We start from the raw sequence: 72,089 nt of genomic DNA on the forward strand, positions 1-72,089 counted from the left end.
ACCACTAGATGTAGTGTAGTGTGTATTCGTGTTTCCTTAATTTCGTTGTGTTCTCCCTTAATGTAATTGCGTTCCACCTTAAAGAATTTGTGTTGTCTCTTAATATATTCGTGTTTTTCCTTATTGTTGTTGTGTTGTCAGCTTTTGTTTGTTTTGTAAATGTTATTGTGTTTTAACTCAGCGGGCCACCGTAATATAGATGGCATAATATGAATACAGTTAGAAAGTAAAACGATGTCGCATGCTGACCTGTGTGGAATACAACTAATGTATGTAGTACTAAGAAGTGTTTCTTAAGGGTTTTTTTTGGTGTTCTTGCTGGAACTGTTCTACAGGACAACGTATGTTAAAGTTTGTAATTCAAGTCACGTCCTTGTGAGGGTTAAAGCAACTTGCAGAGCCCGGGTAGCTCAGTCGGTAGAGCGTCAGACTTTTAATCTGAGGGTCCAGGGTTCAAGTCCCTGTTTGGGCAAGTTGTTTATTACTGCATTAGGTAAGCGGTAATGTCCCGTACAACATGGTTTAATTAGAAAGTTGAAGAATTTGTACTTTGTGAGATGTTATTAAGTGAAATACCATGTACTTGATAAGCTTGAAATAATAGCGCTCTGTGTGTGTAACATGTTCTCCACACCAACTAGTTGTTTCAAACAGACTGTAGTAAATAGAGGACAGGTTAAATCTATATTTATGTGTAGCCTAATAATAGGCTTAGATAGTTTTAGATATTAATACCCACATATTTTTTGTTGCCTTAAAGACTCACTTAAATCCTGATCATAATTTTTGATGCTGCGTTTCATTAAGCGATGCCGCAACGAGTTTCATATTACATGATACCCTTAAATAATCATAATGTATCTGCACTGGAGAATGCGGGCATCGATCCCGCTACCTCTCACATGCTAAGCGAGCGCTCTACCATTTGAGCTAATTCCCCTTACGATGCTCCCTTGTTCCCATTTTGAAGGTTGTGATATTACTTTAAACTTACCTTTTCTTTTTCATGTAATTACTGATATTTTTTTGGATCTCTGCTGATATCTTGTGGGCCATATTGACTAATCAGTGAAAATTAATGTTTCCTTGTATAATAAAACCATTATGCTTATTTAGCTTTAATTAGCTTTAATTATTAAAGAGATAACAAGATAGTGATGGTGAAACTAAAAACCTGTTATTACCATCACTAAGTGTCTTTACCATCACAAGAAGTTATGTGTTGGTAATGACATGTTGAGGTAATGACAGTTTTTACTTAGGGAAAAAAGTAAACAGCTAGTATACAATGTACTTTACATACATTTAAATAATGTGAACATTTCAATTGTAAAATACTTCTGTAACAATGTAAATAGACGCTGAATAAACATACTTTATGATCAGGATGAATACATGTTTAAATTTCTCACATTTTTAGAGATCAAAAACCAAAGTCCTGGCATCCATGTGGATGTTACTTTGACACGTACCACCTACCTCAGCATTGTTGCAGACCATGTACACCCTTTCATGCAAACTGTATTCTCTGATGGCTGTTGACTCTGAAGAAGTAACTTTGTATAAAGCTTGAGATGTCAGAAGTGGGATACGAACTCTCGCCGCCAGGGGAGACTGCGACCTGAACGCAGCGCCTTAGACCGCTCGGCCATCCTGACATGCTTACGAGGTCCTAATGCCAATTACCAACAACACTCCCACATGGCCAAAGGTTTGTACAAAGTGCTGAATCTTTTCACATTGTTATGTATGTTAGAGGGTTCAAGACATAAATTTGTATAAAGCACTAGCAGTCAGAAGTGGGATTCAAACCCACGCCTCATGGGACACTGTGACCTGAACTTAGCGTTTTAGACCTCATCCTGACTAGCTTGGGTACCATCGACACCACCATTTGTACGAACTGCTTAATCTTTTCACATTATTATGTATGGTAAATTTCCTGATTGTAACCCATTTGCTGCACTGTACACTTTGTCACTAGGTTGTAAATCATATATCAATAGAAAGGGAACCCCATATGAGCACTCCAACTGACCAAATAATGTTTTTGGGTGGACCATTGTTAGCACTGTAACGGCACTAGCATGTTAGGGTTTGTTTTCTCTGGTATGAGTGTATTAGGTACAGCCTTCTTGTTGGGTTTTTAACTGACTGGATTATTTATTAAGAACTCAAACCCTGTTTGTGCTTGTTGTAGGCTATTCAATCGTCCATTAGATGGAATAATATGAATACAGTTAATATTGCGTTAGAATCAAGCAATAGAACACGAGAGGGAGTGTGTTATCGCGAATAACATCACGGCTGTGATTCGGTCGCCTCTAGAATACAACTGATGTATGTAGCACTAAGAAGTGTTTCTTAAGGATTCTTTTTGTGTTCTTGGTAGAACTGTTGCTACTTGAAGAACCCTTTAGTAGAATTCAAGGTTCTTTGCTAACTCAATTTGATTTTTATGGATTTTTTTTTCTCTTGCCACATATAAATGCACATTACATTTTAATGACTGGAAAACAATCGTGCAAAATTCTCCTCCAGAGATGTTTTTCTTTGTGTGTAAACAGCAACAGCCTTCACCTTTAAAGCACCTTTAAAACCCCCTTTAGCCTTTTGTCAATTGTAATGTACTATCAGAGCGTTGATGCTGCATTATAAAGTGAGGGTGCAACGTGTTTAAGCTCACATACTCTTTTCTGTATTATACCTTGCTTTTAAACCATCACAGACTCTATTTATCACAGCCTTTAGGACGATCTAAACCCAATCAAAACTGTCTTTGTACCACTGATAGACTGACTTAAGGGTTGATGCTGCATTTTAAAGGGAATGTCGTGAGTTTCAGCTGTTCATCTTCTATGAAGCAGTTTCACCAGAAGAAAAACCATTAAAAAGTCACGTACCTCTACTTTAATAAAAAGTCATTTCAGATAAAACTCCGAGACATTTCAAAATTGGAGAATTATAAGTTATTGTGTGTTTGTGTAGCCCAATTAAAATTTGGGCATAACTAATATTTTGTTTATGTTAATTTATATCTAGTAAATAAGTTGTTCTTATTTGTTCTGTAAATAATGTTCTGGTTGTTTTATGCTGTTTAAAGTAAAGTGTATGTATAGCCCTCCCTTGATTTATTTTTAAGCCAATCAGCATGAACTGTCACAGGTCGGGAAAAGAGCGGGAGAAAGTGGGTGGAAAAGAAGAAAAAAGTGGAGAAAATAGCGTGATGTGAAACAAGTGTCATGTAAGCGGGTAAAACACCTGTTTAGGATTTATCTCTCTTGATGCATTAAGACAAACGGACAGTGAGTCTTATATTAACATCTTGCAGTCGATTAGTGACATTGTTTATGCTGTATCAGCCGTGAACTTCGTCTCTTGAGTTTTCGTGCATGGACATTGAAGGCAGTACGCTTCCTCAGCAGCTGTGATGATTACAGTGGATTAAAAGCATCGGATAAACTCTGATTGTTTCATCCAAGATCAAAAGGAAAAAGACTGGGGGATTTTTTCTGTTTCATCCATGTAAACAAAGAACATGGACAGCTCCACCACAACCAACCAAATATACTTCGTGATCTGTGCTGATTGGGACTATTAGGTTGGATCAGGCCTGCAACGGTAATTTTGGGTACCCTTTTTTTAGTTAGTTATTTACCTAACTTAGGAGAGATTGATAATGTTTTGAATATTACTGATGGTAATTTGAGTGAATCTGTATTATAACATTTTTGTAAAATATATTGGGGTTTGAAATGCATATTAATGATTGTGTAAATGAGTAAATAGTTAATTTGTTTAAGTATTATTAACGTATACAAGTTTGGTATGTGAGTCAGGGATAATGTTAGTACAGCTACTGTAAATGGTGTTAGTAAATGGTGTTTTTTTTGTGCAAGGTTAGTACCACATATATATAGGGTAATTGAAGTAGTTTTTTCGGTTTAAATAAGAGTATAGCTTAAATATAAAATAATCGTAAGTACTGATAAGTAGTGGCCCTTTTAAATCCTTACATTACCACAAAGAAAGAGATTTCTTAAACAAATAAAAGAAGTCAGGGAGCGCTTTCCAAATACAGCCAGGGGTGCTAGGGGGCGCTATATTTGTCAATTTAAACAAGTCAAAAAAGGTCTTTAAACCAAACGATTTGAGTAAAAATAGAGCATAACTGTCGCTGTAGAACTTACAGACTGACCTAATGTTTGAAGCAGCATTTCAGTGAGCAACGACTTTCATATTATGTGTTGCCCTTAAGTGATCATAATGTTTTGGCATTGGAGAATGTGGGCATCGATCCCACTACCTCTCGCATGCTAAGCGAGCGCTCTACCATTTGAGCTAATTCCCCTTACACAGAACCTTCTTTTAGGATTTGTAAATTGTAATGTACTAACAGAGTGTTGATGCTGCATTATAAAGTGAGGGTGCAACGTGTTTAAGCTCACGTACTCTTTTCTATATTATGCGTTGTTTTTAAACCATCACAGACTCAGTTTATTTAAAACCTTGATCTTAGCCTTTAGGACGAACAATGTGAGGTCTTTTATGAAGTGCATTTTTTCTTTGATTTTGTTGGACCTGTAGGAGATTGTCCTGTTCTTGTTGCAGCTCTGCTGGAGGGTTATTTTCTTGGTGTTTGTGGTGGTGGTGGTGGTGGTGGGGTCTTTGTTCCCATTTTGGTTTATTTAGTATATGATGTACTTTACATCCATTTCAATAATGTGAACATTTCCATTTTTGTCGTAAAATACTGCTGTAACAATGTAAATGGACGCTGAATAAACATACTTAAATGGATATTTAAGTATTTAAGTACATATTTAAATGGATGTAATGTACATCATATACTAAATAAACCAAAATGGGAACAAAGACCCCACCACCACAAACACCAAAAAAATAACCCTCCAGCAGAGCTGCAACAATAAACAGAGCAAGATCAGGATGAATACATGATTCAGTTTCTCAGAGATCAAAAGCCTGGGTCCTGGCATCCATGTGGAATTTACTTTGACACGTACCACCTACCTCAGCATTGTTGCAGACCATGTTCACCCTTTGATGAAAACTGTATTCCCTGATGGCTGTGTCCTCTAAAGAAGTAGATTTGTTTAAATCATGAGCTGTCAGAAGTGGGATTCGAACCCGTAAACTGCTTAATATTTTCACATTATCATGTATTGTAAATGTACTGACTGTAACCCATCTGCTGCACTGTACACTTTGTCACTAGGCTGTAAACCAAAATTCAATAGAAAGGGAGCCCCATATGAGATCTCCAACTGACCAAATAATGATTTTGGGTGGATCATTCTTAGCACTGTAACAGCACTAGCATGTTAGGGTGTGTTTTCTCTAGTCTGAGTGTATTAGGTACAGCCTTCTTGTTGGGTTTTTAACTGACTGGATTATTTTTTAAGATTAATTATTATTCATTAAGAACTCAAACCCTGTTTGTGCTCGTTGTAGGCTATTCAATTGTCCACTAGATGACATAATATGAATACAGTTAGAAAGTAAAACGATGTCTGTTTCGAGCAAAGTTTCATCGCATGCTGACCTGTGTGGAATACAACTGATGTATGTAGCACTAAGAAGTGTTTCTTAAGGGTTCTTTTAGGTGTTCTTGGTAGAACTGTTTCTACTGAAGAACTCTTTAGTATAATTTAAGGTTCTTTGCTAACTCAATTTGATTTTTATGGATTTTTTTATTTTGCCACATATAAATGCACATAACATTTTAATGAAAAACAATGCATAATATAGAAAAGAGTACGTGAGCTTTAACATGTTGCACTCTCACTTTATAATGCAGCATTAACACTCTGTTAGTACATTACAATTTACAAAGGGCAAAGGAAAGTTTTGTGTAAGGGGAATTAGCTCAAATGGTAGAGCGCTCGCTTAGCATGCGAGAGGTAGTGGGATCGATGCCCACATTCTCCAGTGCACAAACATTATGATCATTTTGCAATCTGAAAAGATGAAATTACGGTAAAATTCTTTGCAGCATTAACCATAAGGCTAGTCTGTCCGTGTTACAATGTCAGTAACGCCCTATTTACGCTCAAACAGTTTTGTTTACATACCTTTTTTGTTTTGTTTTGACAGAAACGCATAAACTTATAATTTTTTATAATGTTTTATTATTTGATACTGTTACAATTGATACATTATAAAGTATTGTACATATTTAAGTTCGGTGGCATAATTGGCTTGCTTTTAAAAACGACTACAGTGCGCCATCTACAGGCCATTCTTGGTACGTCTTTTTAAACCGTAGCCAATGTAAAACTGGTGCCCACACTTCTGTGGCTTGGGATCTACTATTTCAGTCAACAGGTCATCGGGATCTACTTTTTAAAAAGGTTGGCCTGATCATTTTTTAAGAATGCTTTAAAGCTTTTTTAAATGCGCTTCATTTGCCTGTATTGATATTCAGCATTACAGGGCAAGCGTGGGTCCAGTGTCACGAACACTGGGCTCGAGACAAAAATACACCCTGGACAGGGCGCGTCAAACCATCGCAAAGCATCACACACTAATTTATCCACTCACTCACACATACAGGTGCAATTTAGAGCAGCAATTACACCTACTGGCACATTTTCAAACCCGGAGGAAAGCCACGCATACAGTGTATCACAAAAGTGAGTATACACCCCTCACATTTCTGCAAATATTTCATTATATCTTTTCATGGGACAACACTATAGACATGAAACTTGGATATAACTTAGAGTAGTCAGTGTACAACTTGTATAGCAGTGTAGATTTACTGTCTTCTGAAAATAACTCAACACAGCCATTAATGTCTAAATAGCTGGCAACATAAGTGAGTACACCCCACAGTGAACATGTCCAAATTGTGCCCAAATGTGTCGTTGTCCCTCCCTGGTGTCATGTGTCAAGGTCCCAGGTGTAAATGGGGAGCAGGGCTGTTAAATTTGGTGTTTTGGGTACAATTCTCTCATACTGGCCACTGGATATTCAACATGGCACCTCATGGCAAAGAACTCTCTGAGGATGTGAGAAATAGAATTGTTGCTCTCCACAAAGATGGCCTGGGCTATAAGAAGATTGCTAACACCCTGAAACTGAGCTACAGCATGGTGGCCAAGGTCATACAGCGGTTTTCCAGGACAGGTTCCACTCGGAACAGGCTTCGCCAGGGTCGACCAAAGAAGTTGAGTCCACGTGTTCGGCGTCATATCCAGAGGTTGGCTTTAAAAAATAGACACATGAGTGCTGCCAGCATTGCTGCAGAGGTTGAAGACGTGGGAGGTCAGCCTGTCAGTGCTCAGACCATACGCCGCACACTGCATCAACTCGGTCTGCATGGTCGTCATCCCAGAAGGAAGCTGACGCACAAGAAAGCCCGCAAACAGTTTGCTGAAGACAAGCAGTCCAAGAACATGGATTACTGGAATGCCCTGTGGTCTGACGAGACCAAGATAAACTTGTTTGGCTCAGATGGTGTCCAGCATGTGTGGCGGCGCCCTGGTGAGAAGTACCAAGACAACTGTATCTTGCCTACAGTCAAGCATGGTGGTGGTAGCATCATGGTCTTGGGCTGCATGAGTGTTGCTGGCACTGGGGAGCTGCAGTTCATTGAGGGAAACATGAATTCCAACATGTACTGTGACATTCTGAAACAGAGCATGATCCCCGCCATTCGAAAACTGGGCCTCATGGCAGTTTTCCAACAGGATAACGACCCCAAACACAACCTCCAAGATGACAACTGCCTTGCTGAGGAAGCTGAAGGTAAAGGTGATAGACTAAACCCAATTGAGCACCTGTGGCGCATCCTCAAGTGAAAGGTGGAGGAGTTCAAGGTGTCTAACATCCACCAGCTCCGTGATGTCATCATGGAGGAGTGGAGGAGGATTCCAGTAGCAACCTGTGCAGCTCTGGTGAATTCCATGCCCAGGAGGGTTAAGGCAGTGCTGGATAATAATGGTGGTCACACAAAATATTGACACTTTGGGCACAATTTGGACATGTTCACTGTGGGGTGTACTCACTTATGTTGCCAGCCATTTAGACATTAATGGCTGTGTGTTGAGTTATTTTCAGAAGACAGTAAATCTACACTGCTATACAAGCTGTACACTGACTACTCTAAGTTATATCCAAGTTTCATGTCTATAGTGTTGTCCCATGAAAAGATATAATGAAATATTTGCAGAAATGTGAGGGGTGTACTCACTTTTGTGATACACTGTACACCGATCAGCCATAACATTAAAACCACCTCCTTGTTTCTACACTCACTGTCCATTTTATCAGCTCCACCATATAGAAGCACTTTGTAGTTCTACAATTACTGACTGTAATCCATCTGTTTCTCAACATGCTTTTTTATCCCCCTTTTATGCTGTTCTTCAATGGTCAGGACTCTCCTGTGTTGTGCTGGTATGAGTGGATAAGACATAGCAGCGCTGCAGGTTTTTAAACACCTCACTGTCACTGCTGGACTGAGAATAGTCCACCAACCAAAAACATCCAGCCAACAGCGCCCTGTGGGAAGTGTCCTATGACCACTGATGAAGGTCTAAAAGATGACCAACTCAAACAGCAGCAATAGATGAGCGATCGTTTCTGACTGTCTCTACAAGGTGGACCAACTAGGTAAGAGTGTCTAATAGAGTGGACAGTGAGTGGACACGGTATTTAAAAACTCCAGCAGCGCTGCTGTGTCTGATCCACTCATACCAGCACAACACACACTAACACACCAACACCATGTCAGTGTCACTGCAGTGCTGAGAATGATCCACCACCTAGATAACACCTGCTCTGTGGGGGTCATGTCAATAATTGTAGAACTACAAAGTGCTTCTATATGGTAAGTGGAGCTGATAAAATAGACAGTGAGTGTAGAAACAAGGAGGTGGTTTTAATGTTATGGTTGATTAGTGTAAACTCACACACTGCTGTATGTGCTTGCATGACTGTAGGACGCGTTTTTCAGCGCATTACCGTAATATCCATAAAATGTGTCCTTGAGATTTCAGTGCAGAAAAGTTTGTGTAGAGACTGCAGCAGCGGATACTGTGTTTGTTTTGATTTTGAGGTCATACTTTATTAACAAGATAAGTTTATTTTTTAAAGAAAACTTTGTGTATATTAGCTTCTGGATATTTTCGGATGCTACGGACAAAACTGTGTTGTACTGCTATGATGATACGACTATGTTCCAAACCCTTTTAGACTCTTCCACCACCGTTAGCGCTTCTCTCAGTTAGTTTAGCTCATTAAATATATTATCCACAGTATCGCTTACTTTTACAAACCCAATTCCAAAAATGTTTAGATAGAAGGGAAAATGTCAATGTAATATACAGCAGTTTGTAAAAGATGTTATTTATATTCTAGCATACAAACATACATCGCTCCAAAATATGAATGAACGCTTCAGCCAGGGTTGCCAGATTGCGCATTTAAAAGCCCGCCAAAATGCATGGAAAACCGCCCAAACATACTCACGAAAAACAGCCGATAATCAGCGCTTAAACAATATTAAACCAGTTAAACATGACCTACTACTTCTGATATCTCACAAATCAGTGATTATAAATTATTAATGGCATATCTTTTCACATTATTATGTATGGTAGAGGGTTAAATATGTAAATTTGTTTAAAGCATGAGCTGTCAGAAGTGGGATTCGAACCCACGCCTTCAGGGAAGACTGCAACCTGAACGCAGCACCTTAGACCGCTCGGCCATCCTGACCAGCTGGGGTACCATTGATACCACCCTCGCCCCACATGGTCTAAGATTTGCACAAACTGCTTAATCTTTTCACATTATTATGTATGGTAGAGGGTTAAAGACATAAATTTGTGTAAAGCATGAGTTGTCACAGTGCCTTAGACTGCTAAAACCATTCTGTCTAGCTTGGACACTGTTGACGCCACTCCCACCCCACACAGACTAATATTTGTACAAACTGCTTAATCTTTTCACAAATTATTATGTTTGGTAAATTTACTGACTGTAACCCATTTGCTGCACTGTACACTTTGTCACTAGGCTGTAAACCATGTATCAATAGAAAGGGAGCCCCATATGAGCACTCCAACTGACCAAATAATGTTTTTGGCACTGTAACGGCACTAGCATGTTAGGGTGTGTTTTCTCTGGTATGAGTGTATTAGGTACAGCCTTCTTGTTGGGTTTTTAACTGACTCGATTATTTATTAAGATTATTTATTATTTATTAAGAACTCAAACCCTGTTTGTGCTCATTGTAGGCTATTAAATCGTTCACTAGATAGCATAATATGAACACAGTTAGAAAGTAAAACGATGTCCGTTACTAATAAATAAATAAATGTCTGTTATTAATAAAGCTACTTTGAATCTTGAATCTACTATCAAAGTTTCATCGCATGCTGACCTCTGTGGTATACAACTGATGTATGTAGTACTAAGAAGTGTTTCTTAAGGGTTTTTTGGTGACTTTTATTTTTGGCCAGGCAGTGTATGTTGAAGTTTGTAATTGAAGTCACATCCTTGTGGACATGTCCTTGTGAGGATTGAGGTTTCTTGCAGAGCCTGGATAGCTCAGTCGCTAGAGCGTCAGACTTTTAATCTGAGGTCCAGTGTTCAAGTCCCTGTTCGGGAGAGTTGTTTCTTACTGCATTAGGTAAGCGGTAATGTCCTGTACTACATGGTTTGTTTAGAATGATGAAGAATTTGTACTTTGTGAGTTTTTTGTAAGTAAACTAGCATGTACTTGATAAGCTTGAAATAATAGCACACTGTATGTGTTAACATGTTCTCCACACCAACTAGTTGTACGCCCAGCTGTTTCAAACAGACTGTAGTAAATAGAGGACAGTTTAAATCTCTAATTACATTTACATTTTACATTTTCTGCATTTAGCAGACGCTCTCATCCAGAGCGACTTACAGAAGTGCTTCCATAGTAAACATTTCATTTCTCAAGTTTTAGTAAACAACAGTCAAAGATAGGGGTGGGTTTATAAAATCGATTTTTCGATTTTAATCGATCTTTATTTGAACGATCCGATATCGATTCATATAAATGCGAGATAGATTTTTTTAAATACGCCCCTTTTTACGGTGCACACGGAAATCTATTACTATTGTTACCCCCTTTAATTTCGCGTGACCAGCCACTGTTTTTTCATGCAACGAGATCTGACCTGCACATCAGTTTAGCATGGCAGAAGCTCAAGTTATGACCACTACACAACTTTTTGCACTGATTTTCGCTCGGCTCTGGATTCGGGAGGAACTCGGTGTTCGCTCTGCGATCAAAACTCGGCTCTCAATCAATGTGAGAAACAGCGAGGGGAAACACAGGGGAGAGGTTGGAAACAGGTGGTGGAGCGCAATATAGTTTCTATCAGAATACATCAGCACACGCGAGATCGTTCTCTACAAAACAAAATATTTATTAACCTCCAACTCACTACAGAACGATCCATGCTGCTCGTGTTGCCAAATCCACTCAGATTCATTTATTTCATCAGCGCACAAACTTTGATTGCTCGCTACTTGTTGATGTGCATGTTTGGACGTGGTATCATTAAACCTTTCATCACTGTAGCGGCAGATAGTGTTAAATGACTATCCAGAGCCAAGACCAGGCAGCAGACTAACAGGCCTAACCGACTGTCTGCGAGTCGCCATCGGACGTCACCTGGAATCCTTAGGTCACAAACCATTGAGACTGTGTCTGTTTACCGTGGCAGGTGTAAGCCAAAACAAAATCAAAAAGTATGTCATAATAACTTAATTAAAATTAATCTAAATGAGCATCATGAAAACCCTAGTAAAGTTAAACTAAAGTTAGGACTTCTAAACATCAGGTCACTTGCATGCAAAACAGTAATTGTAAATGAAATAATTACAGATAATTGTCTTAGTGCCCTGTGTTTAACCGAGACCTGGGCTAGACCTGATGAGTATCTAGGTTTAAATGAAGCATCTCCTCCGGGTTACAGTTATGAACATAAGCCACGTCTTAGCGGTCGTGGTGGAGGAATAGCCGCAATTTATGATAAAGACATAGGTCTTACTGTAAAATCAACTCCCATAACAAACTCGTTTGAAGTTCTTATCTCTGACATAACCAATAAATGTTCATCTGATAAAACTAGTATGTTTAAGCTGGTTACTGTTTATCGACCCCCTGGTCCTTACTCAGAATTTCTTAACGAATTTGCCGATTTTCTTTCTAAATTAGTTTTATCAACTAAGAAAGCTTTAATTGTTGGTGACTTTAATATTCATTATGAGGATAAGTGTAATCCACTCAAAATTGCGTTTGACTCTATTTTAGAATCCTTAGGCATCACCCAAAATGTAACAGGACCCACTCACTGCTGTAAACATACCTTAGATTTAATACTTACTTATGGTATAAACATAGACAACCTGGAAATTATACCACAGAATGACTTAATCTCTGATCACTCTCTACTAATTTATGAAGTGTCCCTGTCCAATAATATACAGCAACCAAATCGTTTTAAATGTAAGCGCACTATTACATCTGCAACTGCAGCAGCGTTCATAAACTGCCTACCAGAATTACCAAATATATCAGCATCAGAACCTAAAGAACTAGATCAGGCAACTCAAAACCTAGAGACCGTACTGCGCACAACCTTAGATAACGTAGCCCCACTCAAAACTAAACTGATTAGGGAGAAAAAACTTGCTCCTTGGTACAATGACCACACATGCGCACTTAAACAAGCAGCACGGAAATTAGAACGCAAGTGGCGTCACACTACACTAGAAGTGTATAAGATTGCTTGGAAAGATGCTCTAACTGAGTATAAACATGCACTTATAAAAGCTAAATCTTTATATTATTCATCCCTAATAGAGAAAAATAAAAACAATCCCAGATTCCTTTTTGAGACAGTGTCCAAATTAACTAAAAACGTTAATGAAACTGAATCTAATATACCGCCTGACTGTACCAGCGATGATTTTTTAAAATTCTTTAATGACAAGATAGAAAAAATACGACTTCAGAGTCAGATTGTGTCACTTGCCAATGTTAAGTATGGACTCACTCCGAGCAGCATTGGTGATAACAGTGGTGATAATAGTAACGAGTTAATCCAACTAAATTCCTTTAATCCAATCTCCCAAAATGAACTAACTGTGTTGATTAAATCATCGAAGTCATCATCGTGTATACTCGATCCTGTTCCAACTCGTTTACTTAAAGATTTACTCCCAGCTATTGTAGAGCCCCTGCTTACATTAATCAATGCATCCCTTAGCCTTGGATATGTACCTAAATTGTTTAAAAGTGCTGTTATTAAACCCCTGATTAAAAAACCTAATCTTGATCCACATGTACTAGCTAATTATAGGCCAATTTCAAACCTTCCTTTTGTCTCAAAGATATTAGAAAAAGTCGTTTCCAAACAGTTATGTTCTTATTTGAATGAAAATTGTATTCATGAAAAATTTCAATCAGGATTTAGACCCAATCATAGTACCGAAACCGCATTAATTAGAGTAGTTAACGAGTTGTTAATGTCTTCTGATAATGGATGTGTCTCTTTTCTTGTTCTATTAGATCTTAGTGCAGCGTTTGATACGGTCGATCATAACATTTTACTGGAGAGGCTAGAAAATACAGTAGGTGTTAAAGGACTCGCACTCTCTTGGTTTAAATCATATCTGACTGACCGCTCTCAATTCGTTTATGTAAATAATAAATGCTCGGAAACTACAAAAGTAAAGTGTGGTGTTCCACAGGGGTCGGTACTGGGACCGCTATTATTTACACTCTATATGCTTCCACTAGGTGAAATTATTCATAAACATGGCATAAACTTTCACTGCTATGCAGATGACACACAGCTGTATATATCAGCCAAACCAAATGATACTGACACAATCAGTAAGATAGAAGATTGTGTAAACGACATAAAAAACTGGATGTCGTGTAATTTTCTTTTACTTAATTCAGATAAAACAGAGGTTTTACTTGTTGGCTCTAAAGCTGCAAGAGACAAATTGTCTAACCTGGTGCTAAACTTAAACACGTTCTCTGTTACTCCCAGCCCAGATGTAAAAAACTTAGGTGTCACAATAGATTCAGATCTCTCATTTGATACACACGTTAATAATATTACTAGAGTTGCTTTCTATCATTTGCGTAACATTTCTAAAATAAGAAATATACTATCTGTTAATGACGCCGAAAAACTGATCCATGCGTTTATAACTTCTCGGTTAGATTATTGTAATGCTCTTCTAACTGGATGCTCTGGTAGATCCTTAAACAAACTCCAGTTAGTTCAAAATGCAGCAGCTCGAGTGCTAACTAGAACTAAAAAATTTGACCATATTACTCCTGTTCTATCATCTCTACACTGGCTGCCAGTTAAATTTCGCATTGATTACAAAATACTTTTACTAACTTATAAAGCGCTACATGGTCTGGCTCCACAGTATCTGAGTGAACTTATTAATCACTACAGCCCAGCGCGTCCACTTCGTTCACAAGATGCAGGGTTACTTATAGTTCCTAAAATTAAAAAGATCACGGCTGGTGGAAGAGCGTTTTCCTACAAAGCTCCACAACTCTGGAATAATCTTCCTGCCTCTATTCGGGATTCGGACACAGTCTCAATGTTTAAGTCTAGACTGAAAACATATTTATTTTCTCAGGCTTTTGATTAGTATAGACAAAGGCGCAGAGCTTGGGGGTTCTTGGTCATAGAAACTTGTGGTGATCAGGGATGTTGGGTTGCTGTCGTTCTGCCTCTCTTGTCCGATCACTCAGGTTTGGTGACGGTGGGGAGATGGGCGCTGATGTCCTGTGAAAGCCTTCATGACCTTGTTACCTGCTCGCTCTCCCTTTTAGTTATGCTGTAATAATTAGGGCTGCCGGAGTCTAAAACTCTCTGTAAAACTGTTTGTCAACTAGCATTGTACATTATTAACTACATTCTCTGTTGTTTTACCCCGAGGGCATTCTGATGGAAACCTGTTTACCCGCCGAGGTTAAGGATTGAAGTCGAGACTGCCGGGACAACGATGCTGCTCCTGTCAGATGTGACTGGTCTGGAGTAATTGCAACGACAAGAAATCACTACAGACTTTATTGAAGACTAGAGTGGATAACAACTCTATTATTATTTAATTGTTTATTTATCTATTTATTACCAGTTATGACTTTTAGATCATTTAATTCTGTGTTTGTATGATTTGTGTAAATCGTGTATTTATTTAAAGTATCCTCCAGGCCACCCATGAAGGATGGGCCCTGCTGAGTCTGGTTCCTCTCAAGGTTTCTTCCTGTAATTTTCAGGGAGTTTTTCCTTGCCACAGTCGCCCTCGGCTTGCTCAACAGGGGTTTTTGTATCTGTTGGTCCTGGATTTTGTAAAGTTGCTTTGAGACAATGTCTATTGTAAAAAGCGCTATATAAATAAAGTTGACTTGACTTGACTTGACTTCTCACGTGTGTTTTCGTGACAAAACGTAGTTTTGGAGACCAGAGAAGCTCGCCTGTGATTCCCCCTGGTGATGGATGGTGTAGTGTAAAACTCCCCATCGCCGATCAGTCGTGTAGTGTGAACATTACAGTGACCACGTGTTAATCAGAGTGTCGTGTAGTGTAAACTTGGCATAAGCTGTACAACAGCCAGGTGTATGTTTACATTACATTTACAATGTTGTAGCATGTCAGACAAATGGAAGAAAACAGTAACATTCATTTTTTATTATTATTTCATTTGTCTGACATGCTACAACATTGTAAATGTAATGTAAACATACACCTGGCTGTTGAATGTTACTGTTTTCTGTTTTGGATTAATTATTTATGTAAACAAAATACACAAATATTTTTAATAATGAGTGTTCTTTGTACAATTATCACATTCGTTCTCTGAACATCTGTACATATGTAAACAAAACCTGTTAATGTAACTCAAATATGCCTAAATGTGTTGAATCGAAATTGGATCGAAAATCGAAGATCGAATCGAATCGGGACCTGGTGAATCGGAATCGAATCGATCCAGGAAATTGGTGGCGATACCCAGCCCTAGTCAAAGAACACAAATCTGCTGAAACCTGTTAGAACAAAAGTGGGTTTTTTTTTTTTGGAAATGGAAAAAAAATTTTAGTAAATATGTACAAGTCAGCTTAAGTGCTTAGTAAAAAGGTGGGTTTTTAATCGTTTTTTAAAGACAGCAAGAAACTCAGATGTTCGGACGGACAGAGGAAGTCCATTCCACCACTTGGGTGCTAGAACAGAGAAGAGCCTTGATGCTTGTCTTCCTTTAGTCCTGGGTGGAGGATCAAGTCGGGCGAGACTAGTGATTCGGAGGTTGCGTGGTACAGAGCGGGGGTTTGATTAGACCGCGAAGGTAGCTTGGGGCTGGTCCATTTTTGGCTTTGTAGGCGAGCATCAGTTTTTAAACTGAATGCGTTCAGCTACAGGAAGCCAGTGAAGAGAACGCAGCAGTGGGGTGATGTGGCAGTGTTTGGGCTGGTTAAAAACCAGACGGGCAGCTGCATTTTGAATGAGCTGCAAGGGTTTAATAGTGGACATGGGAGCTCCTGCCAGGAGGGAGTTGCAGTAGTCCAACCGTGAGATTACAAGTGATTGGACCAGAATCTGGGTAGCTTTCCTGGAGAGAAATGGCCGAATCTTCCTGATGTTGTACAGGAGGAACCGGCACGATCTTGTCATGTTGGCTATATAAGGAGAGAAGGTCAGCTGGTTATCCAGGACAGCACCAAGACTTCTTACCTTATCAGATGGTCTGATCTGGGAGTCATCCAGAGAAATGACTAGGTCCTGGGTTGGAGACTGATCTCCAGGAATAAGCAACACCTCTGTCTTGCTGGGATAAAGTTTTAGATGATGAGCTGACATCCATTGTGAGATATCTCGCAGACATGCTGAGATGCGAGCTGAGACTTGTGTGTCTGAAAAAGGAAATGACAGAACGAGCTGAGTGTCATCTGCATAGGAGTGGTAGGAGAAGCCATGGGAGGCTATGACCTTACCCAGAGATTTGTACTAACTCCTTAATCTGTAACCCATTTGCTGCACTGTACACTTTGTCACTAGGCTGTAAATCATATATCAATAGAAAGGGAGCCCCATATGAGCACTCCAACTGACCAATTAATGTTTTTGGATGGACCATTGTTAGCACTGTAACGGCACTAGCATGTTAGGGTGTGTTTTCTCTGGTATGAGTGTATTAGGTACAGCCTTCTTGTTGGCTTTTTAACTGACTGGATTATTTGTTACGAACTCAAACCCGGTTTGTGCTTGTTGTAGGCTATTCAATCGTCCACAAGATTGAATAATATGAATACAGTTAATATTGTATTATATAATACAGTAGAATGACTATAAAGCTGAGTCTGAGCTTAAACACTTGCACCCTGACTTTATAATGCAGCATCAATGCTCTGTTAGTACATTAGTAAAGGTGGAGTCTTCGTAAGGGGAATTAACTCAAATTGTAGAGCGCTCGCTTAGCATGCGAGAGGTCGTGGGATCGATGCCCGCATTCTCCAGTGCAGAAACATTATGATCATTTGGCAGCAACTCGGAATCTGAAATGATAAAATTAAGGCGAAATTCGTTGCAGCATCAATCTTTAGGCCAGTCTGTTACCATGTCATTAACGCCCTATTTACTCTTAAACAGTTTTATTTACATACCTTTTTTGTTTTGTTTTGACAGAAACACATGAACTTATAATGCTACAATATTAAAATGCATCAGAGTTTTATTTCTTAGTTTGATCACTGCTATTGATATAACTGAAATTATATTATTATCTTTTTTATTTAGTTTTTGAAGTTTTTTTGAAAAAAAGACTCACAGTGATCATTACCAGGATAAAACAGGCAGTGAATGAATGAATGTATTCCATAATAAGAAACAATAAGAACATCCATCATACCACCAGGTGGTGGAAGTGTGATTGTGTGGGGATGCTTTGACATTTGGGTGACTTCATGGGAGTCTTAATCGATTGAACCAGGAATAATGAACCACTGCCCTGATTCTCAGTGCTGAGAATCATCCACTATCTAAATAATACCTGCTCTGTGGTGGTCCTGTGGGGGTCCTGACCATTGAAGAACAGAGTGAGCAGTCTAGAGTCAGTAATTGTAGAACTACAAAGTGCTTCTATATGGTAAGTGGAGCTGATAAAATGGACAGTGAGTGTAGAAACAAGGAGGTGGTTTTAATGTTATGGTTGATTAGTGTAAACTCACACACTGTTGTATGTGCTTGCATGACTGTATGACGCGTTTTCCGTGCATTACCGTAATATCCATAAAATGTGTCCTTGCGATTTCAGTGCAGAAAAGTTTGTGTAGAGACTGCAGCAGCGGATACTGTGTTTGTTTAGAAAATGTGGTCATACTTTTTTCAACAAGGTAAGTGTATTAAAATAAATGTTTTTTGTATATTAGCTTCTGGATATTTTCGGATGCTACGGACAAAACTGTGTTGTACTGCTATGATGATACGACTATGTTCCAAACCCTTTTAGACTCTTCCACCACCGTTAGCGCTTCTCTCAGTTAGTTCAGCTCATTAAATATATTATCCACAATATCGCTTACTTTTACAAACCCAATTTCAAGGTTTAGACAGAAGAGAAAATGTCAATGTAAATAGACAGCAGTTTGTAAAAGATGTTATTTATATTCTACAACCCCTGGCAAAAATTATGGAATCACCACTCTTGGAAGATGTTCTTTCAATTGTTTAATTTTGTAGAAAAAAAATAAATCACAGACATGCCACAAAACTATCATTTCTCAAACTGTCAACCCTCTGGCATTAAGAAACAATAAAAAAAGAAACAAGTATAATAGTTGTGGTCAGTCACAATTGCTTTTTTTTAGATCAAGTAGAGGAAAAAAATATGGAATCACTCAAATCTGAGGAAAAAATTATGGAATCATTAGAAAACACTGCACCATTATTACTTTGTTGCACCACCTCTGGCTTTTATAATGGTTTAAACTCTCTGAGGCATGGAGTTAACTAATGACAAACAGTATTCTTCATCAATCTGCCTTCAACTGTCTCTTGCTGTTGCCAGATCAGCTTTGCAGGTTGGAACCTTGTCATTGACCATTTTCTTCAATTTCCACCAGAGATTTTCAAATGGATTGAGATCCGGACTATTTGCAGGCCATGCCATTGACATTATATGTTTTCTTGAAGGAAAGTTTTCACGTCCTTTGCCCTATGGCAAGATGCATTATCATCTTGAAAAATGAAGTCATCATCACCAAACATCCTTTTAACTGATGGAATAAGAAAAGCGTCCAAAATTTCAATGTGGACTTTGGCATTTATTGAAGACCATCTCCCCTGTGCCTTTACCCAACATGCAGGCCCATATCATCAACAACTGTGGAAATTAACATGTTTTCTTTAGGCAGTTATCTTCATAAATTTCATTGGACAGACACCAAACAAAAGTTCCAGCATCATCACCTTGCCCAATGCAGATTCGCGATTCATCACTGAAGATCACTTTTATCCAGTCACCCACAGTCCACGATTGCTTTTCTTTAGCCTACTTTAACCTTGTTCTTTTCTTTTTAGGTGTTAATGGTGGCTTTTGTTTGGCTTTTCTGTATGTAAATCCCATTTATTTTAGGTGATTTCTTACAGTTCAGTCACAGACATTGACTCCACTTTCCGGCCACTTGTTTCTCATTTGTTTTGTTGTGCATTTTCTGTTTTCAAGAAGTTTTCTATCTTGATGCTTTGATGTCTTACTTGGTCTACCAGTATGCTTCCCTTTTACAACCTTCCCATTTTGTTTGTACTTGGTCCAGATTTTAAACACAGCTTACTGGGAACAACCAACATCTTTTGCGACATTCCACAATGATTTATCTTCTTGAAGGAGTTTTATAATCCTCTCATTTGTTTCAACTGACATATCTTGTGTTGGAACCATGATTCATGACAATCTGCTTTGTGCAACAGCTCTCCGAGGTGTAAGCACTCTTTTTAAACTGAAGAATAATTAGCAAATCTAATCTGCTGCAGATGTTTTGTTTTTAAACTGCAAATTACAGAGTGATTCCATAATTTTTTCCTCAGATTTGAGTGATTCCATATTTTTTTCCTCTACTTGATCTAAAAAAAGCAATTGTGACTGACCACAACTATTATATTTGTTTCTTTTTTTTATTGTTTCTTAATGCCAGAAGGTTGACATTTTGAAAAATGATAGTTTTGTGGCATGTCTGTGATTTATTTTTTTTCTACAAAATTAAACAATTGACAGAACATCTTCCAAGAGTGGTGATTCCATAATTTTTGCCAGGGGTTGTAGCATACAAACATACATCGCTCCAAAATATGAATGAACGCTTCAACCAGGGTTGCCAGATTGCGCATTTCAAATTAAGCCAAAATGCATGGAAAACCGCCCAACATACTCACGAAAAACAGCCGATAATCAGCGCTTAAACAATATTAAACCAGTTAAACATGACCTACTACTGCTGATATCTCACAAATCAGTGATTATAAATTATTAATGGCATTTGAAATAATGAATGGCATTTGAAATAATAAAAAACTAAGACTAAGTCTTAAGAAGTGTTTCTTTAGGGTTTTTTGTGTTCTTGCTAGAACTGTTTCTACTTGAAGAACCCTTTAGTATAATTCAAGGTTCTTTGCTAACTCAATTTGATTTTTATAGATTTTTTTTATTTTGACACATATAAATGCACATAACATAAAATTTTCCTCCTGAGATGTTTTTCGTTGTGTGTGTAAGCAGCAACATACTTCACCTAAAACTTGATATAATCGCCTTCAAGAGAGCCGAAACAGAAATAAAAACATTTTATATAAATTTAAGTTTTACAGGACAACGTATGTTAAAGTTTGTAATTTAAGTCACATTCTTGTGAGGATTAAAGTAAGTTCGAGATCCTGGATAGCTCAGTCGTTAGAGCATCAGACTTTTAATCTGAGGGTCCAGGGTTCAAGTCCCTGTTTGGGCGAGTTGCTTCTTACTGCATTAGGTAAGCGGTAGTGTCCCGTACTACGTGGTTTATTTAGAATGATGAAGAATTTGTACTTTGTGAGATGTTTGTAAGTAAAATAGCATGTACTTCATCAGCTTGAAATAATAGCACACTGTATGTGTAACATGTTCTCCACACCAAATAGTTGTACGCCCAGCTGTTTCAAACAGACTGTAGTAAATAGAGGACAGTTTAAATCTATATTTATGTGTAGCCTAATAATGCACTGAGTTTTAGATATTAATACCCACATATTTTATGTTGAATTACATGCATCATAATTTTAGTTTTTGCTTCACGGAGCCGCTTTGTTATTGCACTGCACTAAACAGTTGGTATATCCTGCACTATTTTGGCCCTTTCATAATGCAGCATCAATGCTCTGTTAGTACATTACAATTTACAAAGGGTAAAGGAGGGTCCTTCATCAGGGGAATTAGCTCAAATGGTAGAGCGCTCGCTTAGCATGCGAGAGGTAGCGGGATCGATGCCCGCATTCTCCAGGTTTTAAATTCATGTAGAGAAACAGATGGACTACAGTCAGTAATTGTAGAACAACAAAGTGCTTCTATATGGTAAGTGGAGCTGATAAAATGGACAGTGAGTTTAGAAACAGAGAGGTTTTTTTATGTTATGTTCTAACCTGTAATAAATTAGGTGGAGGTGGAGGCAAACCGCAAATTAGAAAAACAGTGGCCACATTTCATGTAAATCACGCTGACCTGTTAGAATGAGGGGCGATGTACCAGTATGCACTGTGCGAACAACTGGTAGATCACGATCGACGTATTGGGCACACCTGATGTATAACAACTGTACTTTTGGTAACCCCTTTGGTGTCCTTCTAAGGAATTGCTCCTGATAACTTTTATTGTTTATTGAAACACAACATTTCCATCACAGATCTGCTTCAAAATTTGTAAGGTCAGTTATCAGATCTTGTATTTCTAAAGTAAACTGTAATGAGTGACATTATGAGCTTTAATTAACATATCCTTCTGAGACAGAGCAATTCATTTTTGTCCCCTGTGGGAACATGTGTCCGAGATCTCTAACACAAGCACCATTGATGCAATCCATTTGAGTACTACTGTACTTTATAGAGTACACCCTGGGCTTTTTATTAATGTCACATTTGTGGGTGTGTGGCAGCTCATGATCTTTCTTGTAATCTTTTCCTAATAATCAAATTGTTTTAAAAGATTTAAAAATGTACAGCAATTTCATTCAATGTCCTTTGTAGTGGACAGCAGGACTTTCTACCCCCTGTATTTAGCCTATTTCTATACAAGGAAGCAGAAGGCTAAGTAAGACAGAAGATTTTATTACAAATGTATGCAAGAGAGTCAGATTTAAGGGGTGGCTTGGTGGGTAGCACTGTCACCTCACAGCAAGAAGGTCCTGGGTTCAATCCCCAGGCGGGCTGCTCTGCGTCCTTTCTGTGTGGAGTTTGCATGTTCTTCCAGTGTCTGTGTGGGTTTCCTGGGGTTAATTGGAGACACTGAATTGCCCAATGGGTGTGTGTGTGTGTCTTCCCTGCAATAAGACACACACAGCAGCGCTTCTGGAGTTTTTAAACACTGTTACTGCTGGACTGAGAATAGTCCACCAACCAAAAACATCCAGCAAACAGCACCCTGTGGGAAGCGTCCTATGACCACTGATGAAGGTCTAGAAGATGACCAACTCAGCAATAGATGAGCGATCGTTTCTGAATTTACATCTACAAGGTGGACCAACTAGGTAGGAGTGTCTAATAGAGTGGACAGTGAGTGGACACTGTATTTAAAAACTCCAGCAGTGCTGCTGTGTCTGATCCACTTATACCAGCACAGCACACACTAACACACCACCACAGTGGTAGCCTAGTGGGTAGAGCTTTGGGCTATTACCCAGAATTGGCGGTTCAAATCCAGGCTCTGCTATGCAGCCACTGTTGGGTCCTTGAGCAAGGCCCCTGTCTGCTCCAGGGGTGCTGTACGATGGCTGACCCTGCACTCTGACCCCAGCTTCCAAACAAGCTGGGATATGCAAAGAAATAATTTCTTTGTACTATGTATATAAGACAAATAAAGTATGTCTATATCTTTATATCTACCATGTCACTGCAGTGCTGAGAATCATCCACCACCTAAATAATACCTGCTCTGTGGTGCTCATGTCAATAATTGTAGAACTACAAAGTGCTCCTATATGGTAAGTGGAGCTGATAAAATAGACAGTGAGTGTAGAAACAAGGAGGTGGTTTTAATGTTATGGTTGATTAGTGTAAACTCACACACTGCTGTATGTGCTTGCATGACTGTAGGACGCGTTTTCAGTGCATTACCGTAATATCCGTAAAATGTGTTCTTGCGATTTCAGTGCAGCAAAGTTTGTGTAGAGACTGCAGCAGCGGATACTGTGTTTGTTTAGAAATTGTGGTCATACTTTTTTCAACAAGGTAAGTTTATTAAAATAAATGTTTTTTGTATATTAGCTTCTGGATATTTTCGGATGCTACGGACAAAACTGTGTTGTACTGCTATGATGATACGACTGTATCCAAACCCTTTTAGACTCTTCCACCACCGTTAGCGTTTCTCTCAGTTAGTTCAGCTCATTAAATATATTATCTACTGTATCGCTTACTTTTACAAACTCAATTCCAAAAATGTTTAGACAGAAGAGAAAATGTAAATAGACAGCAGTTTGTAAAAGATGTTATTTATATTCTAGCATACAAATGTACATCGCTCCAAAATGTGAATAAACGCTTCAGCCAGGGTTGTCAGATTGCGCATTTCAAAGTCAGTCAAAATGGATGGAAAACCGCCCAACATACTCACGAAAAACAGCCGATAATCAGCGCTTAAACAATATTAAACCAGTTAAACATGATCTACTACTGCTGATATCTCACAAATCAGTGATTATAAATTATTAATGGCATTTGAAACAATAATAAAAAAAAAGACTAACTAGGACTAAGATTTGTACGAACTTTTGTATCTTTTCACATTATTATGTATGGTAGAGGGTTAAAGATGTAAATTTGTATAAAGCAGGAATTGTCAGAAGTGGGATTTGAACCCACGCCTCCAGGGGAGACTGCGACCTGAACGCAGCACCTTAGACCGCTCGGCCATCCTGACTAGATGGGATGTCAGTGATACCACTTTCGCCCACACCGACTAAGATTTGTGCAAACTGCTTAATCTTTTCACATTATTATGTATGGTAGAGGGTTAAAGACGTAAATTTGTATAAAGCATGAGCTATCAGAAGTGGGATTTGAACCCACCCCTCCAGTGAATACTGCATACTGAATACAGTGCCTTAGACTGCTAAACCATTCTGTCTAACTTGGACACTGTTGACACCACTCCCGCCCCACACGAACTAATATTTGTACGAGCTCCTGAATCTTTTCACATTATTATGTATGATATATTTACTGACTCTAACCCATCTGCTGCACTGTACACTTTGTCACTAGGCTGTAAATGAAATATCAATCGAAAGGGAGCCCCATATGAGATCTCCAACTGACCAAATAATGTTTTTTGGGTGGACCATTGTTAGCACTGTAACAGCACTAGCATGTTAGGGTGTGTTTTCTCTGGTATGAGTGTATTAGGTACAACCTTCTTGTTGGGTTTTAAACTGATTGCATTATTTATTAAGAACTCAAACCCTGTTTGTGCTTGCTGTAGGCTATTCAATCGTCCACTAGATGGCATAATATGAATCCAGTTAATAATGCGTTGGAAAGTTTCATTGCATGCTGATCTGTGTGGAATACAACTGATGTATGTAGCACTAAGAAATGGAACGCCTTTTTAGAAGAGTTGAAGCTGTTATAGCTGCAAAGGGTGGGCCGACATCATATTAAAGCCTTTGGATTAAGAATGGGAGTCACTCAAGTTTATATGCAAGTCAAAGTTCAAATACAAGCTGGAGAAAGGTCAGCAAAAAAGGAATATTCAGAAAAGCTGAAAAGCCAGATTGCTGCTAACGACCCAACTTCAGTCTGGAGGGGCCTCGAAGAGATCACTAACTACAAGGTGCGAAAGACCCCCCTTCTCCTGAATGACCGTCAACTCCCCAACGACCTGAACGAGTTCTACTGCAGATTCGAATACAATAAGGACAATTCTCAGCCTTTCTCAGCTAATTCTTCATCCTCCTCCTCCTCCACCCTGGCTCTCTCACCTCTGTCCCCGGCTCCTTTAACCATCAACGAGCGGGACGTTAACAGACTCTTTAAGAAACAAAAGGTGAGAAAAGCTCCTGGGCCAGACGGAATCTCTCCATCCACCATTAAGCACTGCAGCAATCAACTGGCGCTTACCTTCACTCACATTTTTAACAGATCATTAGAACTTTGCCCTGTTCCTTCATGCTTCAAAACATCGACCAGTCCCCAAAAAAATGAACATTTCTGGACTGAATGATTACAGACCTGTAGCCCTGACATCTGTAGTCATGAAGGTCTTCGAACGCTTGATCCTAGCCTACCTAAAGAGCATCACAAATTCTTTACTGGATCCCCTGCAGTTTGCATACAGAGCAAATAGATCTGTCGATGATGCAGTCAATGTAGCCCTGCACTTCATACTACAGCATCTCGACAGTCCTGGAACCTACGTTCGAGTTCTGTTTGTGGACTTCAGCTCGGCTTTTAACACCATAGTGCCAGAGCTGCTGCAGGTCAAACTGTCCCAGCTGTCAGTGCCGGATGCCATCTGCCGGTGGATCATGGACTTTCTGACTAATAGGACACAGCAGGTACGGCTAGGAAAACACACTTCAGACCAGCGGAACCTAAGTACTGGTGTACCACAAGGCTGTGTGCTTTCACCCCTTCTCTTCAGTCTTTATACCAATGACTGTGTTTCTAAGGAACCAGCTGTAAAGATCCTTAAGTTTGCTGATGACACCACTGTGGTGGGCCTCATAACCGATGGTGACAAGTCTGCCTACAGAAAGGAAGTCGAGCAGTTGGTCTCCTGGTGCAGCGACAACCACTTGCTGATCAACACACAAAAGACTGTAGAGATGGTGGTGGATTTCAGGCGCAACGCACCCTCCTTACACCCCCTCACAATTAATGGCTCTATGGCCTTAGTGGTGGAGTCACTTAAGTTCCTGGGCACCACCTTATCCAGGGACCTAAAGTGGGAAAAGAACACGCTCTCCATCGCCAAGAGGGCTCAGCAGAGAATGTTCTTCCTGAGACAGCTGAAGAAATTCAACCTGCCACAGAGTCTGCTGATCCAGTTCTACACAGCAATAATAGAGTCCATCCTCACATCATCCATCATCATCATCTGGTTTGGTTCCTCAACATCACATGAACGAGCCAAACTCCAGCGTATAATCAGGACAGCGGAGAGGATCATTGGATGTAGTCTGCCAACGCTTCAGGACATTTACAACAGCAGAGTGCTGAAGCGTGCCGGCAAAATTACAGCAGACCCCTCTCATCCTGGACATCACCTTTTTCAAACTCTACCATCTGGCAGAAGACTCAGGACAATAAAAACAAACACATCAAGACATGCTAACAGCTTTTTCCCCAGAGCTGTAACACTTTTTAACCAAAGTTGTTCTCTTGGGCAAACGTTGGTAAATACTGGTTAACAGTCCGTGTGCTGTCGGGTCTGTTAAATATGTTCTATGTTACATGTCATACATGTGTAATTGTCTGTACTATTATGTGTATTGTTTGTACTACTATGTGGACTGTTGTGTGTATCATTGAGTGTATCACCAAAGCAAATTCCTCGTATGTGTAACATACCTGGCGAAATAAAGTGATTCTGATTCTGATATGCGTGTGAAGGCAGACGAGTGAATACTTTTGGCAATAAAACCTTTTTATATTAATTGAAGTTTTACAGGACAACGTACACTACCGCTCAAAAGTTTGGGATCACTTGCAAATTTCTCTCTTTTCCAAAGAAAAACACATTTCCATGCAATTCACAAACAATTTTGTTCATTACACAATTAATTTAAATGTATCAGATGATTTTTAAAGAATGAAAATGTTTGCATAAAAGACTTTTTTTGTATAGAGGCCTATTTTGCATATAGTTCTATTATCAGCAATTCTCAGTCCTCTGCCTCAATCTCCTGGTATGGCTGCCAATCCAAGTTAAGAATGTTATTAGGCTAATTGATTGTTAGGAAACCCTTTTTCAATTTTGTTGCACAGCTTAAAAACGTTATACTAATAAGGGAGCATAAAAGGGAGCACGACATTCTAGGTTAGTTTAGTATCTGAAGCATCAGCAGTTGTTGGCTTGCTTACAGGATCAAAATGGCCAGAAAGAAACAACTTTCTTTAGAGACCCATCAGTCTATTGTTGTGTTAAGAAAGAAAGGCTACTCAGTGCGAGATATTGCAAAGAAACTGAAAATATCTTACCATGCTGTTAACTACTCCCTTCAGAGAGTAGCACAAACTGGCTCCAACAAGGACAGAAAAAGGAGTGGGAGGCCCCGGTGCACAACTGTGCAAGAAGATAAATATCTTAGACTGTGCAGTTTGAGACAAAGATGCCTCACAGGTTGTCAACTGACAGCTGCACTAAATGGAACCCGTCAAACACCAGTGTCAGCATCAACGGTGAAGAGGTGACTTCAGGATGCTGGACTTCATGGCAGAATTGCCAAGAAAAAGCCATACCTCACACAGGCCAATAAAAAGAAAAGACTGTGATGGGCCAAAGAGAAAAAACATTGGACACTGGAAGATTGGAAGAAGGTGTTGTGGACAGATGGGTCCAAGTTTGAGGTCTTTGGACCAAACAGAAGAACATTTGTGAGGCGCAGGAACAATGAAAAGATGCAAGACCAATGCTTAATGCCATCTGTCAAGCAGCATGATGGTCTGGAGATGCTTTGGAGGTGGTAAAATAGGAGATTTATATAGAGTGGGAAAGACCTTGAAGAAAGAATGCAACCACAAGATTTAGCAATGCCATGCCATACTCTGTGGACAGCGCTTGATTGGGGCCAATTCCATCCTACAACAGGATAATGACCCCAAACACAACTCCAAAATGTGTCAGCAATATTTAGGAAATAAGGAGTCAGCCAGAATTCTGACTGTAATAGAGTGGCCAGCACAGTCTCCGGATCTGAACTCTATTGAGCTGTTGTGGGAGCAGCTGGACCGTATGGTACAGAGGAAGACTGCATCAAGACAATCCATGCTCCAGGGAGATGCTCCAGGAAGCATGGGGTGAAATCACATCAGATTACCTTGAAAAATTGACAGCTAGAATGCCTAGGGTCTGCCAGGCTGTAATTGCTGCAAAAGGTGGCTTTTTTGATTAAGGCAAAATTTGAAGTACACAATCATCATTTACATTAAAATCAAAATTTCTTACTCTGACAATGTGTGCATGTCCTGTTTATTTGCTATATTTCTTCATCTCATGTGTGTTTCCATTGAAAACAAGAAACTTTCACAGTGATCCCAAACTTTTGAGCGGTAGTGTATGTTAAAGTTTGTAATTTATGTCACATCCTTGTGAGGATTAAAGCAGGTTGCAGAGTCCGGATAGCTCAGTCGGTAGAGCATCAGGGTCCAGGGTTCAAGTCCCTGTTCGGGCGAGTCATTTATTACTGCGTTGGGTAAGCGGTAATGTCCCGTACTACATGGTTTATTTAGAAAGTTGAAGAATTTGTACTTTGTGAGATATTTCTAAGTGAAATAGCATGTACTTGATCAGCTTGAAATAATAGCACACTACATGTGTAACATGTTCTCCACACCAACTAGTTGTACGCCCAGCTGTTGCAAACAGACTGTAGTAAATAGAGGACCGTTTAAATCTATATTTATGTGCAGCCTAATAATGCGCTGAGTTTTAGATATTAATAGCCACATATCTAATGTTGAATTACATGCTTTATAATTTCAGTTCTTGCTTCACAGAGCCGCTTTGTTATTGCACTGCACTAAACAGTTGGTATATCCTGCACTATTTTGTCTACATAATGCAGCATCAACGCTCTGCTCTGTTAGTACATTACAAGGGGTAAAGGTGGTTTCTTCGTCAGGGGAATTAGCTCAAATGGTAGAGCGCTCCCTTAGCATGCGAGAGGTAGCGGGAGCGATGCCCGCATTCTCCAGTACAGAAACATTATGATTATTTAAGGGCATCACGTAATATGAAACTCGTTGCGTCATTGTTCACTGAAACACAGCATCAAAAATCAGATCAGTCTGTAAGTGTTACAAAGACATTCAGGCTCTGTAATTAATCGTTTTGTTTGATTTTTTACATTGACAAACATGCAATAACTTTTAATTTTCCAAATTTGTAATGTCTTGGATTTTTAAAACCACTTTTTTGTATCGTTATGTGACTTTTTGATGGTTTATTAAGTGAACTGCTTGGTAAAAGATGAACCGCTGATATTCACAACATTCCCTTTTAAAATGCAGCATCAACACTTAAGTCTGTCAGTGTTACAAAGACAGTTTTTTTCAGTTCGTCCTAAAGGCTGAGATGAACATCTTAAATAAACTGTGAGTCTGTGATGGTTTAAAAGCAACACATAATACAGAAAAGAGTACATGAGCTAAAACACTTGAAGGCAAAACAAAATATGAACTCGTTGCATCATTGCCCACTGAAATGCAGCATTAAAAATCAGGTCAGTCTAAGTTCGACTACTGGCTGACTTGGTTACCTTATGGCTTTTTGGTCTCTTTATGGGTATGGGAAGTGGTCTTTATTGTAGCGTAAAAGAGAGATTTGCATTTAATTATTGTTTTATAATTAATAGCTTCACGAGGCACCACCAACATTTAGTTGTTTGGTTAGGCTAATTTGTTTCAACAAACCTAATTCATAACATATCAGTCCCTTTCTGTTGGGGTAAATAAATAAAGCAGATTATTCTTCTCACCGAGGTAATTAAAACCACAGCGCTAAGTTTTGAATCGTTGTAATGTTTCTTAAACTAACAAAACATAACACATATAATGACAGTTAATAAGTAAGTGGCATAACTAAGTGGTAATGATAGAAGTATAAATCTGTAGGCGAACTATAACATGAAATTAGCATATGATTCAAGAGATTTAGAGCCTGATTGAAGCGTATGCTATTGTAACTAGGGTTGGGCGGTATTGCCGATTGCTCAAGCGTCTTGTTCTGTTGGAACTATGACTGCAGTCTACCAGGGAGCAGCCGACATGAGCCACCAGTGACTGACCGCTGGGAAGCCGTGATCGTATAGTGGTTAGTACTCTGCGTTGTGGCCGCAGCAACCCCGGTTCGAATCCGGGTCACGGCACTGTCCTTTTGTATGCCATGCTTGGAAGGTTTCTATGCTCTCCTCCTTTTTGTCTCTCTAACTCCTTGTGTGTGGTTCTCTGTACCCCAGATCCAACAATGCAGCTCTGGTCAAGGTGACAAAGGCTTGTCAGAGTGGAAAGAAGTGGCTGATGCTGGTGCTGAGCCTTGCTGTTTCCCATATGGTTTTTTTTTTTATTTATTGGCCTTCGGCTCGATCTCGATCCATGGCGACTTGATGGATGAACGATCTGTAGGAATATCGATCCTGTGCAAGTCTAGATAGGTCCGCCAGGGTCTTCTCTGCCGTTACTGTGATTGTGTCGAGCCATCGAGTTGCTGGTCTTCCTCTTCGCCTTGTTCCTTCTATTCTTCCGACCATGATGTCCTTCTCCAGTGATCGCTCTCTTCGTATGATGTGTCCAAAGTAGGCAAGTCGTAGCTTAGTGATCCTTGATTCAAGTGACATGTCTGGCTTGATTTGTTCCAAAATTGATTTGTTTGTTCTTCTGACCGTCCAAGGTATTGATAACATCCTTCTCCAACACCACATTTCGAAGGCGTTGATTCTTCTTCTGTCTTGTTTCTTTATCGTCCAGGTTTCACATCCGTACATTACCACAGAGAAGACTAAACTATGTACAAGGCGTATTTTCGTCAATTGTGAAATGTTCCTCGATTTGAAGACCTTGTCCAGTGACTTCATTGTTGATTTCCCCATACCTATTCTCCGTCTGATTTCCGGTGTCGCTACTTATCTGGCAGTAGTCAATATCTTTGTCTTCTTTGTGTTGAGTAACAGCCCCATGTTCAAGCTTTCCAGCTTGATGCTCCGTAATAAGTACTTCATTCCATCTGCACTTGTTGTTATCAGAGTTGTATCATCTGCATATCTAAGATTGTTGATGATTCTTCCAGCAATTTTAATTCCTTCTTCTTTTTCAGTTAGTCCAGCCTTCCTGAAAATGGCTCTGCGTACAAATTGAAGAGAAATGGCGACAGGATGCATCCTTGTCTACTTTGAACCATGCCGTGTCGCCGTGTTCTGTTCAGACTGTTGCTTCTTGGTCGGTATAAAGGTTCCTAATGAGGCTGATCAGATGGCTCGGCACACCTCCTTCATGGTAATCCAAAGCTTCTGGTGATCAACACAGTCAAAGGCTTTACTGTAATCAATGAAGCAAAAATAAATCTCCTTCTTGTATTCTTTGGCCTTTTCCATTATCCACCTAATGTTAGCAATCACATCTCTTGTACCTCTGCCCCTCCTGAATCCTGCTTGTTCCTCCAGCAGCTCTCTGTCAAAGTAAGGCTGCAACCGTCTTTGTAAGATCTTCAGTAGTATTTTGCTGGAATGAAGTATGAGCGCAATAGTACGATAGTTTCCACAGTCAGTAACATCTCCCTTCTTCGGAATAGGAATAAACACTGATCTTGTCCAGTCCTTGGGCCATTTACCAGTTGTCCATATCTGTTGACACAGGCATGTGATTACATCAACTGCTGCTTCAGAAGACTTTATTAGCTCTAGTGGAATATTGTCACATCCAGGCGCTTTGTTGTTTGACAGAAGTGTAATCGCAGCAATGACTTCATCTTTCAGGATGTTTGGCTCTCTATCATTGCCAGTCTCCATTTCTTCCCATATCACTGAGTCGTTCTTATAGAGGTGATCCGTGTACTCTTTCCATCTTTCCTTGATCTGTTCTGGCTCAGTTAGTTTGTTCCCATTGGCGTCTTTTAGCATGCCCACTCTTGGTTGAAACTTTCGTCGTATCTCTTTGATCTTTAGGTATACCTTCCTGGTCTTTCCCTTCAGATGTTCACTTTCTATCTCTGTACATATCTTTTGGTAATAAAGTTCTTTGTCTGTTCGAATGGCTCTCTTTAGTCTTTTACTGATGTTGTCCCTGGCCTGCTTGTTACCTTTTGCCTTTGCCCTTCGTCTTTCTTCAATGATCTTTAGAGTCTCTTCTGTTATCCACGGCTGCTGGGGTCTTTTCTGTCTCTTGTTTATTGACTTGCTAGCTTCTTCGGTAATAATAGTCTTTATATGTGTTCCTCAGGCTTATTTTCATCCGTGTCCAGAGATGTGAACCGGTTGTGCAGACTATTCCAGAAAACTTCAGGTATTTTGGTCAAGTCAAAGTTAGGAACAGCCTGTTGTCTAGTCCGTTTGTGCAGCTTGACTAATTTTTGATGTTAAAAGTTCATGATCAGTTCCACAGTCAGCTCCTGGCTGTGTTTTCATGGTAATGATAGACGACCTCCATCTTTGGCGAACACATATGTAGTCAATCTGATTCTTATAGGCCCCATTTGGTGATGTCCATGTGTAGAGTCTCCTTTTGTGATGTTGAAAGAAAGTGTTCATGATGGACAGTTGATTTTTTGTACAAAAGTCAATGAATCTTTCGTTTGCTAAGTCCAAACTTTCCAACAACAGTTCCTTGTTTGCCATGGCCCACTTTGGCATTAAAATCTCCCATGATAATGAGTAAGTCTTGATTTTGCGTCCTGTCAATTTCCTCTTGAACTTGTTCATAGAATAGTTCAACGTCCTCCTCCTTGGCATCTGTTGTTGGTGAGTAGACTTGTATGACTGTGACATGGATTGGTGCTCCTTGTAGTCGTATCGAGATGACTCTATCGCTGACTGTGTTGTACTTCAGGACAGTATTGGCCAGTCTTCGATTAAGAATAAAGGCAACGCCATTTCGTCTTTGGTTATCATTTCCAGAATAGTAGAACCAATGTTCGTTTGACTGGAAATGTCCGGATTGAGTCCACTTTAGTTCACTAATTCTGAGTAAATCAAGTCCTGTTCTGTCCATTTTGGCTTTGACAATGTCGAGTTTGCCTTGGTTCATGGTTCGTACATTCCAAGTTCCTAGTCTGATGATATATCTGATTTGATCTTCCCTTTCGACCAAGTGACATCAGCACCAAGACGACCTTGCGGCTTTGATCCTGGCGCATCATAAGCATTGATCCTACTCAAGACGACCATCGGCTCTTCCCCAGTAGCTTGTTGAGTGCCTTCCGACCTAGGGGCGCATCTTCCAGCACTATATCGCATTCCTTTAGTTGTACGCTCCATCAAGTTTTCTTGGCATAGTACGGAAGTAGATTGCCAGGCCTTTCTCCCGTGCAGTAATGTGGTACCTGTGAGGAACCACACTGGATCAGTGTTGTAGCCATTGTCAATACGAGATTGATAAGAGATTGATAATTTGCTTCCATCACGCAACGTCCTGCTGCCGACGTTGGGCTGTACGTTTAGTCTGGCACCTCAGTTGAGACCTATCCCTCTTGGGGGCCCCTGCTAGCATAATACACTTGGCTCTAAACTGCTTTTAGCCAGGTGGCCTGTGTTCGACTCCCGGTATATGAGGGAGTCTATCAAGGAGCAGCCAACATGAGCCACCAGTGGAAATGGGGCTGGAGCTTCAGGGAGGTCACGACCACAATCATGCAGGGGCCAGTGGTGCAATGGATAACGCATCTGACTACGGATCAGAAGATTCTAGGTTCGACTCCTGGCTGGCTCGGTTACCTTATGCCTTTTTTTCTCTCTAACTCCTTGTGTGTGGTTCTCTGTACCCCAGATCCAACAATGCAGGTCTTGTTAAGGTGACAAAGGCTTGGCAGAGCGAAAAGAAGTGGCTGATGCTGGTGTCAGCCGGTGCAGAGCCTTGCAGTTTCCCATATGGTCTAGCGGTCAGGATTCCTGGTTTTCACCCAGGCGGCGGAGTTCGACTCCTGGTATTGGAATTGGTCTTTATGATTGGACTTGAGCAAAAATTTGCCTACTCGGCTCTTTGTAAGGGGAATTAGCTCAAATGGTAGAGTGCTCGCTTAGCATGCGAGAGGTAGTGAGATCGATGCCCGCGTTCTCCAGGTTTTAAAATTATGTAGAGAAACAGATGGACTACAGTCAGTAATTGTAGAACTACAAAGTGCTTCAATATGGAAAGTGGAGCTGATAAAATGGACAGTGAGTTTAGAAACAAAGAGGTTTTTTTAATGTTATGTTCTAACCCAGGGGTGCACAACATACGGCCCGCGGGCCAGATCCGGCCCGGCAAAACTCTCGATCCGGCCCGCCAAATGAAGTGCTGATGCATTTTTAAATAAATGATACTGTCACTTTAAATTCACCGGGTAATTCCATGAAATTGCGACTGAAAAGTAAATGATGTAAATACAAGTTACTTCAGCTGCACCATGTGTTTGTCCAAACCAAGTACGAGTAAACAAAGAAAAGTGGATCTCGAGCATATAAAATTTAACCCTGAATGGACATACAGGTATTTTCTTGTCTGGTGTGTTTGCGACCACATTAATCAGTTGGTGTCAGACCAACACATTTCTTGTAAGTACCTGATTTTATGTAACTGTATTTAGTGCTGGGCGATTTTCACGATTAATTCTGTTAGTTAGAATGAACGTTTTCACATAATGTTAGAATGTGACAATCGCGATTGTTTACATACTTTATATTTTAATTAAAATACCAACATGTCACGAGGCAGAAACTGACCAGACGCTCGCGGAATATAAATCAGGGAAAGTTTAATATTAAAAGGGCAAAAACAGTGTACAAAACCCTGCAGAGTCCAAAAACACAGGATAAACAGACAGGCAGCAAACGGAAGACAACAAGGATTATACACGGTAATGGTTAGATTTAGAAATAAGGAGACAAGCACGATCGACAAAACTTCACAACGAGACTAAAACAGAAGAGTTTAAATAAGATTCATGGAACCAAACACAGCTGAACTGAATCAAAACTCCGGTGAGCGCGATCAGGATTGGCTGACCGGGGACATGTGGTAGTCACGTGACAGTCCAGGGGCTCATGGGAATTGTAGTCCATATGGTAAGACGTGGAATGTGCCCCGTCCATCCACACCCCCCCCAGTCACAAGAAGACAAAATCAAAGCTGAGCTGAGTGCTTATTCGATGTCCCCCAGTGTAGATACTGATACAGACTCACTTATATGGTGGAAACAGTAAACAGGCTCGTGTTCCTTTTAAAAAACCTGTAAAGAACTGTTTGTGGTTTTGCACTTTTCTTATGCTGCACATTATTTAAAGTGAGTTGTTTGGGAGTTTTTTATATAAAGGATATAGCTAATTAAGATTTCTATTTTGTTCAAATTATTGTTAATTATTGTTATATTGTTATAAAGTTTGAGTTCCTTGAAAGGATAATTAGGTGGTGCTGTTACTATTTTTGCATTTCTGCAGTCTTTTAAATTAAAATTTTTCAATTGAATTATACAAAAAAAAAAAAAATTTGCGATCGCAATCGAGAATCAATAATACATTTGAAAATAATCGATTTTTTTTTTCAATATCACCCAGCCCTAACTGTATTACAAATTCATGTGGACAGATCTGTAAAAATGAAATGTGTGGCCCTCTGGTTTAGGTGTTTATGTGAAATCGGCCCTTGGTAAAAAGAAGTTGTGCACCCCTGTTCTAACCTGTAATATATTGCATTTCTTAAAATGCCCACTAGGTGGAGGCAAACCGCAAATTTACAAAAACAGTGGCCACATTTTATGTCAATCACGTTGACTTGTTAAAATGAGGGGCGATCTACCTGTATGCACTGTGCGATCGACTGGTAGATCGTGATTGACGTATTGGGCACCCCTGATGTAAAACAACTGTACTTTTGGTAACCCCTTTTGGAGTCTTTCCAAGAAATTGCTCCTGATAACTTTTATTGTTTATTGAAACACAACATTTCCATCACAGATCTGCTTCAAACTTAGGGAGATCCGCTGTCAGAACTCGGACACAGTCTCTATGTTCAAGTCTAGATTGAAAACATATTTATTTACTCAGGCTTTTGATTGGTCTTTTCAAACTAAACAAGCAAACCTAGTTATGCTGTAATAGTTAGGGGTGCTGGAGTCTAAACCTGTAAAACTCTCTGATATTTTACTCTTAACGATTTCACATTGTAACAACATCTTCTGTTGTTTTAATCCGAGGAGGCTCTGACGGAAACCTGTTCACCCTCTCGAGGTTAAAGACTGCAACTCGAGACTGCAGTGCCAACAATGCTGCTCCTACTAGATGTGACGGGGACCTGGCGTGTTTGCACCAAAAATGTCCAGAACTTAAAATGGACTTTATCACAGACTGGATCCTCCAGGCCACCCAAGAAGGACGTGTCCCTGCTGAGTCTGGTTCCTCTCAAGGTTTCTTCCTGAGTTTTTCCCTGCCACAGTCGCCCTCGGCTTGCTCAATAGGGGTTTTTGGTCTGTTGGTCCTGGATTTTGTAAAGTTGCTTTGAGACAATGTTCATTGTAAAAAGCGCTATATAAATAAATTTTTCTTGACATGTGTCCGAGATCTCTAACTCAAGCACCGTTTATGCAATCCATTTGAGTACTACTGTATTTTATAGAGTACATCCTGAGCTTTTTATTAATGTCACAAAGCAAAGTAAGAGATCAGTTTTGTTCAATATGAGTCGTAACTTCAGTTTATAAAGATTACAGAAATGTACAGCAATTTTAACCCTTTCTAAACAAAACATTTATCCAACGTCCTTTGTTGTGGACAGCAGGACTTACTACACCCGGTTTTTAGCCTATTTCTATACAAGGAAGCAGAGGGCTGAGTAAGGCAGAAAATATTTTATTACAAATTTATGCAGGAAATTCAGGTGGTGGTGTGTTAGTGTGTGTTGTGCTGGTATTACTGGATAAGACACAGCAGCGCTGCTGGACTGAGAATAGTCCACCAACCAAAAACATCCAGCCATCAGCACCCAGTGGGAAGCGTCCTATGACCACTGATGAAGGTCTAGAAGATGACCAACTCAAACAGCAGCAATAGATGAGCGATCGTTTCTGACTTTACATCTACAAGGTGGACCAACTAGGTAGGAGTGTCTAATAGAGTGGACAGTGAGTGGACAAGGTATTTAAAAACTTCAGCAGCGCTGCTGTGTCTGATCCACTCATGCCAGCACAACACACACTAACACACCACCACCATGTCAGTGTCACTGCAGTACTGAGAATGATCCACCATCCAAATAATACCTGCTCTGTGGTGGTCCTGTCAATAATTGTAGAACTACAAAGTGCTTCTATATGGTAAGTGGAGCTGATAAAATAGACAGTGAGTGTAGAAACAAGGAGGTGGTTTTAATGTTATGGTTGATTAGTGTAAACTCACACACTGCTGTATGTGCTTGCATGACTGTAGGACGCGTTTTCAGTGCATTACCGTAATATCCATAAAATGTGTCCTTGAGATTTCAGTGCAGAAAAGTTTGTGTAGAGACTGCAGCAGCGGATACTGTGTTTGTTTAGATTTTATGGTCATACTTTATTAACAAGGTAAGTTTATTAAAATAAACGTTTTTTGTATATTAGCTTCTGGATATTTTCGGATGCTACGGACAAAACTGTGTTGTACTGCTATGATGATACGACTATGTTCCAAACCCTTTTAGACTCTTCCACCACCGTTAGCGCTTCTCTCAGTTAGTTCAGCTCATTAAATATATTATCCACAATATCGCTTACTTTTACAAACCCAATTCCAAAAATGTTTAGACAGAAGGGAAAATGTCAATGTAAATAGACAGCAGTTTGTAAAAGATGTTATTTATATTCTAGCATACAAACATACATCGCTCCAAAATATGAATGAACGCTTCAGCCAGGGTTGCCAGATTGCGCATTTAAAAGTCCGTCAAAATGCATGGAAAACCGCCGATAATCAGCGCTTAAACAATATTAAACCAGTTAAACATGACCTACTACTGCTGATATAAGACTAAGAAGTCTTAAGGGTTTTTTGTGTTTTTGCTAGAACTGTTTCTACTTGAAGAACTCTTTAGTATAATTCAAGGTTCTTTGCTAACTCAATTTGATTTTTATGGATTTTTTTCTCTTGCCACATATCAATGCACATAACATTTAAGGACTGGAAAACAATCGTGCAATTGATACAGGAAAAAAGGAAAAAGGTGAAAGAAAGGAATCTGTTTGTGATCTACCTGCAAAATTCTCCTCCTGAGATGTTTTTTTTTGTGTGTGTAAGCAGCAACATACTTCACCTAAAACTTGATATAATCGCCTTCAAGAGAGCCGAAACAGAAATAAAAACATTTTATAATAATTGAAGTTCTACAGGACAACATATGTTAAAGTTTGTAATTTAAGTCACATCCTTGTGGGGATTAAAGCAGGTTGCAGAGCCCCGATAGCTCAGTTGGTAGAGCATCAGACTTTTAATATGAGGATCCAGGGTTCAAGTCCCTGTTCGAGTGAGTTGCTTCTTACTGCATTAGGTAAGCGGTAATTTCCAGCATTTAACCAGCCACAGCGAAGAACTGTTGGAGTAGCGACTAATCTTAACCCATCAGATACACGACCATTCTTTTGTTACAGTAAGCTTGCAAGCAGAGCAACAAGACGGTCAGTATTTAAGGGCTTCCTTTCTTACAACATTTCTTCTGCTAAACCATCGTGCTGTATGCTTAATTTAAGACTCTGTGGTGCATCGGTGTGTTTGAGCTTGTTTAAAAGCTCATTGGCTTTAGAACGTATACTGTTTTCACAGTGTCTGCGTTCCATTTTAGGTATAAACACAGTTATTGGGTGAGTACAAGTTTTTTTTTTTTATTATGCTTCCTATTATATCATAGTTGCATGTAGTCGGAGCGATGCTAGAGATAACAGCAACGATACAAAGGTACACCAAGTTAAGGTTTGTGTGCACAGTGCGGTCGAACTGTTTCATGTTACATAAAAAAATGTCCTGTACTACATGGTTTGTTTAGAATGATGAAGAATTTGTACTTTGTGAGATATTTCTAAGTAAAATAGCATGTACTTGATAAGCTTGAAATAATTGCACACTGTATGTGTAACATGTTCTCCACACCAACTAGTTGTTTTAAACAGACTGTAGTAAATATAGGACCGTTTAAATCTATATTTATGTGCAGCCTAATAATGCACTGAGTTTTAGATATTAATACCCACATATTTTATGTTGAATGACATGCATCATAATTTTAGTTCTTGCTTCACAGAGCTGCTTTGTTATTGCACTGCACTAAACAGTTGGTATATCCTGCACTATTTTGGCCCTTACATAATGCAGCATCAACCCTTAAGTCAGTCTGTCAGTGGTACAAAGTTACGATTTGGTTCAGTTCGTCCTAAAGGCTGCGATAAACGTGAGTACGTGAGCTTAAACACGTTGAACCCCCACTTTATAATGCAGCATCAATGATCTGTTAGTACATTACAATTTACAAAGGGTAAAGGAGAGTTCTTTATACGGGGAATTAGCTCAATTGGTAGAGTGCTTGCTTCGCGTGCGAGAGGTAGCGGGATCGATGCCTGCATTCTCCAATGCAGAAACATTATGATCGTTTAAAGGCAACACGTAATGTAAGACTCGTTTCGTCATTGCTCACTGAAACGCTGCGTCAAAAATGAGGTCAGTTTTCGCTCTATTTTCATTCATCGTTTAGTTTAAAGACCTTTATTAATTTTTTTAATTGACAAACATGCAATAACTTTGAAACAATCTTGAAACAAATCTTTTCACATTATTATGTATGGTAGAGGGTTAAAGATGTAAATTTGTATAAAGCATGAGCTGTAGCTGCACGCATTCAGTTTAAAACACTGATGCTCGCCTACAAAGCCAAAAATGGACCAGCCCCAAGCTACCATCGTGGTCTAATCAAACCTCGCTCTGTACCACGCAACCTCCAAGCCACTAGTCTCGCTCGACTTGAGCCCCCACCCAGGACTAAAGGAAGACGAGCATCAAGGCACCCAAGTGGTGGAATGAACTTCCTCTGTCTGTCCGAACATCTGAGTCTCTTGCTGTCTTTAAAAAACGATTAAAAACCCACCTTTTTACTAAGCACTTAAGCTGACTTGTACTTATTTACTAACATTTTTTTTTCATTTCCAAAAAAACTAACAAAAAAAAAACACTTCTAACAGGTTTCAGCAGATTTGTGTTCTTTGACTGTTGTTTACTAAAACTTGAGAAATGAAATGTTTACTATGGAAGCACTTCTGTAAGTCACTCTGGATGAGAGCGTCTGCTAAATGCAGAAAATGTAAATGTAAAATGTTAGAAGTGGAATTCTAACCCACACCTCCAGAGGAAACTGCAAACTAAACACAGCACCTTAGACCACTCAACCATCCTGACCTGCTTGCAAAGGTCTAATACCAATCCCACAACACCCCCATGTGGACTAAGCTTTGGATGAACTGTTGTATCTTTTCATATTATTATGTATGGTAGAGGGTTAAAGATGTAAATTTGTATAAAGCATGAGCTGTCAGAAGTGAGATTCAAACCCACGCCTCAGTGAGAGACTGTGACCTGAACGCAGCACCTTAGACCGCATCCTGACTAGCTTGGGTACCGTTGACACCACATCATGTATCAATAGAAAGAGAGCCCCATATGAGCACTCCAACTGACCAAATAATGTTTTTGGGTGGACCATTGTTAGCACTGTAACGGCACTAGCATGTTAGGGTGTGTTTTCTCTGGTATGAGTGTATTAGGTACAGCCTTCTTGTTGGGTTTTTAACTGACTGGATTATGTGTTAATAACTCAAACCCTGTTTGTGCTGGTTGTAGGCTATTCAATCGACCACTAGATGTAGTGTAGTGTGTATTCGTGTTTCCTTAATTTCGTTGTGTTCTCCCTTAATGTAATTGCGTTCCACCTTAAAGAATTTGTGTTGTCTCTTAATATATTCGCGTTTTTCCTTATTGTTGTTGTGTTGTCAGCTTTTGTTTGTTTTGTAAATGTTATTGTGTTTTAAGACAGCGGGCCACCGTAATATAGATGGCATAATATGAATACAGTTAGAAAGTAAAACGATGTCGCATGCTGACCTGTGTGGAATACAACTAATGTATGTAGTACTAAGAAGTGTTTCTTACGGGTTTTTTTGTGTGTTCTTGCTGGAACTGTTCTACAGGACAACATATGTTAAAGTTTGTAATTCAAGTCACATCCTTGTGAGGGTTAAAGTAAGCCTGGATAGCTCAGTCGGTAGAGCATCAGACTTTTAATCTGAGGGTCCAGGGTTCAAGTCCCTCTTTGGGCGAGTTGTTTCTTACTGCATTAGGTGAGCGGTAATGTCCCGTACAACATGGTTTAATTAGAAAGTTCAAGAATTTGTACTTTGTGAGATGTTATTAAGTGAAATATCATGTACTTGATAAGCTTGAAATAATAGCGCTCTGTGTGTGTAACATGTTCTCCACACCAACTAGTTGTTTCAAACAGACTGTAGTAAATAGAGGACAGGTTAAATCTATATTTATATTTATATATTTATCTATATTTATATTTATCACTGGGCCAGTGATAGCTCAGTGGTTAAGGTACTGGACTAGTAAACAGAAGGTTGCTGGTTCAAGCCCCACCACCACCAAGTTGCTACTGTTGGGTCCCTGAGCAAGGCCCTTAACCCTCAATTGCTCATTGTGTAAGTTGCTTTGGAAAAAAAGCGTCTGCTGAAAATGTAAATTTATGTGTAGCCTAATAATCTGATCTCTGCTGATATCTTGTGGGCCATATTGACTAATCAGTGAAAATTAATGTTTCCTTGTATAATAAAACCATTATGCTTATTTAGCTTTAATTAGCTTTAATTATTAAATAGTTAATAAGATAGTGATGGTGAAACTAAAAACCTGTAATTACCATCACTAAGTGTTTTTACCATCACAACAAGATATGTGTTGGTAATGACATGTTGAGGTAATGACAGTTTTTACTTAGGAAAAAAGTAAACAGCTAGTATACAATGTACTTTACATACATTTAAATAATGTGAACATTTCAATTGTAAAATACTGCTGTAACAATGTAAATAGACGCTGAATAAACATACTTTATGATCAGGATGAATACATGTTTAAATTTCTCACATTTTTAGAGATCAAAAACCAAGGTCCTGGCATCGATGTGGATGTTACTTTGACACGTACCACCTAGTACCTCAGCATTGTTGCAGACCATGTACACCCTTTCATGCAAACTGTATTCCCTGATGGCTGTTGACTCTAAAGAAGTAACTTTGTATAAAGCTTGAGATGTCAGAAGTGGGATTCGAACCCGTAAACTGCTTAATCTTTTCACATTATTATGTATTGTAAATGTACTGACTGTAACCCTTTGTCACTAGGCTGTAAACCAAAAATCAATAGAAAGGGAGCCCCATATGAGATCTCCAACTGACCAAATAATGTTTTTGGGTGGACCATTCTTAGCACTGTAACAGCACTAGTGTAGCCGGTGTGATCTTGTTGGTGAGACTCGCATTCAAATACCCCTCTGCGTTGTGTAGCAAGAAGACAACTGGACACGCTCTGCCATTCACTTGGGAATTTATTCTCTTCCTCCAGCGCCTCTAGCGCGAACTGAGGTTGGTGAACCTCTCAACACCAATATAACTTGCCACAACAGGCGTAAAATTCAAAATAAAAGCTCTTTACATAAATCGGCAAAAAAACAAAACATTATAAAATTCACAAGCAAAATGTACATAAAAAATAAGGATTTTAAGTGAAATATGAAAAACAAAACCATATCTATATTTTTACACATCTGCTACATTCTCCTCCCCTTGAATTTCACTAAAATCCTGATTAGTTACTACCAGAATATGCATTCAAAATCTGGAAAATACATTTGATCATGACTGGCACACGCAATGAAAACCCTTATTCTTTTCTAATTCAGCTAAATGAGCTACCTGCCTAACAGGTCAAGAGAAACCCAAGGTTGATCAAGCCCTAGATTTTCTTGGAATAATATGATGCCTTGTACATCATAGAGTAACCTGGCCCCACTTATGCCTTGAAATTCACAATGAACATGGAAACACGTCATCTAATAATCTTTTCAAAAGATATTGAGTAGTGATTGAGATTTCTTAGTTACTGTGTTAGCAAAACTCTCCACCTTAAAAGACTTTTGAGTCATAGACTCAATTAACCGACTGACCTTTTTCACGACTCTTCCTGCACGAGTTCTGACCACATCCTGAGTGTCAGTATTTTGTGTCTGTGTGTCTACACTGGTGTGTGCTGGTAAATCGGTTACAGTTGAGACTGTGTCTGGAATAACTGATGGATCAAAGTCATCATCTAGACTATTAACACCAGCATTACGTGAATTAGGTGAAAGAGAGTACTGGTCTTTGTCATCATCTAGTTCTTGAACTCTAGATTCATCTTCTAATAGACTGGAATTATCACATTCTGTGATTTCATCAATAAATGACCCTGAACTCTCAGCACTCTCTGAATTGTTGTGCGTTGAAACTTCAAAAGGATTCAAAAGACTGATGTCCTCCACTGGACTTTCTGCACTAGACTGGTCGTTGCTTATTTCGTCGGTAGACAAACCCACAGGCAGAAAACTAATGTCCAAGATCAAATTACGATGAACAACTTTTTGGTTTCCCTCATCATCTTTCAATTTGTACACGTTTGTTTGAAGATTCTTGTCTTCCACAGTATAGACTGTTGGATTCCATTTATCAGCAAGTTTTCTTTTTCCTCTTTCGCCTTTGTTTGCGAGGAGTACTCTGTCTCCTAAGTTGAGATGTGTCCCCTTGACCCTTCGGTTGTACCCTTCAGCTTGTTTACGTTGTTCTTTGGCAGCATGCTTCTGTGCAATTCCAGCTGCTTCATGAAGATAGGACATGAGCTTTTTCACATAGCTTCCATGGTCAACAACAACAGGATCATGTAACACCTGCTTAAACATTACGTCGACAGGAAGTCGTGGAATACGACCAAACATTAGCTGGAACGGTGTATAACCAGTTGTTTCGTGAACATTTGCATTGTACGCGAATGTTAACGTCTGAATCTGCTCAGGCCACTTATGCTTTTCTTGGAGGGGAAGTGATCGCAACATATTGCCCAGTGTGCGATTGAATCTTTCAGTTCCACCATTACCCATAGGGTGATATGCGGTAGTGCGGGACTTGGAAACACCAGACAGATGTAACAATTCTGCTATAAGTGCACTTTCGAAGTTGGCCCCCTGATCAGTGTGAATTCTTTCTGGAAACCCGTACACACAGAACACATGATCACACAACTTCTTGGCAATTTGTTTAGCGGTTTGATTTGGACATACAAAGGCATGGGCTAATTTTGTAAAGTGATCTGTCAAAACCAGTACATCTACAGAGCGCTGGTTTCTGTCCTCGGCACACCAAAAATCTAAACAAACTAATTCCATAGGAGCAGAAGTCCGAATGTTCTCTAATGGTGCTCTGGCAGATGGCTCAGGTGTTTTGGCCAAAATACATCGCTGGCAACACTTCACATACTCCCTGACATCATACTCCATTTTATGCCAGAAGAAACGTTGACGTGCGAGGTAAAGTGTCCTTGCCTGTCCTTGGTGACCAGCAAGATCATGAACGCCTTGCAAAGCTTTTTCTCTGAGACTTCGGGGTAAGACAAACTGGTGTCTCTTCTGTCTACTAAGGGGGTCTTTAGTGACTCTGTAGAGAATGCCATCTTGGACCCTCAGTCTGTCCCATTGTTTAAGAAGCCCCAAAGTTCTCGAATTCATTCTACCTCTCTCTCGCCTTGAAGGTTGCTTTCTCTGACTGACTAATGACACAACCTCTGAAATGGTGGGGTCAAGCTCTTGGCTGCGCTGAAGCTCCTCTAAGCTAATAACTGAAATCTCACTACAGCCAGGAGACTGGAAACTTTGAAGAGACTGGACAACTTGCGAAGCTCTTAGCTCTGCTGTCGAATCCCACTGCTCATGTGCATCCAAGCAAGCTTTAATGGTGGAACTGTCGCAAGGAAAATGTGTGCACTGAGACAAGGAAGAGGTTTGAACACATTGCACTCTGAGGCGGAAAGAGTCCTGAATTCCATCCTCACTCATCCCTTTTGCTTCTGCAAGTAACTGATTGTAAGACTCGTTAATAAGTCTACGACTGACTGTTTTTGCGAATGGATCTCTGCTCAAAGCATCAGCCACTGTGTTCTTGCTACCAGGTATGTGTTTTATATCAAATGTGTATGGGGCAAGTTTGGACACCCAGCGTTGTTCGCAAGCATCTAACTTGGGTTTGGTCATTATATATGTGACTGGATTGTTATCAGTCCACACTGTAAAGGTGTGACCCTTTAACCAATGACTAAACTTCTCACATACACTCCACTTGAGTGCTAAAAATTCAAGACGGTGAGCTGGATACAGTTTTTGAGACTTGGTCAAAGATTTACTTGCAAATGCTATGGGGCGAGCTTTCTCTTCACCAACTGCCACTTGGGATAAGACAGCCCCAAGACCGTCCAAAGAAGCATCTATGGACAAAATGAAAGGGCGTGAGAAATCTGGGTGTGCAAGAACCACACTGTTTAGAAGGCTCTCTTTTAGACTGGCAAGGGCAGCATCACACTCAGAGGTCCAGTCAACAGGCTGTAGTCTACGGAATGTTCCTGCCCTTGTGTGTGGTTTGACTTTGCCTCTCCTCTTCTGTCCAGCAGTGAGAGCAAAAAGTGGCTTTGCTATGGCAGAACAATTGGCAATGAAATGTTGGTAGTAGAATACCATACCGAGGAAAGACTTTATTCTTTTTCCTGAGGGTGTGCACCCATCCTCCTCCATCAAATCAACTTTTGACATCTTTGTTATGACTTCGACTTTGGCTGGATCCAGTGAGACCCCATTACAGTCTACAAGATGTCCAAGAAACTTTACAGACGCTCGCATCAGATGGCATTTTTTTGGACTGAGCTTAAGATTATGAAGCCGCAACCGCTGGAATACAACTTCCAATCTCTTCAATGCTTCATCTTCGCTTGATGCGAATACCAGCAAATCGTCAAGATAGCATAACAAGCTACTGAAATTGAGGTCGCCAAAAATGCTCAACATCATGCGCATAAATGAGGCGGGACTATTTGACAAACCTTGTGGCATCCGGTTATACTCATGCAGCCCTAAGGGAGTTGTAAACGCAGTATATTTTTTGTCCTCTTCAGCCATGGGGATGTTGTAGAAACCTGACGTCAGGTCCACGGTGCTGAAAAAGGCATTTCCACCTAGTGCTGCCAAACAGTCTGCCTGATGCGGGAGTGGATGCGCATCTTTGATGGTTCTGGCGTTTAGCCATCTAAAATCAGTGCAAATCCTCAGATTGCCATCTTTCTTCCACACTAAGACTAGTGGTGAAGCGTACTCACTCACAGACTTTCGAATTATGCCCTGCTCTTCCATTTCTGATAGCACCTGCCGTAGTTTTTGATAATGAGCAGGCGGTACACGACGATAAGGAAGTCGGAACGGTCGCTCATCTGTGAGTCGGATACGGTGAACAAATCCTTTGGCTTCTCCACAGTCTAGGGAGTTTTTGGAGAAAACGTCATGATACCTCTCAAGCAATTGGACTAATTTTTCCTTGCCTACAAGGTCTGCGGAGCAGGAGTCAATGTCTACATCACCAAGTCCAGCATCTTGGAGTCTTTGTTTGAGATCTGAAAGACACATTGTTGGAGTCTGCTGGCATGGTGAAATTAATTCAGTTTGGCTCACTCCTTGGAAAAGCTCAAAGTCCTCCACAGCTAAACAAGGCGACACATCAGCTAATTTAGTGTTTCTCCTCAGGGTAACAGGCTGATCAGAGAAGTTGGTGACCTTCATGGGGATCCATCCGTCACCCCATAATAGTGTAACAATGCGCCCAACCATAATATGACGTGGCATTGTTTTGGAAGATGTGGGCTCAACAACAACTGTGCTCCCTGGAGACATGGGAACATTGCTTGGGAGTTTTCCCCAAAGTAGGTGTTCTTGTTTTCCCAATAAAGTAACAGCTTGTTGGAGTTTAACAGTTCCCACCTTACTAGGTAACTCATCGCCTCGCCATCGGCATGTGTTTGCCATGAGATCCAAAAACTGTTCACATTCGTCAGAGGAACGTACACCACTGCTGGAAATGAGACGCCAATAATCATTATTTTCTTTCATGTGATGCATGAGAAATTTAATCACATTTGTGCCTAATATTAGTTCATCCTTCTGTCCTGGCACAACAAGAACTGGTACAATGCAGCTTTCCCCATAAACTTTTAACTCAGTTTCATACATGCATTTTGGTCTGGTAAGTTTACCCCCACATCCAACTAAGACTATATTCTCAGTCAGTGGCTTTGGTTCTGGCAATACATTTTCGTTCAGCATCCTTGCTTCAGCCTCTTCGCTAAAGGTGCACGCCATAGACCCAGAATCGAGCATCCCTCGTACTTTAAATTTGTTATTTACACTAACTGACGCATAAAACAATTCATCAAATGACTCAACTCTCTGCACATTCTGCACTATAACTTTAGCGCCTACTGGTGCCTGAGTGCATGCATTCTGATAGCATTGTTCAAGGTCACTGAGGGGTGATTCATAATTACCCACACTTTCCCCTCCTGAGTGCAGGCTGTCTAGTTTAAAGACTGTGACTCTTGGGAAGATGGTGGAAAAGCTTGGCTTGAATCAACATTAGTACAATTCTTTTTGATGTGACCTGGCTGAAAGCAGCTCAGACACAAACGATGTCGTCTGCAATGAGCAAGAGTAGAGTGTTCACTAGATCTACAGACCCTGCATGGTTTTACTGGTGGCTGAGGTGAGCTGAAGGGCTTTGCTGCAATTTGATTATTCTGTGTGAGCGCTCGATCTAGAAGGCTTACAAGTGTTCTCATGCAGTCATCCTCAACTGGTGGAGTAGGTGTGGTAGTAGCGTCAGCGTGTACAATTGATTCTACTGAGCAGTTGCTGGGCATGGTTACAATTGGTTCAGGAGTCTGTACATGAACAATCGCATGTCTCACATGACTGGGACGTTTGGACTTAGTGAGTGTCTGTTCTCTCAGCTCGGACTGATAGCGGTCAAGATGTTCTTGTATCTCACTTGCTGTCCATTTATTTGGTGCCTTGAACTTGAAAACAGCAGAAAGAGCTGTGTCAGGGCAGTACTTAACAAACATCATTGCCACCTCATGGCATGGGTCTTCTATTTGTCGTCCCAGCCTCCTTAGACCCTCTTCTGCTGCATCAACAGCCTTGTTTAAACGAACCCAGTACTCAATAGGATTTTCTCCCACCGCTGGTACTGTACCATAAAAGTCAGCTAAAGGCATGCACGAATATTTAATATCACTAAAGTGTTGTTTTAACACATCAAAGATTACTTTAGGATCATCACTAGGCTTTAACGAAGGGTTACTGCGAAGTGTTATCCTTACAATGTCCTTAGCTTTACCCATTAATCTAGAGAGAATCTCCTGAAACTGCTCTGCTAGTGGTACGCTTCGCTTTCTTAAATAAGTTTGCATAAGCTCCTCCCATTCAAGTGTAGTGAACTTGTCAGAATCATCTCCCCGAAAAACAGGGGGTTCCCTAACGTCACTCTGCATAACCAGTCTAACACCTGTCAAATTCAGTGAGTGTGTGTCTGTGGGTGACTGACTTGTATTTACAGACTGAGTTTGTGCAAAATTATCACTTTTCTCCCCACAAACCTCTTTTTGCTGAGCTGACATTAGTGTTTGGCCTACCTGATGGGCAATGTGTGTTATGAGATTGTGTAAAGCTGGATCATTAAGATCTGTTAAAACTGAATGTGAATTATTGGGACCTTTGTCGGCAACATCAATTATTCGAGTAGAGCAAAATGCAGGTGAGGCTACTCTTATTTTGCTCCTATCTGCAACTGGTGTAAATGGCACTTCCCCAAGGTATCTGCCTCTACCCAACCCAAAACTAAATGTGTTCTCAACCATGGAACGAACCTTGTCTTTCTCCATATCATATGTCATTTCTGTGTTCTATACTTTTCAAACAATGTAAATAAATACTAAACAGTAAACAGTTTCGACAGTAGAATAAAATATCAAAATACTAAATACAATATTTACAGTTCACCAAGTGCATTTACTCTGTGCTGTGAAAGAAGGCAACTTAGCTGTCTCAGTTCAATAATGCTGGTTGATGCAAATCAGCAACTCCTGGCGACCAAGCTGACGCTGATCCACTGTGCGAAGATCCACTGTAGACTGATCTGATGCAACAGGATCCGGGTCACGGCACCACATGTAGCCGGTGTGATCTTGTTGGTGAGACTCGCATTCAAATACCCCTCTGCGTTGTGTAGCAAGAAGACAACTGGACACGCTCTGCCATTCACTTGGGAATTTATTCTCTTCCTCCAGCGCCTCTAGCGCGAACTGAGGTTGGTGAACCTCTCAACACCAATATAACTTGCCACAACAGGCGTAAAATTCAAAATAAAAGCTCTTTACATAAATCGGCAAAAAAACAAAACATTATAAAATTCACAAGCAAAATGTACATAAAAAATAAGGATTTTAAGTGAAATATGAAAAACAAAACCATATCTATATTTTTACACATCTGCTACACTAGCATGTTAGGGTGTGTTTTCTCTAGTCTGAGTGTATTAGGTACAGCCTTCTTGTTGGGTTTTTAACTGACTGGATTATTTATTAACATTAATTATTATTCATTAAGAACTCAAACCCTGTTTGTGCTGGTTGTAGGCTATTCAATTGTCCACTAGATGACATAATATGAATACAGTTAGAAAGTAAAACGATGTCTGTTTCGAGCAAAGTTTCATCACATGCTGACCTGTGTGGAATACAACTGATGTATGTAGCACTAAGAAGTGTTTCTTAAGGGTTCTTTTAGGTGTTCTTGGTAGAACTGTTTCTACTTGAAGAACCATTTAGTATAATTTAAGGTTCTCTGCTAACTGAATTTGATTTTTATGGATTTTTTTATTTTGCCACATATAAATGCACATAACATTTTAATGAAAAGCAACGCATAATATAGAAAAGAGTACGTGAGCTTTAACATGTTGCACTCTCACTCTCTCTCAAAGGGTAAAGGAAAGTTTTGTGTAAGGGGAATTAGCTCAAATGGTAGAGTGCTCGCTTAGCATGCGCGAGGTAGTGGGATCGATGCCCACATTCTCCAGTACACAAACATTATGATCATTTTGCAATCTGAAAAGATTGTCAGTACAATGTCAGTAACGCCCTATTTACGCTCAAACAGTTTTGTTTACATACCTTTTTTGTTTTGTTTTGACAGAAACGCATAAACTTATAATTTTTTATAATGTTTTATTATTTGATACTGTTACAATTGATACATTATAAAGTATTGTACATATTTAAGTTCGGTGGAATAATTGGCTTGCTTTTAAAAACGACTACAGTTCGCCATCTACAGGCCATTCTTGGTACGTCTTGTTAAAACGTAGCCAATGGAAAACTGGTGCCCACACTTCTGTGGCTTGGGATCTACTATTTCAGTCAACCGGTCATCAGGATCTACTTTTTAAAAAGGTTGGCCTGATCATTTTTCAAGAATGCTTTAAAGCTTTTTTAAATGCGCTTCATTTGCCTGTATTGATATTCAGCATTACAGGGCAAGCGTGGGTCCAGTGTCACGAACACTGGGCTCAAGACAAAAATACACCCTGGACAGGGCACGTCAAACCATCGCAAAGCATCACACACTAATTTATCCACTCACTCACACATACAGGTGCAATTTAGAGCAGCAATTACACCTACTGGCACGTTTTCATACCCGGAGGAAAGCCACGCATACATGGTGAGTATACACCGATCAGCCATAACATTAAAACCACTTCCTTGTTTCTACACTCACTGTCCATTTCATCAGCTCCACCATATAGAAGCACTTTGTAGTTCTACAATTACTGACTGTAATCCATCTGTTTCTCTACATGCTTTTTTTATCCCCCTTTTATGCTGTTCTTCAATGGTCAGGACTCTCCCAGGACCACTACAGAGCAGCTATTATTTGGGTGGTGGGTCATTCTCAGCACTGCAGTAACACTGACATGGTGGTGGTGTCTTAGTGTGTTGTGCTGGTATGAGTGGATAAGACATAGCAGCGCTGCAGGTTTTTAAACACCTCACTGTCACTGCTGGACTGAGAATAGTCCACCAACCAAAAACATCCAGCCAACAGCGCCCTGTGGGCAGTGTCCTATGACCACTGATGAAGGTCTAGAAGATTACCAACTCAAACAGCAGCAATAGATGAACGATCGCCTCTGACTGTCTCTACAAGGTGGACCAACTAGGTAGGAGTGTCTAATAGAGTGGACAGTGAGTGGACACGGTATTTAAAAACTCCAGCAGCGCTGCTGTGTCTGATCCACTCATACCAGCACAACACACACTAACACACCAACACCATGTCAGTGTCACTGCAGTGCTGAGAATGATCCACCACCTAGATAATACCTGCTCTGTGGTGGTCATGTCAATAATTGTAGAAATTCAAAGTGCTCCTATATGGTAAGTGGAGCTGATAAAATAGACAGTGAGTGTAGAAACAAGGAGGTGGTTTTAATGTTATGGTTGATTAGTGTAAACTCACACTGTATGTGCTTGTATGACTGTAGGACACGTTTTCAGTGCATTACCGTAATATCCATAAAATGTGTCCTTGAGTTTTCAGTGCAGAAAAGTTTGTGTAGAGACTGCAGCAGCGGATACTGTGTTTGTTTAGAAATTGTGGTCATACTTTTTTCAACAAGGTAAGTTTATGAAAATAAAAGTTTTTTGTATATTAGCTTCTGGATATTTTCAGATGCTACGGACAAAACTGTGTTGTACTGCTATGATGATACGACTATGTTCCAAACCCTTTTTGACTTTTCCACCACCGTTAGCGCTTCTCTCATTTAGTTCAGCTCATTAAATATATTATCTACTGTATCCCTTACTTTTACAAACCCAATTCCAAAAATGTTTAGACAGAAGGGAAAATGTAAATGTAAATAGACAGCAATTTGTAAAAGATGTTATTTATATTCTAGCATACAAACATACATCGCTCCAAAATATGAATGAACGCTTCAGCCAGGGTTGCAAGATTGCGCATTTAAAAGTCCGCCAAAATGCATGGAAAACCGCCCAACATACTCAGGAAAAACAGCCGATAATCAGCGCTTAAACAATATTAAACCAGTTAAACATGATCAACTACTGCTGATATCTCACAAATCAGTGATTATAAATTATGAATAGCATTTGAAATAATAAAAAACTAAGACTAACTAGTACTAAAATTTGTACTAACTGTTATATCTTTTCACATTATTATGTATGGTAGAGGGTTAAAGATGTAAATTTGTATAAAGCATGAGCTGTCAGAAGTGGGAATCGAACCCCCAGCTTCCAGGGGAGACTGCGACCTGAACGCAGCGCCTTAGACCGCTCGGCTAGACCGCTCGGCCATCCTGACTAGTTGGGGTACCATTCAGTGGCGATTTCTGTAAGACTGCAAGGAAAGCTCAGCTTCCCCTAAAATGTCAAAAATAAAATGGTCAAATATGTACAGTTGTGTTAACATTTCATTGACTACAAATGCGTTAGAACACATTCATCTTGAAGACGAGTTAGTTCAGAATCAGCTACTTATCACAAATCGACTCGATTTTGTTAACTTAACTCATACGTTCCCGGAGCGTCAATGCATTTACCCGCAGACGCTGAGCGTCTCTTTGCTTCTATGGGGCTGCATGGGCGGGACTTCGAAACTCGCCGGTCATTGGATAAATGCCACGATTTTGTCCCGCCCCCAGACGCTGAGCGTCTCTGGGGGTGAATGGGGCTGTGGGCGGGTCTGTACGCTGAGCTTCTGCAAGATGATTGGAGGATCAGTGGAAAGGCTGAATCCCGTTTTGATTGACAGCTGTCGCTGGGAGCTTCAGTACCATCGCGGATTTTGCGAGTGAAGTCGGAAGACAAACTGCAACCCAATTCATGCCATTTTCTTGAAAACTAACAAAGGGGAGAATTTATACATTTATATATAAATAAATTGACAAATTTTATGATGTAAGCCGACAATGAGCTTCCCCTCTTTGAAAGACCAGCAGCCGCCACTGGTACCATTGATACCACCCTCGCCCCACATGGTCTAAGATTTGTACAAACTGCTTAATCTTTTCACATTATTATGTGTGGTAGAGGGTTAAAGACATAAATTTGTGTAAAGCATGAGCTGTCACAGTGCCTTAGACTGCTAAAACCATTCTGTCTAGCTTGGACACTGTTGACGCCACTCCCACCCCACACAGACTAATATTTGTACAAACTGCTTAATCTTTTCACAAATTATTATGTTCGGTAAATTTACTGACTGTAACCCATTTGCTGTACTGCACACTGTCACTATAGGCTGTAAACTATATATCAATCGAAGGGGAGCCCCATATGAGCACTCCAACTGATCAAATAATGTTTTGGCACTGTAACGGCACTAGCATGTTAGGGTGAAATGTCTTGCAGAGCCTGGATAGCTCAGTCGCTAGAGCGTCAGACTTTTAATTTGAGGTCCAGTGTTCAAGTCCCTGTTCGGGAGAGTTGTTTCTTACTGCATTAGGTAAGCGGTAATGTCCTGTACTACATGGTTTGTTTAGAATGATGAAGAATTTGTACTTTGTGAGTTTTTTGTAAGTAAACTAGCATGTACTTGATAAGCTTGAAATAATAGCACACTGTATGTGTTAACATGTTCTCCACACCAACTAGTTGTACGCCCAGCTGTTTCAAACAGACTGTAGTAAATAGAGGACCGTTTAAATCTCTAATTACATTTACATTTTACATTTTCTGCATTTAGCAGACGCTCTCATCCAGAGCGACTTACAGAAGTGCTTCCATAGTAAACATTTCATTTCTCAAGTTTTAGTAAACAACAGTCAAAGAACACAAATCTGCTGAAACCTGTTAGAACAAAAGTGGGTTGTTGTTTTTTTTGGAAATGGAAAAAAAGTGTTAGTAAATATGTACAAGTCAGCTTAAGTGCTTAGTAAAAAGGTGGGTTTTTAATCGTTTTTTAAAGACAGCAAGAAACTCAGATGTTCGGACGGACAGAGGAAGTTCATTCCACCACTTGGGTGCTAGAACAGAGAAGAGCCTTGATGCTTGTCTTCCTTTAGTCCTGGGTGGAGGATCAAGTCGGGCGAGACTAGTGATTCGGAGGTTGCGTGGTACAGAGCGGGGGTTTGATTAGACCCCGAAGGTAGCTTGAGGCTGGTCCATTTTTGGCTTTGTAGGCGAGCATCAGTTTTTAAACTGAATGCGTTCAGCAACAGGAAGCCAGTGAAGAGAACACAGCAGTGGGGTGATGTGGCAGTGTTTGGGCTGGTTAAAAACCAGACGTGCAGCTGCATTTTGAATGAGCTGTAAAGGTTTAATCGTGGACATGGGAGCTCCTGCCAGGAGGGAGTTGCAGTTGTCCAACTGTGAGATTACAAGTGATTGGACCAGAATCTGGGTAGCTTTCCTGGAGAGAAATGGCCGAATCTTCCTGATGTTGTACAGGAGGAACCGGCACGATCTTGTCATGTTGGCTATATGAGGAGAGAAGGTCAGCTGATTATCCAGGACAGCACCAAGACTTCTTACCTTATCAGATGGTCTGATCTGGGAGTCATCCAGAGAAATGACTAGGTCCTGGGTTGGAGACTGATCTCCAGGAATAAGCAACACCTCTGTCCGCTGGGATTAAGTTTTAGATGATGAGCTGACATCCATTGTGAGATATCTCGCAGACATGCTGAGATGCGAGCTGAGACTTGTGTGTCTGAAGGAGGAAATGACAGAACGAGCTGAGTGTCATCTGCATAGGAGTGGTAGGAGAAGCCATGGGAGGCTATGACCTTACCCAGAGAGCGGGTGTAGATAGAGAAAAGAAGTGGGCCAAGTACAGAGCCCTGAGGAACACCGGTTGAGAGAGTGCATGGGGGAGATATGGATCCCCTCCATGACACTTGGTAGGAGTGCCATTCAAGGTAGGAGGTCATCCATTGCCATGCTGAACCTGTTACTCCAAGGTTGGAGAGAGTGGACAAGAGGATGCTGTGATTCACTGTGTCGAAGGCTGCGGAGAGGTCAAGAAGAATGAGGACCAATGACAGTTTGGCTGCTTTGGCTGCATGAAGCTTCTCAGTAACAGCTACAAGTGCTGTTTCCGTAGAATGCGCTGCCTTGAAGCCAGACTGGTACGGATCGTGGAGGTCATTCTGAGTAAGAAAGGCAGATAGTTGGTTATAGACAGCACGTTCAAGAATTTTGGATAGAAAAGAGAGGAGTGAGACAGGTCTGTAGTTGTTAATGTCTGTAGTGTCTAGTGTAGGTTTCTTAAGAAGGGGAATGACCTGAGTCTTCTTAAACGCAGTACGGACAACACCTGATGTCAGGGAGTTGTTGATGATGGGTGTGATGAAGGGGATTAGGTCCTGTGAGATGTCTTTGAGGATGGTGGATGGTATAGGGTCGAGTGTGCATGTAGTGGGATTGCTGGATGAGAGGAGCTGTGCAACCTCATCCATGGTGAGTGGGGTGAAGCTGGTGAGTGTGTTGGTGGGTTGAGGGTCAGTTGAAAGTGGGTCAGTCGGAGAGAAGGATTGATTGATTTTGTCAATCTTGTCCTGAAAGAATGTTGCAGTCAGTAGCAGTAAGAGAGGCAGATGGGGGAGGAGGAAGAGGGTTCAGAAGAGAGGAAAAGATAGCATGAAGCTTACGTGGGTCAGCAGCAGATTGTTCAATCTTGGCTTTGTAAAAAGATGTTTTTGAAGCAGTCACATCGGATGAGAACCTGGACAGCAGATCGTGTTAGGAGTGGAGATCAACACCAAGCTTAGATTTTCTCCACTTTCTCTCAGCTGCCCTTATCTCTCTTCTGTTGCTGCGCAATGCATCTGAAAGCCAAGGAGCAGGGTGAGAAGGTTTTCCTCGTTTAAGGGTAAGAGGACAGAGCTGATCGAGGACAATATTAAACCAGTTAAACATGGCCTACTACTGCTGATATCTCACAAATCAGTGATTATAAATTATTAATGGCATTTGAAATAATAAAAAACTAAGACTAAGATTTGTACTAACTTTTGTATCTTTTCACATTATTATGTATGGTAGAGGGTTAAAGATGTAAATTTGTACAAAGCATGAGATGTCAGAAGTGGGATTCAAAACCACACCTCCAGGGGAGACTGCGATCTAAACGCAGCGCCTTAGACCGCTCGGCCATTCTGACTAGCTAGAGTACCACAGATACCATGCTCGCCTCACAAGGAATAATATTTGTACAAATTCCTTAATCTTTTTACATTATTATGTATGGTAAATTTACTGACTGTAACCCATTTGCTGCACTGTACACTTTGTCACTACGCTGTAAACCATATATCAATAGAAAGGGAGCCCCATATGAGCACTCCAACTGACCAAATAATGTTTTTTGGGTGGACCATTGTTAGCACTGTAACGGCACTAGCGTGTTAGGGTGTGTTTTCTCTGGTATGAGTGTATTAGGTACAGCCTTCTTGTTGGGTTTTTAACTGACTGGATTATTTATTAAGATTATTTATTATTTTTTAAGAGCTCAAACCCTGTTGTGCACCACCCTTAGGCCAGACTTGGTGCTCTGGTTCCCTTCATTGAAGTCTGTATACATCACAGAGCTCACAGTTCCATGGGAGAATTCAACAGAAGAGGCCTATGAGCGCAAGAAACTGCGCCACACAGAACTGGCAGCAGATGCTGCTGGCTGCTGAAAGAACTTGGCATCCATGGACAGGCTCTACGACAAACAATTAGATCAGTCTCTGAAGCGGCCGAAAGAAGCAGCCAGTGGATATGGATCAAGCGGAAGGACCATTGCTGGGCTCAAAGAGCATCGACAGGACCCGCTCACTAATTCCCCCCACACCCCATCCCATTAGAGAACCCAGGTCACAACCCTCCAGGAGGAGGATGAACAAGGTGTACGGTTAGTGCTAGGCTTGACTCGGGGAAGAGGACACCCCCTGCCTTGCATAGTCCCGTGGGCTGCGCCACTTAAATAACCAGGCAATTCTCATGATTGGGCATGGGACACAAGCTCAGGTTTGATCATCCTGTAGCTGTATCGAACCCACGCCTCCAGGGGAGACTGCGACCTGAACGATAAAGGATTTTATTTGTGAACTTCAGCTCCGCATTTAACACGATCATCCCCAATAAACTGGTCAGCAAACTGGTGAACCTGGGCCTGAATTCCTCAATGTGCACCTGGATTATGGATTTTCTCACTGGACGTCCACAAAAGGTCAAAATTGGCAACCACACCTCCTCCACCCTCATCCTAAACACAGGAACGCCGCAGGGTTGTGTGATAAGCCCTATGCTTTTCACACTTTTTACACAGGACTGTACCACCATTCACAATTCCAACAGAATAATTAAAATTTCAGATGACACAACTATAGTTGGACTGATCTCCAACAATCAGGAAATGGCCTACAGGCAGGAGGTAGCTCACTTGTCTGATTGGTGTACATTAAACAACCTGGCTCTTAACACCTCTAAGACAAAGGAGATCGTCATTGACTTTCGAAGAACAAAGGAGATAAACCACCTCCCCCTGCACATCCATGGAAACAAGGTGGAGATGGTGAAAAGCCTGAAATTCCTCAGAGTCTACGTGTCTGACCAGCTGACATGGACCGTTAACACCTCACACCTGATTAAGAAGGCTCAACAAAGACTCTTCTTTCTCAGGAAGCTGAAAAAGGCCAAACTATGGCAGAACCTACTAGTAAACTTTTACAAGAGCACAATAGAAAGTATTCTGACCAGCAATTTCACAGAGTGGTATTCAAGCTGCACTGCCGCCGAGTGTAAGGATCTGCATCGCGTAGTGAAAACAGCTCAATGGATTATTGGCACAGTTAGTATTTAATATTTAAAGCAAAAATGTAAATTCACTTAAAAGTGCAAAGATTTTTATTGTTCTTTCTTTTTTTTGTGATTACTACTACTGTCTTTCTTCTACTGCTGCTACTCTATTGGAGAGATGCCACTCGAAATTGCATTGTACTTGTGTATAGTGACAATAAAGATTCTATTCTTCTATTCTATGCTGCATTATAAAACGAGGGTGCAACGTGTTTGAGCTCACGTACTCTTTTCTATATTATGCGTTGTTTTTGAACCATCACAGACTCAGTTTATTTAAAACGTTGATCTTAGCCTTTAGGACGAACAATGTGAGGTCTTTTATAAAGTGCATTTTTTCTTTGATTTTGTTGGACCTGTAGGAGATTGTCCTGTTCTTGTTGCAGCTCTGCTGGAGGGTTATTTTCTTGGTGTTTGTGGTGGTGGTGGTGGGGCGGTCTTTGTTCCCATTTTGGTTTATTTAGTATATGATGTACTTTACAACGATTTAAATAATGTGAACATTTCCATTTTTGTCGTAAAATACTGCTGTAACAATGTAAATGGACGCTGAATAAACATACTTAAATGGATATTTAAGTATTTAATTACATATTTAAATGGATGTAAAGTACATCATATACTAAATAAACCAAAATGGGAACAAAGACCCCACCACCACCACCACAAACACCAACAAAATAACCCTCCAGCAGAGCTGCAACAATAAACAGAGCAAGATCAGGATGAATACATGATTCAGTTTCTCACATTTTCAGTGATCAAAAGCCTGGGTCCTGGCATCCATGTGGATGTTACTTTGACACGTACCACCTACCTCAGCACTGTTGCAGACCATGTTCACCCTTTGATGAAAACTGTATTCCCTGATGACTGTGTCCTCTAAAGAAGTAGATTTGTTTAAATTATGAGCTGTCAGAAGTGGGATTCGAACCCACGCCTCCAGGGGAGACTGCGACCTGAACACAGCGCCTTAGACCACTCGGCCATCCTGACCTGAATGCACATTATGAAAGACAATTTTCCTCAACACCCCCACATGGCCACAGATTTGTACGGACTGCTGAATCTTTTTACATTATTATGTATGTTAGAGGGTTAAAGACATAAGTTTGAAAGAAGTGGCTGATGCTGGCACCAGCCGATACTGAGCTTTGCAGTTTCCCATATGGTCTAGTGGTCAGGTTTCCTGGTTTTCACCCAGGTGGCACGGGTTTGACTCCCAGTATGGGAATTGCCTTCTATGATTGGACTTGAGCAAAACTTTGCCCATTACTTCCTCTGCGCCTTGTTGCTGTAGCTCAAGCAGCTTTTTCTGTTGGAACTATGACTGCAGTCTATCAGGGGGCAGCCGACATGAGCCACCAGTGGCAGACTGCTGGGAAGCCGTGATCGTATAGTGGTTAGTAATCTGCGTTGTGGCCGCAGCAACCCCGGTTCGAATCTGTGTCATGGCACTGTCTTTTCGTATGCCATGCTTCGAAGGTTTCTATTCTCTCTCTTTTTTTGTCTCTCTAACTCCTTGTGTATGGTTCTCTGTACCCCAGATCCAACAATGCAGGTCTTGTCAATGTGACAAAGACTTGGCAGAGTGGAATGAAGTGGCTGATTCTGGCGTCAGCCAGTGCTGAGCCTTGCAGTTTCCCATATGGTCTAGCGGTCAGGATTCCTGATTTTTACCCAGGTTTTCGACTTCCGGTATGGGAATTGGCCTTTATGATTGGACTCGAGCAAAACTCTGTGTATTAGTTCCTCGGCGCCTTGTTGCTGTAGCTCAAGCAGCTTGCAGTTCAAATCTTAGGCCATGTGGGGGTGTTGAGGAAAACTGGCATTGGTAATGTGCAAGCAAGTCAGGATGGCCAAGCAGTCGTTCAGCTCGCAGTCTCCCCTGGAGCCGTGGGTTTGAATTCCCCTTCTGACAGCTCATGCTTTATACCTTCAAAATGGGAACAAAGATGCAAATGCACATAAGGTATTACAGTTACATATAATCACAAACACCCCACCACCACCATTAAAAAGAAAACCCTCCAGCAGCACTGCAACAAGAACAGAAGAATCTCCTACAAGTCCAACCAAATCAAAGAGAATGCACTTCATAAAAGACCTCATCTCCGAATATGGCTGCATGTTGGCACTGTCGGCTGACTGAGACTTTTTGAACTGCACTATTTTGGCCCTTACATAAAGCAGCATCAACCCTTAAGTCCATCTGTCAGTGGTACAAAGACAGTTATGCAGCATTAACACTCTGCTCTGTCAGTACATTACAATTTGCAAAGGGTAAAAGAGGTTCATAGTAGGGAGAATTAGCTCAAATGGTAGAGCGCTCGCTTAACATGTGAGAAGTAGCGGTATTGATGCCCGCATTCTCCAGTGCAGAAACATTATGATCATTTGAGGCATCACGTAATATGAAACTTGTTGCGTCAATGCTCACTGAAACGCAGCATCAAAATTTACAATGTTACAAATTTACAATTTTTTAAAAATCATTTTTTATTTTTAAATTGCCAAACGCAATAACTTGTAATTTTTCAATTTTGAAATGTTTTTGGTTAAAGCAGCGGTACGTGACATTTTGTTGGTTTTTTATCTGGTGAACTGCTTTGTAAAAGATGAACAGCTGAAACTCACGACATCCCCTTTAAATGCAGCATCAACCCTTAAGTCAGTCTGTCAGTGGTACAAAGACAGTTATTATTTTTTTCAGTTCGTCCTAAAAGCTGGGATGAACATTTTAAATAAACTGAGTCTGTGATGATATAAAAGCACCGCATAATATAGAAAGGAGTACGTGAGATTAAACACGTTGCACTCCTACTTAATGCAGCATCAACACTCTGTTAATCCATTAAAATTTACAAAGGGTAAAGGATAGTTTTTGTAATAGAAAACTAAGACTAACTAGGACTAAGATTTGTACGAACCGTTATATCTTTGCACATTATTATGTATGGTAGAGGTAGGGCTGGACGATATGGCTAAAATTTATATCACAATATAACTCCTAATTTCGGTCGATACGATATAATTCCGATATCGATATGAATAACAGAAATGTCAGAAAAACTGCCAAGAACACCAAAATTGGATGGCTGTACCTGCAAACCTCTTTTCTGGTTTCTGGTAAGAAATACAAGCTGAATACACCACTGAATTAGTCCTTCATCTCTTATCAGCTATTTCGTCTGCTTCTTTTTTAACTGTGGACAGTGGCAAAGCCAGACAATTTCCATAGGGGTGGCCAGACTGGACCATTGCTCACACAGGGGTGGCACAGAAACTGTCTGATACCTTATTTTTGTATGTGGCTAGTAGCTGTTGATCTAGTAGTGTTTTGGTCACTCACTCGTTTACCTATACAGGCAGTGAGTACCATGCAGAATTACATCAAGCCTAGCATAATAAGCTTTTTATTTTTTCTCATATTCCCTGTGAAAAACCAAAATATAGCCTATAACCTTAACAGAATTTCAAAGATATTCATTTGCAATACTTGATCATTTGATTGCAAACTTGTGTGTACTGATGAGACTCATTTGAACCCCAGAACAGGCCAGTGTGAATGCATGGAAAACAAATTTTAATTTTCTTTCAAGAATATGATACATTCTGACCAACACTATTAAGCCAAATCAGCATTGAAAATTAACTTTACTTTTAATAGCCTTCTACAACGCTGGAGCTTCTTAAAACTGCATATTCTCTTTTCAATAGAAGTGTTATTTAAATGCTATTAAATAGTTTTTGAAAAAAAAAAACAAAGTGCTTCTATATGGTAAGTGGAGCTGATAAAATGGACAGTGAGTTTAGAAACAAAGAGGTTTTTTTAATGTTATGTTCTAACCTGTAATAAATTAGGTGGAGGTGGAGGCAAACCGCAAATTAGAAAAACAGTGGCCACATTTCATGTAAATCACGCTGACCTGTTAGAATGAGGTGCGATCTACCAGTATGCACTGTGCGAACAACTGGTAGATCGCGATCGACGTAATGGGCACATCTGATGTATAACAACTGTACTTTTGGTAACCCCTTTGGTGTCCTTCTAAGGAATTGCTCCTGATAACTTTTATTGTTTATTGAAACACAACATTTTCATCACAGATCTGCTTCAAAATTTGTAAGGTCAGTTATCAGATCTTGTATTTCTAAATTAAACTGTAATGAGTGACATTATGAGCTTTAATTAACATATCCTTCTGAGACAGAGCAATTCATTTTTGTCCCCTGTGGGAACATGTGTCCGAGATCTCTAACACAAGCACCATTGATGCAATCCATTTGAGTACTACTGTACTTTATAGAGTACACCCTGGGCTTTTTAGTAATGTCACATTTGTGGGTGTGTGGCAGCTCATGATCTTTCTTGTAATCTTTTCCTAATAATCAAATTGTTTCAAAAGATTTACAAAAAAAAAATGTACAGCAATTTCATTCAATGTCCTTTGTAGTGGACAGCAGGACTTTCTACCCCCTGTATTTAGCCTATTTCTATACAAGGAAGCAGAAGGCTAAGTAAGACAGAAGATTTTATTACAAATGTATGCAAGAGAGTCAGATTTAAGGGGTGGCTTGGTGGGTAGCACTGTCACCTCACAGCAAGAAGGTCCTGGGTTCAATCCCCAGGCGGGCCGCTCTGTGTCCTTTCTGTGTGGAGTTTGCATGTTCTTCCAGTGTCTGTGTGGGTTTCCTGGGGTTAATTGGAGACACTGAATTGCCCTATGGGTGTGTGTGTGTGTCTTCCCTGCAATAAGACACACACAGCAGCGCTTCTGGAGTTTTTAAACACTGTTACTGCTGGACTGAGAATAGTCCACCAACCAAAAAAATCCAGCAAACAGCACCCTGTGGGAAGCGTCCTATGACCGCTGATAAAGGTCTAGAAGATGACCAACTCAAACAGCAGCAATAGATGAGCGATCGTTTCTGAATTTACATCTACAAGGTGAACCAACTAGGTAGGAGTGTCTAATAGAGTGGACAGTGAGTGGACACTCTATTTAAAAACTCCAGCAGTGCTGCTGTGTCTGATCCACTTATACCAGCACAGCACACACTAATACACCACCACAGTGGTAGCCTAGTGGGTAGAGCTTTGGGCTATTACCCAGAATTGGCGGTTCAAATCCAGGCTCTGCTATGCAGCCACTGTTGGGTCCTTGAGCAAGGCCCCTGTCTGCTCCAGGGGTGCTGTACGATGGTTGACCCTGTACTCTGACCCCAGCTTTCAAACAAGCTGGGATATGCGAAGAAAGAATTTCATTGTACTATGTATATATGACAAATAAAGTATGTCTATATCTTTATATCTACCATGTCACTGCAGTGCTGAGAATCATCCACCACCTAAATAATACCTGCTCTGTGGTGCTCATGTCAATAATTGTAGAACTACAAAGTGCTCCAATATGGTAAGTGGAGCTGATGAAATAGACAGTGAGTGTAGAAACAAGGAGGTGGTTTTAATGTTATGGTTGATTAGTGTAAACTCACACACTGTTGTATGTGCTTGCATGACTGTAGGACGCGTTTTCAGTGCATTACCGTAATATCCGTAAAATGTGTCCTTGCGATTTCAGTGCAGCAAAGTTTGTGTAGAGACTGCAGCAGCGGATACTGTGTTTGTTTAGAAATTGTGGTCATACTTTTTTCAACAAGGTAAGTTTATTAAAATAAACGTTTTTTTATATTAGCTTCTGGATATTTTCGGATGCTACGGACAAAACTGTGTTCCAAGGACCAAATCCTTTTAGACTCTTCCACCACCGTTAGCGCTTCTCTCAGTTAGTTCAGCTCATTAAATATATTATCCACAGTATCGCTTACTTTTACAAACCCAATTTCAAAAATGTTTAGACAGAAGAGAAAATGTCAATGTAAATAGACAGCAGTTTGTAAAAGATAGCATACAAACATACATCTCTCTAACATGTGAATAAACGCTTTAGCCAGGGTTGCCAGATTGCTCATTTCAAAGTCTGTCAAAATGGATGGAAAAACTCCCAACATACTCACGAAAAACAGCCGATAATCAGCGCTTAAACAATATTAAACCAGTTAAACATGACCTACTACTGCTGATATCTCACAAATCAGTGATTATAAATTATGAATGGCATTTGAAATAATAAAAAACTAAGACTAAGACTAACTAGGACTAAGATTTGTACGAACTTTTGTATCTTTTCACATTATTATGTATGGTAGAGGGTTAAAGAAGTAAATTTGTATAAAGCATGAGCTGTCAGAAGTGGGATTTGAACTCACGCCTCCAGGGGAGACTGCGACCTAAACGCAGCGCCTTAGACCACTCGGCCATCCTGACTAGCTGGGATTTCATTGATACCACTTTCGCCCACACCGACTAAGATTTGTGCAAACTGCTTAATCTTTTCACATTATTATGTATGGTAGAGGGTTAAAGACGTAAATTTGTATAAAGCATGAGCTATCAGAAGTGGGATTTGAACCCACCCCTCCAGCGAATACTGCATACTGAACACAGTGCCTTAGACTGCTAAACCATTCTGTCTAACTTGGACACTGTTGACACCACTCCCGCCCCACACGAACTAATATTTGTACGAACTCCTGAATCTTTTCACATTATTATGTATGGTAAATGTACTGACTGTAACCCATTTGCTGCACTGTACACTTTGTCACTAGGCTGTAAATCATATATCAATAGAAAGGGAGCCCCATATGAGCACTCCAACTGACCAAATTAAGTTTTTTGGGTGGACCATTCTTGTAATGGTAACGGCACTAGCATGTTAGGATGTGTTTTCTCTGGTATGAGTGTATTAGGTACAGCCTTCTTGTTGGGTTTTAAACTGACTGGATTATTTATTAAGAACTCAAACCCTGTTTGTGCTTGTTGTAGGCTATTCAATCGTCCACTAGATGGCATAATATGAATCCAGTTAATATCGCGTTGGAAAGTTTCATTGCGTGCTGATCTGTGTGGAATACAACTGATGTATGTAGCACTAAGAAGTGGAACGCCTTTTCAGAAGAGTTGAAGCTGTTATAGCTGCAAAGGGTGGGCCGACATCATATTAAACCCTTTGGATTAAGAATGGGATTTCACTCAAGTTCATATGCATGTGAAGGCAGATGAGTAAATACTTTTGGCAATAAAACCTTTTTATATTAATTGAAGTTTTACAGGACAACGTATGTTAAAGTTTGTAATTTATGTCACGTCCTTGTGAGGATTAAAGCAGGTTGCAGAGTCCGGATAGCTCAGTCGGTAGAGCATCAGGGTCCAGGGTTCAAGTCCCTGTTTGGGCAAGTCATTTATTAATGCGTTGTGTAAGCGGTAATGTTCTGTACTACATGGTTTATTTAGAAAGTTGAAGAATTTGTACTTTGTGAGATATTTTCAAGTGAAATATGTACTTGATCAGCTTGAAATAATAGCACGCTATATGTGTAACATGTTCTCCACCCCAAGTAGTTGTACGCCCAGCTGTTGCAAACAGACAGTAAATAGAGGACCGTTTAAATCTATATTCATGTGCAGCCTAATAATGCTAATAATGCAATATCTAAGAGTTTTAGATATTAATACCCACATATTTTATGTTGAATTACATGCATTATTATTTCAGTCCTTGCTTCACAGAGCTGCTTTGTTATTGCACTGCACTAAACAGTTGGTATATCCTGCACTATTTTGTCTACATAATGCAGCATCAACGCTCTGCTCTGTTAGTACATTACAAAGGGTAAAGGTGGTTTCTTCGTCAGGGGAATTAGCTCAAATGGTAGGGCGCTCGCTTAGCATGCGAGAGGTAGCGGAATCGATGGCCGCATTCTCCAAGGCAGAAACATTATGATCATTTAAGGGCATCACGTAATATGAAACTCGTTGCGTCATTGCTTACTGAAACGCAGCATCAAAAATCAGGTCATTCAGTAAGTGTTACAAAGACATTTAGGCTCTGTAATTAATCGTTTTGTTTGACTTTTTTAAATTGACAAACATGCAATAACTTTTAATTTTCGAAATTTGTAATGTCTTGGATTTTTAACACCACTTTTTTGTATCGTTACGTGACCTTTTGATTGTTTATTAAGTGAACTGCTTGGTAAAAGATGAACCGCTGATATTCACAACATTCCCTTTTAAAATGCAGCATCAACACTTAAGTCTGTCAGTGTTACAAAGACAGTTTTTTTCAGTTCGTCCTAAAGGCTGAGATGAACGTTTTAAATAAACTGAGTCTGTGATGGTTTAAAAGCAACACATAATATAGAAAAGAGTACATGAGCTGAAACACTTGAAGGCAAAACGAAATATGAACTCGTTGCGTCATTGCTCACTGAAATGCAGAATCAAAAATCAGGTCAGTCTAGGTTCGACTACTGGCTGACTTGGTTACCTCATGGCTTTTTGGTCTCTTTATGGGTATGGGAAGTGGTCTTTATTGTAGCGTAAAAGAGAGATTTGCATTTAATTATTTTTTTATAATTAATAGCTTCACGAGGCACCACCAACATTTAGTTGTTTGGTTAGGCTAAATTGTTTCAAAAAACCTAATTCATAACATATCAGTCCCTTTCTGTTGGGGTAAATAAATAAAGCAGATTATTTTTCTCACCGAGGTAATTAAAACCACAGCGCTAAGTTTTGAATCGTTGTAATGTTTCTTAAAATAACAAAACATAACACATATAATGACAGTTAATAAGTAGGTGGCATAACTAAGTGGTAATGATAGAAGTATAAATCTGTAGGCGAACTATAACATGAAATTAGCATATGATTCAAGAGATTGTTGTGGATCTTTTGTTAGAATCTATCCGAATTTATCAGAAGGCAAGGTGACGTTCTTTAAAAGTTTTATTCAGAAAAGGTTGGTTCGTCTTCCAGGTCACAAGCAGCTGCGTTCTGAAGCCTCTCCGTCTAAGTGAAGAATACAACAGACCTCGAGTAGAGCGCGCAGTTGTTATTTATAGTTTACCACCACCCCCTAGTGGCCAGGTGTAGAACTACTCCATATAAGGTATGCCTTTTGTTCCAGGCTTCCACTCAGCCAGTTCTAACCGGTTTTATGCCACGTGGCGGTTTGGCACAACTCCGATCACATTCCTTGAATACCAAAATGTTTTAGACCAATATTGTAATGCCCAATAATAATTTAGATTATAACAAGATTTAGAGCCTGATTGAAGCGTATGCTATTGTAACCCATATGAAATATGGAGCTACTAAAACCTCAAAAGTCATTTAAGAGGTGTAATTACTTGTCGTCCCCAAAACAGGGCGCAGTGGTAGAAAAAGACTTTACCTTCATTAGTTTTTCCCTTTTTGGCTTGAGAGATCTTGAGAGGTTGCTGCAGACCAGCTGAGCAATATTCGCTACAAATTGCTACTAAACTGGTTTTTTTTACCAGAGTTCCAGCTATGAACGTGAGGGAGGCGGTTTTGTGTCAAGTAATAAATGTTTGAAACTTCCGTGAGTTTGTTCTGATAGCCTAGCTAGCCACTGTAAAAGGAGAGTACACCTTTCTTTTGAGTTCATACGCTTTTCATTAGAAATGGAAGGAATAAAAAACCAATTGGAGTTATGAGAATGTTCTTTAATGCTTTTCGAAATGATTTAAAAGTATAGCTATGCTAATCGCTTGCTAGTGGCTAGTTAGCAAGTAGAATTACTAATAGCGTGGTGGAGCCTTAAAGGCACAGTGCACATATTCTGTTAAGTCATTCAGTTTGGTTAGATTGATACATCTTAATTATTTACAGCACAACTGTGCTATGATTGAACATATTTTGGTTATCATAATGCACATATTAATGGAGTTTAGTGATGGTTCAATTCAAATTCATGTTAAAGGGATAATTGCACATGTTACAGCTAAAAAGTTGGAAAAGCGTAGTAATTCATTAGTCAGTGCTAAAATACCAATACTGAAGTGATGTTCATGTTAAATGTCAATGTTGCTGTGATGTATGAATGTTAATTAATCATTTGTAGTCAAGGTGCATCCTTAGTTTTTGTACATGTTATAAGATGTTCTGAAATGAAGAAAAGAACTTAATGAGATCTCATTTTAGGGAACATAAAATAATAGGAGCATTCATTGTTCTGCACTATCTGTGTAGATTGGTTTTTCTTAGACGCACAGAAAGACGTAGAGAATTGTGATGGCGAGCCCAGCCCTGTGAAACTGTTGATGGTCGTAGAAGCGGTGTGGCCTACCGTTTACAGAAGACTCCGGATATATCAGAGTTTTTGCCCAGGACCAGATAAGAACCTACTCACACTATTTACTCTACCTGGGTAAAACAGCCATAGGAAAATACCTTTAATACACACATTCAAGGACTAGAACTTAATTTTTGAATCTATACCTCTTTAAATATAAGGAGTGGTATTGAATTGAAGATCTCTTGCACTTAACATAATTCCTATTTGTAAGAGCTATTTTATTTCTTTATTTCTAATTTTTTTTTGCAGCACTGTATGTGATATTTCATTGCTTGTGTGGCAATAAATGTGTTAGCTGTTTAACTTCACCTTAACTCCTCTTATGATTTCGAAGTATACCGCTGTTCGAACCTAGTTAAATGTTAGTGCCTTTTTGTTACTGTTATTAGCAAGCTTAGGTGCTACACTATCAATTATTAGTAGAAACAAATTAAACAGGGTAGCGAAGCCAACAATTCATCGTGAGCACCTGAAAAACGTGTACCTGTCCGCTGAAGGAAAACTGCAGGGGAGGGTCCGGAGCCGAATCACCTCAACGTCGGTCGGTTTCTCTGTTCAGGCCCTGATTCATGAACAAATGGCTTTGTCTGCCAGCAGAACTAATCCCAGACTCCGCGACACAGCGACCGTTGGTTCAAAGTTGTTCAAATCGGACTGAAGCGCTTCCCTTTCTTTGTCTTTGCCAGTGCTGTGCTTGCAGTTTCCCATGTGGTCTAGCGGTCAGGATTCCTGGTTTTCACCCAGGCGGCCCGGGTTCAACTCCCGGTATGGGAATTGGTCTTTATGATTGGACTTGAGCAAAACTTTGCCTATTAGTTCCTCGGCGCCTTGTTGCTGTTGCTCATGTGTCTTGTTCTGTTGGAACTATGACTGCAGTCTACCAGGGAGCAGCCAACGTGAGCCACCAGTGACTGACCGCTGGGAAGCCGTGGTCGTATAGTACTCTGCGTTGTGGCCGCAGCAACCCCGGTCATGGCACTGTCCTTTTGTATGCCATGTTTGGAAGGTTTCTATGCTCTTCTCAGGCAAGAGACAGAAATGAGGCTGAAGCTTCAGGAAAGTCATGACCGTGGTTCCACAGGGGCCAGTGGCGCAATGGATAATGCGTCTGACTACGGGTCAGAGGATTCTAGGTTTGACTCCTGGCTGGCTTGGTTACCTTGTGCCTTTTTTTGTCTCTCTAACTCTTTGTGTATGGTTCTCTGTACCCCAGATTCAACAATGCAGGTCTTGTCAAGGTGACAAAGGCTTGTCAGAGGAAAGAAGTTGGATGAGTGTATTATTCTCTGTACCACACATTCAACAATGCAGCTCTGGTCAAGGTGACAAAGGCTTGTCAGAGCGGAAAGAAGTGGCTGATGCTGGTGTCAGCGGGTGCTGAGCCTTTCCCATATGGTCTAGCGGTTAGGATTTCTCGTTTTTAGCCAGGTAGCCTGCGCCTGACTCCCGGTGTATGAGGGAGTCTATCAGGGAGCAGCCGACGTGAGCCACCAGTGGCTGACTGCTGGAAAGCTGTGATTGTATGGTGGTTAGTACTCTGCGTTGTGGCAACAGCAACCCCGGTTCGAATCCAGGTCATGGCACTGTCTTTTTGTATGCTGTGCTTCTCTCCTCGGTCAAGAGAAATGGGGCTGGAGCGTTAGGGAGGTCACGACCGCGATCATGCAGGGATCAGTGGCGCAATGGATAACGCATCTGACTACGGATTAGAAGATTCTAGGTTTGACTCCTGGCTGGCTTGGTTACCTTATGCCTTTTTTTCTCTCTAACTCCTTGTGTGTGGTTCTCTGTACCCCAGATCCAACAATGCAGGTCTTGTTAAGGTGACAAAGACTTGGCAGAGCAGAAAGAAGTGGCTGATGCTGGTGTCAGCCGGTGCAGAGCCTTGCGGTTTCCCATATCGTCTAGCGGTCAGGATTCCTGGTTTTCACCCAGGCTGCCAGAGTTCGGCTCCTGGTATTGGAATTGGTCTTTATGATTGGACTTGAGCAAAAATTTGCCAGTTGGGTTCTTTGTAAGGGGAATTAGCTGAAATAATAGAGCGCTCGCTTAGCGTGCCGGGTCAATGCCCGCATTCTCCAGTGCAGAAATATTGTGATCATTTAATTGCGTAAGTTTATTAAACCAGAAGTTTAATGCAGATTCCAAACTCGATATCAATGGGACCCTACAACGGCAAAATAACATATCAAGGACAATCGCAGCAATGTTATATATGCAATTCACATGAACACCAGGTTAAAGACTGTACTAAACTCAAGTGTTGAAAGTGTGGTGAGTTTGGTCATAAAGGGAAACAATGTACCAATAGTGAGACATGTAATTTATGTGGTGGACAAGGCCATACGTACTTTGGATGTCCAAAATAATATAGTAACAAAGCAAAAGCTGGACAACTAAATGTAAAACACGTAATCAACAACGACTCTAACGTGACTGCAAAGGAAAAACAAACAAATGAAGAGAAGCTTGGAGAAGAAACGAAACATGATGATGGTGTTGAAAGTTCCAGCGACAGCGGTGAATCATCCAGTGGAGACTTGAGTGAATCCAGCACCGACGAATCATTAGAATCTTCCGTCACGGATACAAGCAACGAAGACACGACGTCTCTCACCGAACAACCCAACAAACATTCCAATCAAGCAGGGAGCGGAACACAAGAAGTGGAGGAAGAAGACGACGGAAAAGACTCTAAAGATAAGGGTGAAACTTTTTTATCTTCTTTAGAAAATGTATCAAATACAGGGACACAGGACCACCCTACAGTTATGCAGCCTAAAAAAAGACGTAAAAGTACAGAATTGTCAGAAAAAAGTGTAAATAAAAAAGCGAAAAGTAAAAGGTCACAAAAAAACAAACAAAAAATGTTTATTAAATTAACAAAACATAACATATAATACAACACAACATATAACATATAATACAACACATATAATGACAGTTAATAAGTAAGTGGCATAACTAAGTGGTAATGACAGAAGTATAAATCTGTAGGCGAACTATAACATGAAATTAGTGTATGATTCAAGAGATTTAGAGCCTGATTGAAGCGTATGCTATTGTAACCCATATGAAATATGGAGCTACTAAAACCTCGTCATTCAAGAGGTGTAATTACTTGTCGTCCCCAAAATAGGGCGCAGTGGTAGAAAAAGACTTTACCTTTGTTAGTTTTTCCCTTTTTGGCTTGATAGATCTTTAGAGGTTGCTGCAGACCAGCTGAGCAATATTCGGTACAAAATAATACATAATGGTTTAAAATATTGACTTTTAGCATATATTAGAGCTGATAAACTGTTTTGTTCTTTTTTTTTTACCAGAATTCCAGCTATGAACGTGAGGGAGGCGGTTTTCTGTCAAGTGTTTGAAACTCCCGTGAGTTTATTATGATAGCCTAGCTAGCCACTGTAAAGGGAGAGTACACCTTTCTTTTGAGTTCATACGCTTTTCATTAGAAATGGAAGGAATAAAAAACCAATTGGAGTTATGAAAATGTTCTTTAATGCTTGTCGAAATGATTTTAAAGTATAGCTATGCTAATCGCTTGCTAGTGGCTAGTTAGCAAGTAGAATTACTAATAGCGTGGTGGAGCCTTAAAGGCACAGTGCACA

General features: G+C 40.2%; 11 non-coding genes and 1 pseudogene across 11 annotated transcripts; 6 read left to right on the plus strand and 6 right to left on the minus strand.

Annotated features, from left to right (window-relative positions):
* Positions 1-399: 399 nt before the first annotated feature.
* trnak-uuu (transfer RNA lysine (anticodon UUU)) lies at positions 400-472 on the plus strand. Its single transcript has one exon. It is a non-coding gene; the product is annotated as a tRNA-Lys (tRNA).
* A 3,806-nt stretch (positions 473-4,278) lies between these two features.
* trnaa-agc (transfer RNA alanine (anticodon AGC)) lies at positions 4,279-4,351 on the minus strand. The gene has a single exon. It is a non-coding gene; the product is annotated as a tRNA-Ala (tRNA).
* A 1,525-nt stretch (positions 4,352-5,876) lies between these two features.
* trnaa-agc (transfer RNA alanine (anticodon AGC)) lies at positions 5,877-5,949 on the plus strand. Its single transcript has one exon. It is a non-coding gene; the product is annotated as a tRNA-Ala (tRNA).
* Positions 5,950-21,497: 15,548 nt separating this feature from the next.
* On the plus strand, positions 21,498-21,570 carry trnaa-agc (transfer RNA alanine (anticodon AGC)). Its single transcript has one exon. It is a non-coding gene; the product is annotated as a tRNA-Ala (tRNA).
* A 2,548-nt stretch (positions 21,571-24,118) lies between these two features.
* Positions 24,119-24,201, minus strand: trnal-cag (transfer RNA leucine (anticodon CAG)). Its single transcript has one exon. It is a non-coding gene; the product is annotated as a tRNA-Leu (tRNA).
* Positions 24,202-30,298: 6,097 nt separating this feature from the next.
* Positions 30,299-30,370, plus strand: trnah-gug (transfer RNA histidin (anticodon GUG)). The gene has a single exon. It is a non-coding gene; the product is annotated as a tRNA-His (tRNA).
* A 1,095-nt stretch (positions 30,371-31,465) lies between these two features.
* LOC134306051 (uncharacterized) lies at positions 31,466-33,570 on the minus strand (annotated as a pseudogene).
* A 277-nt stretch (positions 33,571-33,847) lies between these two features.
* On the plus strand, positions 33,848-33,920 carry trnar-acg (transfer RNA arginine (anticodon ACG)). Its single transcript has one exon. It is a non-coding gene; the product is annotated as a tRNA-Arg (tRNA).
* A 22,561-nt stretch (positions 33,921-56,481) lies between these two features.
* trnal-uag (transfer RNA leucine (anticodon UAG)) lies at positions 56,482-56,564 on the minus strand. The gene has a single exon. It is a non-coding gene; the product is annotated as a tRNA-Leu (tRNA).
* Positions 56,565-59,159: 2,595 nt separating this feature from the next.
* trnal-cag (transfer RNA leucine (anticodon CAG)) lies at positions 59,160-59,242 on the minus strand. Its single transcript has one exon. It is a non-coding gene; the product is annotated as a tRNA-Leu (tRNA).
* A 5,252-nt stretch (positions 59,243-64,494) lies between these two features.
* trnal-uag (transfer RNA leucine (anticodon UAG)) lies at positions 64,495-64,577 on the minus strand. Its single transcript has one exon. It is a non-coding gene; the product is annotated as a tRNA-Leu (tRNA).
* Positions 64,578-69,177: 4,600 nt separating this feature from the next.
* Positions 69,178-69,249, plus strand: trnae-uuc (transfer RNA glutamic acid (anticodon UUC)). The gene has a single exon. It is a non-coding gene; the product is annotated as a tRNA-Glu (tRNA).
* The last annotated feature ends 2,840 nt before the right edge of the window (positions 69,250-72,089 follow it).

The sequence above is a fragment of the Trichomycterus rosablanca genome, unplaced genomic scaffold (genome assembly GCF_030014385.1).
Source record: "Trichomycterus rosablanca isolate fTriRos1 unplaced genomic scaffold, fTriRos1.hap1 scaffold_184, whole genome shotgun sequence".
Classification (NCBI taxonomy): Eukaryota; Metazoa; Chordata; class Actinopteri; order Siluriformes; family Trichomycteridae; genus Trichomycterus; species Trichomycterus rosablanca.